At 37.1% G+C, this 72,089-nt stretch overlaps 2 protein-coding genes across 2 annotated transcripts; one reads left to right on the top strand and one right to left on the bottom strand.

Moving 5' to 3' along the window:
• The first annotated feature begins 60,802 nt into the window (after positions 1-60,802).
• On the top strand, positions 60,803-64,639 carry LOC107817862 (protein CutA, chloroplastic-like). The gene is made up of 6 exons (XM_016643754.2): positions 60,803-61,239; positions 61,362-61,471; positions 62,208-62,270; positions 63,729-63,760; positions 63,909-64,003; positions 64,333-64,639. Exons 1-6 carry the CDS (start codon positions 61,025-61,027, stop codon positions 64,415-64,417), a joined length of 600 nt encoding a protein of 199 aa, XP_016499240.1. The 5' UTR covers positions 60,803-61,024; the 3' UTR covers positions 64,418-64,639.
• A 1,343-nt stretch (positions 64,640-65,982) lies between these two features.
• LOC107817861 (14-3-3 protein 10) lies at positions 65,983-68,649 on the bottom strand. The gene is given in 4 exon segments (NM_001326007.1): positions 65,983-66,177; positions 66,305-66,421; positions 66,681-66,803; positions 68,116-68,649. Coding segments are annotated over 4 exon segments (759 nt in total). The 5' UTR covers positions 68,614-68,649; the 3' UTR covers positions 65,983-66,156.
• Between the last annotated feature and the right edge of the window lie 3,440 nt (positions 68,650-72,089).

Below are 72,089 nucleotides of genomic sequence, written 5' to 3'. Positions count from 1 at the left end.
TTCAATGTTTGGCACTCGTCAATGGTGTGCCCTTTCATACCGGAATGGTATGCACAGGTTTTGTTTGGGTTGACCCATTGGGTGGATTCTCTAGTGCCACAGCGGGAATTGGGGTGATGTAACTGTCGCACCTCCTTTTTACCGCGCCCGCGAGGGTGCAAGGGAGTTTTTTCCAATTAAAGGACAGTCGAAACGGGATTTATTTCTTTATTTCAGAGTCGCCACTTGGGAGATTTAGGGTGTCCCAAGTCACCTATTTTAATCCCGAATCGAGGAAAAGAATATGACTCTGTCTATTTAACAGTCTGTGCACCAGAAATCCGAATAAGGAATTCTGTTAACCCGGGAGAAGGTGTTAGGCATTCCCGAGTTCCGTGGTTCTACACGATCGCTCAACTGTTATATTCGGCTTGATTATTTTGATTTGTTAAATACATTTTTATTGCATGATTTTATTGTTACCGCTTCTATTTAGATTTAAAGACCCTTCTTTGAATCGAATCACGCGTACGTATATTCGTGTTATAAATTATATTTTTTAAAACATGCGGAGTTGTGTCACGCGCACGTGTACACAATGATATTGATAATATAATTATTATTATTTTCGAATTTTTTTTATTATTATAAAAATAGACTTAAGTTCGAAATTGTGCTTAAATAAAATTAAGAACGTCTGTCGCTCTTGTATGATTAAATAGTGAACTGCACATCTCGGGTTATATGAAATTAATATTGATGATCTCCGAAGAACCCCTTTTTATTAAAAATATGCTCGAAATTGCGCGAACGCATAATCCGAATCGCCTTTAGAAGTATAATCAAGTCACGCGAACGCATCCTTAATTATGCAAATATTCTTGACAGTAATATAAATTATCTACAAATGTTTATTGCATCCATATATTTTAAATGTAAGAGTCATGAGAAATCACTATTTGAGATGCCTCTAAATTCCTTGAAAAGAATTCACAATTCATTAAGTGTTGACCGCAAATTATATTTTTTACGTGTGAATTATATTCCTCAAAAACCATGAGTTTAAAGAGTAAAATAAAAATAAAATAAAAATAAACAACGTGTGATTAATACTACCATTTTTATGGTAAATACAATATTTATCTACCCAAAAAGCGAATTGCGTATAAACTTAGGAAAACAATTGATTTAATAAATGAAGTAATATTTTTTGAAGAATTTTCATTGTTATATTTGGAGCAAACGCTATTTACACATTTTTTGACTTAAAAAGTTACAATCTATAAATCTCATCCTTCTTTTACACCACTTGTTTTTAGTCCGAGGTTATAATTGTTTGGTTAATTTTGCTTACGAAGATTGGGTTTGAGATAAATAAACCAATTCTTATATTCTGCCTATGCGAATATTTGCAAACACTAACTCTATATTTTGTAAAAAATCATTGACATTATTTCATATATTAAAAGAAATGAGTTGATCGCGTTCCTAAAATAACTAAGCCATTTGTTATTAAGAAAGAGAACTAATCTACCAATTGATTTAATACTATATTAACCAACTAAAACAAAACTGAAACTTAAACTAATAAAATTTAAATGGGTAGAAAACATCCTTATAATCAAACTTCATTTACTTGCCATGTTGAAGCTTTTCATGACATGAATTTTCAGATATGTACCTGATATTGGAAGCAAAAGAAAATGATGATGAGAATCAGCAGCAATAATAACAGTACAATAGCAACAACTGCCCAGCAATAGTAACAACCCAGTAACAGACCGGTGGAGTAGTAATCCCAAAAAACAAAAGCTTTAAGCTTTAAATGAAACAACAACCATTAATACTAATTTCAAACAAAGAAAGAAAGCAGTAGATTTTTTAGCTTTTATTTTTATTTTTGAAAGCTTAAATATTTTTCGGAATTTTTCTCTCTTCTATTCTCTGTCCGTTTTTTTTCTCTCTATCTGTATTCTTGTTCTGTCTTGTGTTCAAGACTTCACATATATATAATCCCATCCCATAAATCTTTTAATCAATTAAATCAATACTTTTTCTCTACCCAACCCATTATCTTTCCACTCATCCCCATTACATTAAATAAACATATCACACCACCCCATTATATTTTGTCCCCCATGCTTTATTTAAAATAATGCAAGATTCCCCTTTAATTTAAATCTTGTCCCCCCTTTATATTAAATAATCATATCACAACCCACCCCATTTCATTTTGTCCCCCATGCTTCAAATAAACAATTTCAAAATGTATAATTCCTAAACTACCCCTTCCGACCTTACTGAAATTACCAAACTACCCCTGAACGTATTACAAATTTACCAAACTACCCATCAGCTATAACACATCAATTAATCAAACTTAACCAAAATATAGACAATATGATCAATTTCTAACAATGTTCAAACAACAATATGAACATGGATGAACATCATAACAACAATATCACATGAACACGATTTTAACAACATTTCAACAACAAATCACATGAACACGAATTGAACAACAAAGAACAACTAAAATTTGATTGAACAATATTTTAGCAACAAACAATCCTATTTTCGGATTCAACAACAACAACAAACAAAGTATGAAGATTTCTAAATTCAATCATATTGAACTTAAAATCAACTCTAACAACATTACAATAAACAATTCTTATATTAAACTTTAAACAAGATTATGAGAACAATTCAAGCAATAATCATAAATGGTAAACAAGAAATCAAACTATACAAAATTCGGATTCAAGATCATCCAAACAAAGTATGAACATGAATGAATCTATTTTAAGACAACGAACATGACGGATTAAACGATTAAAACAATATATTCCTTTAATACAACTAAATTCTTTAAACAAATAACAAGATCGACGAAGAAACAATTATGAACTTAAACTTGAACTTAACAATATTAACAATTTCTAACAATACATAAACACATGAAACAAATTGAAGAAATAGTTGATTAAATTTCAATTTGAATCTAACAAACATCAAACTAACAAATTCTTACCTAAACAATAAAACAATCATGAAATAAACATGAAAACAAATTAATTAATTTACCATTTGAAATCTGAAAATTAAAATCAACAAAACACATGAACAAACTAGAAAATTATTTCAAATGATAGACAAACCAAACAAGAATTAAATCATTTATCGATTTTGGATCCGAAAAATACCAAAAAAAATATGGACGATAAATGAGATTCAAAACCAACTAACCGGAAATGAAACGACGAACAACGATTGTAAACAAATCTGTCCGGGCCTCGACTCAACGGAAGACCTTCGAACCTTTGACGATTCGAAGAAGATGAAGCAATGGCAAAATAGAAGAACCTGCTGCGACGATCAGCAGAAGCATTCCGTCAAACACCTGCTGCGACGAGCAGCAGCAACACGACGTCGAGAAGCAGCATGAAGCAGATGGGGTGCGTTTGGCTTGCTTGTACGAAGAAGATGAAAGCAGCAACAGCATCGGCGAGGCAAAACGCAACACCGGAGGTTTGTTTGGACGAAGCTTCTGCTTCAGCAGTAGCGGCTGGGGACGGAGAAGGTCGACGCGATGGCAGTCATAGCTGCCTGTGTCGATGAGGTAGAAGCTGGTCGAGGCAGCAACGTTTGGTTGTAGCAGATGAAACTCGACGATGGCTGTTTTAAGCAGTCCTTCGAAGCGGACGCAGCTTGACGCATCAGACATTTTCGTTGGTGCCGAAGAAAGATGACGAAGCAGCGGGCAGTCCATGGACGAGCTGGAAGGAGGGATCGTTTGGTTTCTTGGACGGAGAAGATGGAAGTAGAAGGGTCAGTTTGTCGTAGCAGAAGCAAAAAAAACGAAATGGAGGAGGAGTAGCCATGAACGTCGAGCTCAAGCTCGAGCTTGACGAAGAACGAAGGAGGAGGAGTAGGCATGAACGTTGGTGAAGCTGAAGGCGCAGCTGGGTCGTCCATGGTGAGGATGAAGGGCAGCCATGGGAGGTGGGGTTTGGAAGGTTTGGGGAAGAAGATGAAAAAAAAATGAGAGGGGGCGGGCGGATGAGTGTTTTGTGTTTTTAGGGTTTTCTCTTTTTTTTTATTTTATTTTGTTGTTTTGTAAGATAATAGGATGTTGGGTTATGGACTGGGTCGACCCAGTTCGAAATGGACTGGGTCATAGGGAAGGTTGGGCCATATTTTGGGCCTATAGCTTGAAATTGAAGAAGAGGCCCAATTCCGACTTTCTTTATATTTTCGCTCTCTTTTCTTCTTTTATTTTTCTAAAACTAAATTATAAAAATACTTAAACTATTATTAAGAACTAAATTAAGTTATAACAGCGCAAATTAACTCCCAATAACAATTAACGCACAATTAAGTATTAATTAAGCATAAAATTGTATATTTGGACATTAAATGCTAAAAATGCAAACGATGCCTATTTTTGTAATTTTTAATTTTTGTAAAACAAATTTAATTACTAACAATTGTAGAATTAAATCCTATATGCAAAATGCGACATATTTTTGTATTTTTTATTAATTTAGCAAATAAACATGCACAGATAAATACAAATAATTATTCAAAATATCACAAAACATCACAAAATTGCACACTAAGAAAAATTACTTTATTTTTTTGAATTTTTTGGGAGTAATTCTCATATAGGGCAAAAATCACGTGCTTACAGCTGCCCCTCTTTGCCCGAAGACACTAAGGGTTTTCGTGCAAAGATAAAGCGGGCGATTTTTGCCCATTCGAGTACTCCGTTGAAGCATTTTTTTGAAAAAGATTTGACCGAACCTTTGCTTCAAAAGTTTCCTACATATCCTGGGCTAAACAGGAATCAGGTCAATGTAGTACGGGAAACTTTGGTAGCTGGGACTACCGTTGGACTGCACTGTTACTGTTGTTGCATGCTATTACTACTGCTTACCGATCTCCTTGTTACAACGTGCTTAAAAGAAAACAAGAAGCTAGGATAGAGTACAATTTGTTTTTGTTGCCTTGCTTCCTTGTCTGCTTGCATTTCTTCCAGTACTTTTCTTCTTTTGACACATGCACTTGAGTTTGTGCTGTGCCCTCTTGTTGCAACCTTCTACTTCCCGGTGCCGGGGAATTTTATTGTTTCCTACTGGGGATTCCTATTGTAACCCTCTGTTTTATTGTTCTCTGACTTGATCTTGAAATGTATGCCTCTGTTATCTGGGCGGGCTCCCAAGTTCAATGCTTGAAAATTAAAGACTGAAATGTATGCCTCTGTTATCTGGGCGGGCTCCCAAGTTCAATGCTTGAAAATTAAAGACTGAAATGTATGCCTCTGTTCTATGGGCGGGCTCCCAACTTTAACAACAAAAATGAATGTCATTCCTCTCTTCAGGCGGGCTCCTGACTTCAACAACAACTTTGAAAATAATTCGCCATTCCTCTCTTCAGGCGGGCTCCTGACTTCCACCAATACATCGCCATTCCTTTCTTTAGGTTGGCAAGATTTCAACAACTTTTTTTAAAATGCCTTTCCTCTCTTCAGGCGGGCTCCTGACAACAACTTTGAAAATAATCGCCATTCCTCTCTTCAGGCGGGCTCCTGACTTCAAACCATACATCGCCATTCCTTTCTTTAGGTTGGCAAGATTTCAACAACTTTTTTAAAAATGCCTTTCCTCTCTTCAGGCGGGCTCCTGACAACAACTTTGAAAATAATCGCCATTCCTCTCTTCAGGCGGGCTCCTGACTTCAACAACACATCGCCATTCCTTTCTTTAGGTTGGCAAGATTTCAACAACTTTTAAAAATGCCTTTCCTCTCTTCAGGCGGGCTCCTGACTTCAAACCATACATCGCCATTCCTTTATTTAGGTTGGCAAGATTTCAACAACTTTTAAAAATGCCTTTCCTCTCTTCAGGCGGGCTCCTGACAACAACTTTGAAAATAATCGCCATTCCTCTCTTCAGGCGGGCTCCTGACAACAACTTTGAAAATAATCGCCATTCCTCTCTTCAGGCGGGCTCCTGACTTCAAACAATACATCGCCATTCCTTTCTTTAGGTTGGCAAGATTTCAACAACTTTTAAAAATGTCTTTCCTCTCTTCAGGCGGGCTCCTGACAACAACTTTGAAAATAATCGTCATTCCTCTCTTCAGGCGGGCTCCTGACTTCAAACAATACATCGCCATTCCTTTCTTTAGGTTGGCAAGATTTCAACAACTTTTAAAAATGCCTTTCCTCTCTTCAGGCGGGCTCCTGACAACAACTTTGAAAATAATCGCCATTCCTCTCTTCAGGCGGGCTCCTGACTTCAAACCATACATCGCCATTCCTTTCTTTAGGTTGGCAAGATTTCAACAACTTTTTCATTCCTTTTTTTTTAGGTTGGCAAGATTTCAACAACTTTTTAAAACGCCTTTCCTCTCTTCAGGCGAGCTCTTGACTTCAACAACAACTTTGAAAATAATCGCCATTCCTCTCTTCAGGCGGGCTCCTGACTTCAACCAATATATCGTCATTCTGTTCTTCAGGGGGGCTCCTGACTTCTTCTTAAATTCTTCATCCTCATTCTCCAGGTGGACGCCTGATTTCTTCTTTAATTCTTCATCCTCATTCTCCAGGTGGACGCCTGACTGCTGATACTTCAACTGTATTCCCTTATTCTCCAGGTGGGCGCCTGATTTCTTCTTCAATTTTTTCATTTTTTTTTAATTATTATCCTAGGAGAAAATTCATCAGACTAGGATTTGATATCTTATCTTAGGAGAAAGATTCATTTGACTAAGATTTTATCTTGGGAGAACAATTTCATCAGACCAAGATTTTGACTCTAGGAGATAAATCGTCAGACTATGTCCATTTTGTTGTGATCTTAGGAGAAAGATTCATCCGACTAAGATTTTATCTTGGGAGAACAATTTCATCAGACCAAGATTTTGACTCTAGGAGATAAATCGTCAGACTAGGTCCATTTGTTGTAATCTTAGGAGAAAGATTCATCCGACTAAGATTTTATCTTGGGAGAACAATTTTATCAGACCAAGATTTTGACTCTAGGAGATAAATCGTCAGACTAGGTCCATTTGTTGTGATCTTAGGAGAAAGATTCATCCGACTAAGATTTTATCTTGGGAGAACAATTTCATCAGACCAAGATTTTGACTCTAGGAGATAAATCGTCAGACTAGGTCCATTTTGTTGTGATCTTAGGAGAAAGATTCATCCGACTAAGATTTGATATCTTATCTTGGGAGAAAAATTTCATCGGACCAAGATTGTATCGGGAGGTAAATTCATCAGACTAGGACTTTTTATCCTAGGAGAAAAATGTAGTAAAGATCAATGATTTGAGAAACTTACCTTCGTAATTTCTTCTTTTCTTTTCTCCTTCCTTTGCGCTGCTTTGTTCTTGCTTGCTGGGGATAATACCACTGTGGGAGTCTCCTTTCTTCCCCTCCTTCAAATTTGTTTTTGGTTTTTTTTTTCAACACTGCTGGGGATAAAAGTGTTATCTTCTTGGGATAACGTTGTTGAGGTTAACGCTGCTGGGGAATTTTATCCCTTCAAATCGATGCTTCATTCTTTTGGAAGCTGCTGGGGATGATAATGGCTCTTTGCTTTTCTGAGCACAAATGTCATCTCTTTGTTCTGTCTGCTGGGGATCAACTTCCTCCATTGGAAACTTATTATGTTGGGGGCAACCCTGGTTCAAAGACCACTTCCTTGGTGCTATCTTTATTCTTCCCCAAATGGGTACCTGATTTTCCAGAAAATTTTCTAACTGAAAAGAAACTTTTCTGCCCCAGTTTGACAATCTTTCTTGCGGCATGCATTTCCGCCATCAATGCCATTTCCTTTACCTGTTTTAACTCAAACAAAATTTGTTAGATTAAAGCGTGGTAGTTGGTTGTGATACTCCACTGGGATGGCTTTTCCCTTTCTCCTTCCTTGCTCTGCATTCCACCAGGGACGATATTATTTGCTGAGGATAATCCTTTTCTGCTAGGGATATCCCTCTTCTTTCGTGGCATGGCTCGGAAACTTGCATTTTTCCGACCTTTTAGTCTCGCATGAATTTTCCAAGTCATGCTTATTGCTCTCCTTGTTTGTCCACGGGCCTTGGCCTTGAGGTTTTAATAACCTCTGATTTTGGCAAGGATATCCCTCTTGACACTCGTCAATCCTTTTGTCAATTCCCTTTTGCTGGGGATATCTTTCTTGACACTGGCCTTGTGCTCGTTCCTTGCTGACTATACCACTTGGATGTACTAGCCATATCTCATCTTGCATAATTGGAAAGCTGATGGCCTATTTTGAAGTCATTTCCCACTGGTTCTGACCAAACAGACTCTACTGGGGAATTTTCTATGAAAGGAGAAAGATAAAAAGGAACAGAATAAAAGACAAAGGAAAAAGATGACTTTTTAACAAAAGAAATTATAAATAAAAACCTATCAAACGCAGATACCGACTCTAATGGTCATGACATGCATATGTGGCCTATCCTCCGTCGTCAATCGTCTTTCAAGATCTTCCCTTGACTATCCTCCATCTGATTCCCAATCTTATTCGACTTGTAGTGCCCAAAAGGTTTTCACCATCAAGCCTCTCTCATTTTGGTTTTTCTCTCATCTTCCATCGCCTTATGGTGTCCGTGAAGATTTTCACCGATAAGACTCTCTCATTTATATCACTTTCCAGCTGGGGATTTGGAGTGTTGCCGGTATGACTCTCTCTGCTGGAGATTAGAGTCCTTTCTGTTGTGGAACAAAGTGTTATGTTCACCGGTAAGACTCTCATTTGTCTGACTTGGCATCTTTTGCAGACTGATCAGAAGGTCTTTCTTTGGACCGTAATGTGGGTTTTGGATAGGCTAGAAAGAAAGGGTATTAAAGGCTCAAAAACAAAATAAATTTGGGGTTAAAAATTACAACATTCGGAACCAATTTTGCTTACCACGAGCGCAACCCTTGCCCCAGTTTCTTGCTTGGGGATTATTTATTTATTATTTTTAATTTCTTTTTACACCATGACCGAGCCGTGAGGCGCCTACGTATCCTCTTTGAGGAATCAGGTCAAACGTAGTTCCCAATTCCTCTGTTTTCTTCTGACTTTCTTTTGTTTTTTTTGTTATCATTTTTCTTTTTTTTTTTAATATTTTTTTTTTGTTGATTTTTTCTTTACCTTCCAGGCTCGTATTTCCTAGTCGCTGCTATTGATTCCGAACGAGGGGTATGAAAGAAAATAAAATAAGGCTCAAAAGGGGTAATGAAGGATAAAGTGTTTAGGTAGCAGAACAAAATGCCTTCGTCATTCCAGTCTTCAAAACATGCCAAGTGCAAACAAAACAATTGAACATAGATTTATAGTCTCTTCCGACGGTGCTGGCCTTGACAATTATGTTAAACACTTACTTTTCATTTGTCCTTTCTAAAGCACTGCTGGGCGACACTCTCACTCTCATGCACGACCCTCATGCCAATTTGGCGAATCTTGCATTTAACGGTTTTCTTTATGTTTTACTTGCCCCAGTTCCACATGACTCGGGCTTCAAATAATCTCAAACCGTTCTTATTACCTTTAAATGCTTTGATCACCTTCCCAGGGTTTTATGATTAACTTTATAGACTAGGCCCAAACTGTGTGCGCATGTCATGTCCCTAGAATCGGCATTGAACGAAAATGACAAAAGGACTAAATAAAAGGATGACTGGAAATAATAAAAGACCGGCTTTTGTATTAAACTTCCGGCGAAATGGTTAGAAAAACAAACAAAACAACCCGAATAAAATCTTAACACAACATTAACGAGACTTAAACAAACTGATACGACAAAAATGGAAAGATAAGAAGGTTTGACACAAGACAATATTCGGATTACAACCCTAAGAATAATCCGGATAACAGAAATGACAACAAAATAAACCACCAACAGCTTCTCTTTTGCTAACCAAGGAACGGAGCGTCCTCCCATTTTATCAAAATTGGCATCTTAGCCACTAAGCTTTGCATTAGTATTGCCAAGACCATTATCAGCTTCCATATCATCAACCTCCGTCAACAAGTTCTCGATAGGGTTCGAGTGCTCCATGTTACTGTTATCGATCACAATCCGCCCTTCTTGGATCATTTTCTCTACTTCCCTTTTCAAATTACGACAACTCTCAATGTTGTGCCCTATGACATTGGAGTGGTACGCGCATTGCGCTGCCGGATCAAAGTTTCTTGCATGTGGATCTGGAGTATATGCGGGGAGCGGCTCAATCAAGCCAGCATGCTTTAGCCTTTCAAACAGACTTGCATAAGATACTCCGATAGGGGTGAGAGCCTTTCCTCGTTTCAGCAACCTTTCGTTCCTAAATGCTTGATTGGGCCGGAAACCCGATCCAGGGGGCTTCCGGTAGGCTTGTGAGGGTGGATAGGCCTTCTGTGGAGCTGGGTATTTGGAAAGTGAAGCCCATCTTTGGGAACCTCGTGGAGAGAAGTAGCATTGGGGAGGGGAGTAGCGTGGACGAGTGATGGAGCTACTCGGGTAGCTAGGAAAGTTGTCATAAGTGGGTTGGGATGGAGAGTATGGGGGATGGGTAATGCCAGAGTTTGAAAAGCTTGGCGGTGGTGGGGGTGGTGCTTTCCCAGTTATCCATGCCTGATACATGTCTGCCACATGTTGTCTAAGCATTTTCACTTCTTCTACCAACCCGTTGTTCTGTTCGACCAATTGTTGTCGGTCATCAGTACCGACCCATCCTGTTTTGATGTTCTGTGTCATTTGCTTTGCAGGGAGGAGTTACCACAACCAACCACTTTTCTATATATGAACACAACAAAAGGAAGCCAGCACATTAGTGTCAGGGCATTTGACAGATAATCGTATATTAGAGATGCAATGCACCTAAGCAGTTAAACTGTTCTATCAGAAATGCGATGCACTTGCGCTTTCCTTTATTTTTCTTTCTTCCCTTTTTTTTTCTTTTTCAGTGGTGGTCGAATCTTATAGAGATTGCCTACGTATCATGACCCCGCATGAATCAGACCTTGCGTAGTTCGGACCAATAAAAGATAAGCAATACTAATCATTTTTTTTTCAATTTTCATATTGGGTTTCAAAGGTTTAAAAATGACCTACAAACTTGAAAATCAAACGACCCACATATTATAATCAAAAGTTTTACAAACTCCAAAACAAACGGCCAGCTACCTTTCTCCGTTTGACAAATGCAACCAAACGGTTATTTTTGCAAATGTGGCCCCGTCCAAATTTTGAGGCCGGAGAGGATTATTTTATGACACTTTACACACTTGTCCGTCTTTTATAAAAATAGCCTTTCGACAACTGAAAGATACTCTGAGGCTATTTCGGCAAGAACGATTTAAGACGTGGCCAAAGCTGGCTCGGCTTATTTTGACCAAAAATCTAAACGGTATTCACCTGACCGTTGACTCTTTTTTTTTCAAGTTATAATAAAACCGGGTGTTTCAAACATGGCCCTTCAGCGCCTCGGGGACGAAGATTTTTTTTAAGGCTGTGTAGGTCAACTGGACCAAAAATCCTAAACATGACCCAAAAGGTGGCTGTTTATGCAAAGTCAGCCTTCCGGCGTCCCTTTCGGGAACATTCGGCTATGTCTTGATAAATCAGCGTCACCCGACTTCTTTCAAAATTAAAATTTGACATATTTTTTTTGGCTATTTTTTTTAGCAAAAGGGGAGGCTAGACACCGCCCGACTTATTTATGACAAAATTAAAATTTTGACACGTTTTTTATTTATTTATTGGTTTTTGGCTATTTTAGCAAAAAGGGGGTTGGACCCGATGAGGGTTGCCTACGTATCTCACATCCGGTGAGAATCAAACCGGCGTAGTTCGGGCAGGTCGTGAATAAAGTAAGTAAACTAATTTTAAATTATTATTATTTTGAATTTGTAAAAGAACTGCTTTGAAAGGAGAAATGAAGTATGTATATTTTTTGAATTTTTGATTGATTTTTTTTTTGAAAGAAAGACTTCTAAGAATTCCTTTTCTTTTGATTTGAACTTTGAGAATTTCAAAAGTAAAAGGAAGAATTTTTTTTTGTTCTTTCTTATTCTAAGAAGAAAGAAAATATTTTTTTTGGAATTTTACCTTTAATAAATGAAATGCTTTCTAAAAAAAATATTTTTTTTTTGAATTTTGAATTTTCTTTTCAATTTTTAAAGAAGAAGGAAAATATTTTCGAATTTGTTTTATTTTATTATATATATATATATTTTTTTTAATAATTAAAAAGACTTTCTTAAAGAAGTCAATAATGGAAAATATTTTTGGATTTTTTTGTTTTGAAAATTGGGAGTCTAAAAAAAAACTTTTCTAGACTTTTTGGCAGGACAAATATTTTTGCAATAAATAAAGATATATATACATTTTTTGGAAATAAAGAAAAACTTTTTGGATTTTTATATATATATATATATATATATATATATATATATATATATATATATATATATATATATTTGCAACAAATAATAAAACCACTTTCAACGCGACTCTTTTTATTTTATTATTTTGAATTTTTCAGAAACGAATAAAAAAAACTATTTTAAAAGTAAGACTCTTTTTCATTGTCATTTTCAGGGGAAGACAAACTATTTTCCTTTATATATATATATATATATATATATATATATTTTATTATTTTATTTTTTTTTGAAAAATAAGACAGAACAACGATTTTCTTTTTTTTTCTATTTTTCTTTGCTTTTATTAAAACAAACTAATAAACATTTTTTTTCATTTTCTCAAAATTTCGGCAGAGTTTTGACAGTATTTGGGCTTTGTTTTTTTTTTTGTTTTTTTTTTCAAAAATAAACAATCAATTCCCTAACCGTTATTTTTTCAATTTTAAAATATTATTCATGATATTCAAAAGTCAGTCAACACACAAATCCGGATCAAATAAATGCGCAAGTAGCAGCAAGTAGGATGCATCAGGATGGTCATTTTTTGGTACACCTGTCCTAGACAGACCCAACCCCTGTGTTGAGTCTCCAAAGTCAAATGCACGTGATGCAAACAATCGCTCCTACTAGGGATCCGGCATGAAGCTGAGTTATTCTAAGTGAAAAAACCTGAGGCATATTGATCTAGCCCTGGCTTACCCAAACGGACAGTTTGAGCCGAAGCGGGGGCAACGTACCGGGAGCACGAAAGTCTACCCGGCCTAGTTACTTGTCCCAACTCCGTCTTATTTGGTATAACTTTAACAGAAAGGTGGGTCACGCGCACGTGTACACCATAAATTCAGAAGACTCAGAAAGAAGGGGGTTTCGTAGCAGTTGTATATATTCATAATTCAAATAATATTAAAGCGGTAAAAGTGTCATTTAGCACATTGGGCATATATCATGTAAAAAAAATCAAATAATAAATAAAGCCAACTATAACAATTATTTTAAGCTCGAATTCTTGAACCCTGAACCAGTGGTTCTGGGTTTTATCCCCAGCAGAGTCGCCAGAGCTGTCGCACCTCCTTTTTCCGCCCCCGCGAGGGTGCAAGGGAGTTTTTCCAATTAAAGGACAGTCGAAACGGGATTTATTTCTTTATTTCAGAGTCGCCACTTGGGAGATTTAGGGTGTCCCAAGTCACCTATTTTAATCCCGAATCGAGGAAAAGAATATGACTCTGTCTATTTAACAGTCTGTGCACCAGAAATCCGGATAAGGAATTCTGTTAACCCGGGAGAAGGTGTTAGGCATTCCCGAGTTCCGTGGTTCTAGCACAATCGCTCAACTGTTATATTCGGCTTGATTATTTTGATTTGTTAAATACATTTTTATTGCATGATTTTATTGTTACCGCTTCTATTTAGATTTAAAGACCCTTCTTTGAATCGAATCACGCGTACGTATATTCGTGTTATAAATTATATTTTTTAAAACATGCGGAGTTGTGTCACGCGCACGTGTACACAATGATATTGATAATATAATTATTATTATTTTCGAATTTTTTTTATTATTATTATAAAAATAGACTTAAGTTCGAAATTGTGCTTAAATAAAATTAAGAACGTCTGTCGCTCTTGTATGATTAAATAGTGAACTGCACATCTCAGGTTATATGAAATTAATATTGATGATCTCCGAAGAACCCCTTTTTATTAAAAATTTGCTCGAAGTTGCGCGAACGCATAATCCGAATCGCCTTTAGAAGTATAATCAAGTCACGCGAACGCATCCTTAATTATGCAAATATTCTTGACAGTAATATAAATTATCTACAAATGTTTATTGCATCCATATATTTTAAATGTAAGAGTCATGAGAAATCACTATTTGAGATGCCTCTAAATTCCTTGAAAAGAATTCACAATTCATTAAGTGTTGACCGCAAATTATATTTTTTACGTGTGAATTATATTCCTCAAAAACCATGAGTTTAAAGAGTAAAATAAAAATAAAATAAAAATAAATAACGTGTGATTAATACTACCATTTTTATGGTAAATACAATATTTATCTACCCAAAAAGCGAATTGCGTATAAACTTAGGAAAACAATTGATTTAATAAATGAAGTAATATTTTTTGAAGAATTTTCATTGTTATATTTGGAGCAAACGCTATTTACACATTTTTTTACTTAAAAAGTTACAATCTATAAATCTCATCCTTCTTTTACACCACTTGTTTTTAGTCCGAGGTTATAATTGTTTGGTTAATTTTGCTTACGAAGATTGGGTTTGAGATAAATAAACCAATTCTTATATTCTGCCTATGCGAATATTTGCAAACACTAACTCTATATTTTGTAAAAAATCATTGACATTATTTCATATATTAAAAGAAATGAGTTGATCGCGTTCCTAAAATAACTAAGCCATTTGTTATTAAGAAAGAGAACTAATCTACCAATTGATTTAATATTATATTAACCAACTAAAACAAAACTGAAACTTAAACTAATAAAATTTAAATGAGTAGAAAACATCCTTATAATCAAACTTCATTTACTTGCCATGTTGAAGCTTTTCATGACATGAATTTTCAGATATGTACCTGATATTGGAAGCAAAAGAAAATGATGATGAGAATCAGCAGCAATAATAACAGTACAATAGCAACAACTGCCCAGCAATAGTAACAACCCAGTAACAGACCGGTGGAGTAGTAATCCCAAAAATCAAAAGCTTTAAGCTTTAAATGAAACAACAACCATTAATACTAATTTCAAACAAAGAAAGAAAGCAGTAGATTTTTTAGCTTTTATTTTTATTTTTGAAAGCTTAAATATTTTTCGGAATTTTTCTCTCTTCTATTCTCTGTCCGTTTTTTTTCTCTCTATCTGTATTCTTGTTCTCTCTGTGTTGTCTTGTGTTCAAGACTTCACATATATATAATCCCATCCCATAAATCTTTTAATCAATTAAATCAATACTTTTTCTCTACCCAACCCATTATCTTTCCACTCATCCCCATTACATTAAATAAACATATCACACCACCCCATTATATTTTGTCCCCCATGCTTTATTTAAAATAATGCAAGATTCCCCTTTAATTTAAATCTTGTCCCCCCTTTATATTAAATAATCATATCACAACCCACCCCATTTCATTTTGTCCCCCATGCTTCAAATAAACAATTTCAAAATGTATAATTCCTAAACTACCCCTTCCGACCTTACTGAAATTACCAAACTACCCCTGAACGTATTACAAATTTACCAAACTACTCATCAGCTATAACACATCAATTAATCAAACTTAACCAAAATATAGACAATATGATCAATTTCTAACAATGTTCAAACAACAATATGAACATGGATGAACATCATAACAACAATATCACATGAACATGATTTTAACAACATTTCAACAACAAATCACATGAACACGAATTGAACAACAAAGAACAACTAAAATTTGATTGAACAATATTTTAGCAACAAACAATCCTATTTTCGGATTCAACAACAACAACAAACAAAGTATGAAGATTTCTAAATTCAATCATATTGAACTTAAAATCAACTCTAACAACATTACAACAAACAATTCTTATATTAAACTTTAAACAAGATTATGAGAACAATTCAAGCAATAATCATAAATGGTAAACAAGAAATCAAACTATACAAAATTCGGATTCAAGATCATCCAAACAAAGTATGAACATGAATGAATCTATTTTAAGACAACAAACATGACGGATTAAACGATTAAAACAATATATTCCTTTAATACAACTAAATTCTTTAAACAAATAACAAGATCGACGAAGAAACAATTATGAACTTAAACTTGAACTTAACAATATTAACAATTTCTAACAATACATAAACACATAAAACAAATTAAAGAAATAGTTGATTAAATTTCAATTTGAATCTAACAAACATCAAACTAACAAATTCTTACCTAAACAATAAAACAATCATGAAATAAACATGAAAACAAATTAATTAATTTACCTTTTGAAATCTGAAAATTAAAATCAACAAAACACATGAACAAACTAGAAAATTATTTCAAACGATAGACAAACCAAACAAGAATTAAATCATTTATCGATTTTGGATCCGAAAAATACCAAACAAAATATGGACGATAAATGAGATTCAAAACCAACTAACCGGAAATGAAACGACCAACAACGATTGTAAACAAATCTGTCCGGGCCTCGACTCAACGAAAGACCTTCGAACCTTTGACGATTCGAAGAAGATGAAGCAATGGCAAAATAGAAGAACCTGCTGCGACGATCAGCAGAAGCATTCCGTCAAACACCTGCTGCGACGAGCAGCAGCAACACGACGTCGAGAAGCAGCATGAAGCAGATGGGGTGCGTTTGGCTTGCTTGTACGAAGAAGATGAAAGCAGCAACAGCATCGGCGAGGCAAAACGCAACACCGGAGGTTTGTTTGGACGAAGCTTCTGCTTCAGCAGTAGCGGCTGGGGACGGAGAAGGTCGACGCGATGGCAGTCATAGCTGCCTGTGTCGATGAGGCAGAAGCTGGTCGAGGCAGCAACGTTTGGTTGTAGCAGATGAAACTCGACGATGGCTGTTTTAAGCAGTCCTTCGAAGCGGACGCAGCTTGACGCATCAGACATTTTCGTTGGTGCCGAAGAAAGATGACGAAGCAGCGGGCAGTCCATGGACGAGCTGGAAGGAGGGATCGTTTGGTTTCTTAGACGGAGAAGATGGAAGTAGAAGGGTCAGTTTGTCGTAGCAGAAGCAAAAAAAAACGAAATGGAGGAGGAGTAGCCATGAACGTCGAGCTCAAGCTCGAGCTTGACGAAGAACGAAGGAGGAGGAGTAGGCATGAACGTTGGTGAAGCTGAAGGCGCAGCTGGGTCGTCCATGGTGAGGATGAAGGGCAGCCATGGGAGGTGGGGTTTGGAAGGTTTGGAGAAGAAGATGAAAAGAAATGAGAGGGGGGGCGGATGAGTGTTTTGTGTTTTTAGGGTTTTCTCTTTTTTTTTATTTTATTTTGTTGTTTTGTAAGATAATAGGATGTTGGGTTATGGACTGGGTCGACCCAGTTCGAAATGGACTGGGTCATAGGGAAGGTTGGGCCATTTTGGGCCTATAGCTTGAAATTGAAGAAGAGGCCCAATTCCGACTTTCTTTATATTTTCGCTCTCTTTTCTTCTTTTATTTTTCTAAAACTATATTATAAAAATACTTAAACTATTATTAAGAACTAAATTAAGTTATAACAGCGCAAATTAACTCCCAATAACAATTAACGCACAATTAAGTATTAATTAAGCATAAAATTGTATATTTGGACATTAAATGCTAAAAATGCAAACGATGCCTATTTTTGTAATTTTTAATTTTTGTAAAACAAATTTAATTACTAACAATTGTAGAATTAAATCCTATATGCAAAATGCGACATATTTTTGTATTTTTTATTAATTTAGCAAATAAACATGCACAGATAAATACAAATAATTATTCAAAATATCACAAAACATCACAAAATTGCACACCAAGAAAAATTACTTTATTTTTTTGAATTTTTTTGGAGTAATTCTCATATAGGGCAAAAATCACGTGCTTACAGTAACCAGCGGCTTTCAACCTTTCATACAACTGGTCGATGGGTTTAGCAATGGCGGTATATTGTTTGGGTGGCTTGCGGTCAAAGTTTGGTCGCGGTCTTGGATAATTTTGGTGTGTTGGAGGTGACTGGAAATGAGATGGTTGGGAATTATAGGTATGATAGGCTATGGCTGGTTAGGAATATCTAGGAGATGAAGGTTGATATGTGGGTGGCGGTGTTTGGTATGTGGGTGGAGGTGTTTGATATATGGGTGGAACGTTTGATATGTAAGTGGAGATTTCGAGTCTTAAGCCACCATTACTGCCCCAACGACTCTTTTCTTCGATATGCTGCCTGATTGTAGTGCCTTGTTCATGGCATGTAATTCCTCAAAGTTTGTCACCATCCCGTTTTTGATACCTTCTTCGATACTTTCCCCAAGTTTGATGATGTCAGAGAATTTATGGTTTTCAATAACCATCAACCTTTCATAATATTGTGGATCTTGTGCTCTAACAAAGAACTTGTTCATCTATTCCTCATCCAAAGATGGCCTGACTTTGGCTGCTTCTGACCTCGAACGAGTAGCATACTCATGGAAAGTCTCGATGGGCTTCTTCTTAATGTTCTGAATGTAGAAAACATTTGGTGCATCTTTTGTGTTGAACCTAAATCGCTCCATGAAATCTGACGCCATACTCACCCAGTTGGATCATTTCTTAGGATCCTAGCTGATGTACTAGGACAAAGCATCCCCCGTAAGACTTCTCATAAAGAGCTTCATCCGGATCCTTTCATCTTTTCTGACCCCAACAAGCTTGTCACAATAAGTCCTCAAATGAACCCTGGGATCACATCTACCGTCAAACATGTCAAACTTGAGAGGTTTGTAACCCGCTGGAAGTTCTACATCTGGTTGCATGCATAGGTCTTTATAATTCAAACCTTCTTTTCCTTTGCCGCCTTCGACACCCTGAACTCGACTCGTCAACATCTTGAGTTCTTCAGCCATGTTTTTAATGAGCAGGTCCTTCTCAGCGGATCCTGGTGTATAGGAAGTTGGTTGGATAGAGTGAGGTACGGTTTCCACGTATATAGGGTTGTTTTGGTGAATGCTAGGTGCCTGGGTGTAATGGTGGTCATTGGTTGAGTTTTGAGGATCAGGAATGGGTTGTGGTGTGTTCTGGGGAGTGTGATAAGTGGCGGTTGGTGGGAACTGGATTTGTTGATGGTGATGTTGTGGCAGAGTTGGTATTGATAATTGATTGAGATTTTGAGGTGGGGTTGCATATTGATGTGGTGCAGGAGGGTTTTGTGGATGTTGGTTTGGTGTGTTTTGGGGAGGTGCTGGGTTCTTTGTGTTGATGTCGGGGACGTTCAGGGTGAGGGACAAGTTTGCCAAATTGCAGACCTGCTCAAGCTCTCTCTGTAGCTCCAATATCTTTTGTTCCAACCTCAAGACTAGATGATTTGGTGCCGGAGTACTCCGACCATCTGAAGTTTCTGCGTTCTCAGCATTCTCCTTTCGAATACCACTTAAGTCGTTCATTTTTGTTTTCCCTTTGCTCTTTGTATTGCTTGGAGGAGGAGGAGGTGGAGGGACTCTAGATCTGGTGTGATACGCTGATGATGCTAGTATGAGTGAACCAACCTTAGGGGATGAGAATAAAGAATAGAGAAAAACAAAAAGGTAAATAAGTCAATAAGGATTCTGAAATGTTTGCAATATATAATCACATATTGCGGGAATGTAAATTCGTGTCCTAATTTGGGAACCTCGTTGTTCCCGAGGTAGGCCTAACGACAAATAAAATCTGACGAAATTTAGTGCCAATAATTGCCTCATTTCATTAATGTAAAAGTAAACGAACCAAAATGAAACTAAATAAGATAATGTCACTAATGGCTCTTGGCCTTATTACATTTGAAAAGCAAGTAAATCTATTCTATTTGGTCCCAGAAGGACCCTCTCCAGACTGGATGCTCTTGTCGATCAACTCTCCCAACTCGCGCAGGTTCAGCGGCAGGAATGCCCTTGCAAGATGCCCTCCTTTGTTTCCTTTAGCGTTTTGGCAGTCAGTGACCCTTTTTCTCATCTTCCCTTCCAACTCCATTAAACTGTACTCCGGATATTCCAGCCTTTCATTGGATTTAGCAGCTCTCTCCTTCCACTCGTTAATAATCTCCATGTCAGCCTTGTGCTGCGCCATATGCTCAGCTTCAGACGCTCGAACTCTTTTCCAAAGCTTGTTGTACTTCACTTCTGCCTCAGCAACCTCGTCTATAACTATGTTTCCTGGACCAGCCCTTGGCTCAAAAACCCCAGTTATGTTGTCCTCCAATCACGAAGGGTAAAGGTTTGAGTGACCTGCATGGTATCGGTCTGGCTCGATAGTATCCTTCTCCACAATAATCTTCAAGGTCCACATATGTTGTGCTTCATTCTTATATGAGATGGTGTCACCTTGGAAATTGGCTCTAAAGTGACACATCTTAGTGAACCGTGGTATGATCTGTCTCCTGTCTGCTTGTCTTATAACCCTGAGAGAAGCGTAAGGGTATATGCCCCTCAAACCAATCAGCACTAAGTATGGAAAATCTCTAGATCTGATGATGAACTCATTGGTAGGGAACCACTCGAACATCCACTGGACTTGATCCTCGGTCAAATTTTCGAAAAGTTGTACCTATCCCACAGCGTCCTCCGGTTGAGCAAACATGTCTGGAATATAGTTCAATCATTTGGGATGATGGAAGGTTATGTGATCATTCTACGGCCTTCGCAGAAATTCTTGATGGTATTGTCCCTTTTGGAGATGTTCCAACAACCAGACCTGTAACAGCAAGTTGCAACCCTCGAAGAACCTAAACCTCTTCTGACATCGCTCCAAAGCCCGGTACATGTCTGCAACGATCATAGGGACGATAGTGTATGTCTCCCCCTCGATCCCGTCCATCAGAGTTTTGGTTACCATGGCCAGCCTAGTATGGATTCTATCCCCTTGGATTGGGAATACCAGCATGCCCTAGAAATACATAATAAACATGAAGACCCTACGATGAATCCAACCCAGGGAGGTGATTGAGAACTCATCATCAAAAATACGGTAAGAGCTGCTATGATCGTATCTTTCATAAAGGAAATCAAAAGGTATGTAGGAGTCCCTCCACCAATCTAGCAAGAGCGAGGGTATGCTACCAACCATACCGAATCTGGGGACCTCGTGCCTCATTTTCTACAAAACAAAAGAGAGTTAGGCCCTTTCCCCCTCCAGGTTCGTCTATTTATACAGTAATGATTAGCATATTAGCACTTATTTCTCCAAGTTAATGCATATAATTGTGGTTACGTCCGTTGGGATTATGGAAAACCCGATGGACCTTTGAACAAGGCTTGTCTTAAAGAGTTATTATGTGGACAACATATTAACCCGGCTAGGTTTGACCATGATGCATGTATAATTAACCATAGTAAGGCTTCTATAGAGGTCTAGACTAGGACCCTCAAGCGGACAACTCGAGGGGGAAAGGCACGGAACCGTCGAACGCACAGCTGATCGACTAGTTTTACCATAAATACGTTTTTCCGCATTTAAAGGGTGATATATAGGAAGAGCGCAAACACTCATCAAGTGTGCTATGGGATTAATTACGCACGAGTGGAGTATGATGTTGAGCATGATTTATGCAACAATAAATAGCATGTTGTCAAGTATTTGCACGTAAGAAATGATAAATGTGGTATTTAAATAATTAAAAGATGGTTACAAAAAGGAAAACAAAGAGACAAGTCAGTTTCAAGAATAAAAGAATCATAAATGCTTGAAAATAGGCAGTTAAATTCAAATAAGGGGAAAGGCTACGTGGGATAGAACATGCTTGGACTAATTCACAAAAGATAAGTTCGCTATGGTAAGAGCCTAAAAATATCGCCAGCAGAGTCGACATGCTGTCGCGCCCCTTTTTTCCCTCGCAGGAGTCCGGGTTTCGACATTCATGGGGGGGAATAACTGATTTCTTTTTGGAAATTTGGGTATTTGAAGAGTTGCCACCTAACGGATTAAGGTGCGTTAGGGCACCTAGAGCAATTAACTCATGAACTAGTTTGAATTACCAGATATTAGGGTAAGGGCTCGAAATATCCTTGAGGGGAAGGTGTTAGGCAACCCTCGCGGTCCACAATGGTGGGTCCCGACCGAACTTAAACTATGTGAATTAGTCATTTTAAAAAATAAACAAATTTTAACACATACTCGCAAATAAAGGCATGTTTTGACATTCTAAGTGCATGTATGATTTTCAAGTATTGAAAACAAGGGAAAAGGTTTGAACAATTTGCACATATGTAAAGAAAAGTAAATTCATTTAAACAACGAGAGTTGGGAAAGAGGGGTCCTAGGTTGGTTAGCCTACAGGATCATACCCATACAATGCCCGGTAATTACTCCTCAATGAGTGGTTACACGTGACATTAGCGCGTAGTCATCATATCCTTACTACCCAATTCCCTCCCTTTGGTCATAGCCTAAAGCGTTCTAGCAACCTTGAAAGATATCCTATGCGTGCACTACTCGTCCCTTCCTTGTGGCCCTGGAGGTATTTAGGACCTCTAATTTAGGTAGTTCTAGACCATCCGAAGGTACTTAAAGGAGAAAATCTATGCGTTAACCAAAACAATTAGGACTGCATTAAAGAGGGAACAGTTAAAGGCTCACATTTTACCTCCCCAAACAGAACAAGTAAGTGCATGTCTCAAACAACAGTTTTTAGATATTTAAGAGGAACTCTAGAATAGGATATCTAGGTGAGCAGAGAATATGCAATATTAAGTTTGGACCAAAGTGTCGAAGACCTATAGGCATGCTCTCTAGTAATATTAATTAAGGCAGCGTTGAAAAATTATTAAAGAAACGAACATATTAGTTAATTAAACCGATTCAGAGTCTACAAACATGAGTTATAGTTAAACTAAACTGGTTTTAGATCTTATAAGCATGATTTCTAATTAAACATAAGGCGAAGCAAGCAGAATTTATTTGACCAAAGCGAAATCCCTATAGGCATGATTTCTATTAAAGCTGATTTAGACCCTATAGGCATGATCTCTATTATTAAAGCTGATTTAGATCCTATAGGCATGGCTTCTAATAGTGTGAAAATAAAGCAAGTAGAAATCATTTGAATTGAAACAAACACATTTTTTTAACCAAATGAACCCTTATAGGCATATCATCTAACAAAACACATTTGAATTGAAATGGACCATATAGGCATGTTATCTGTGACTACCCACTCTTTTTCACTAATCACCCTAATGTTTGTTTACAATAATTAATACAGACCAAGAATAGAATATAGATTACATAACTAGAATAGAAGTTAAGCTATACGGAGCCTGAAGCAGGCCCAAAACAATCTGGTGTACCAAGCCTTCACTAGTCTCAAATGCCCAAAGTTCCATAGCCCAATTCATGTCTAGGTGTGTCAGAGTTCCCTAAGGACCTCAAGGATTCCGAGCAGTGCTCACACCCAGACCTTCCTCAAACAAAGATTGATTATGTGTAGTGTGAAAGTGTCAGCCCTGATATGCCAGAGCGCAGAGAGATCTCAAGGGTCTCAAAGCAGTACACATACCAGAGGGGCAGGACATAGTAATCTAAGAGTAATGTGAGAGAGTGCATAATGATTTGAAAGAGTTTGGTAAATAGTATAAAGAAAGGTCTTATGAGTGAAAAGAGTTTTCTAAAAACCTGTAATGGTTTGAGTAACACAGTAGTTGGAAAAGCATGAAAAAGAACATCTTAAAATCAGAATACCAATCCCAGAACAGCTTCAGAAAACACTTTGGCAAACAGACTTCACACAAGGAAAAAGGGGTAGGGGACATCTAGAATGCACCTTAGTGATAGTAAACAAATACACTGATTCCTCAAGAAGTTATGGAATTGACAAGGTAGTTACAAAGATATGTTGAGAACACATAGGTCTTAGACATGACGATTGTCGCACCTCCTTTTTACCGCGCCCGCGGGGCGCGTGGGGAGTTTTCTCCAATTGAAGGACAGTCGAAACGGGATTTATTTAATTATTTCAGAGTCGCCATCTGGGAATTTTAAGGCGTCCCAAGTCACCGATTTTAATCCCTGAATCGAGGAGAATATGACTCTGTTTATTATTCTGCGAACCAGAAATCCTGAGTAAGGAATTCTGTTAATCCGGAAGAAGGTGTTAGGCATTTCCGAATTCCGTGGTTCTAGCACGGTCGCTCAACTGTTTTTATTATTGGCTTATCTTGATTTTTACATATATATTGCAGGATTTTGTCACCGCTTCTGTTTATTGTTTATGACGAATTACGCGTACGTATATTCGTATTATATACCTTTTATAATTACAGAGGATCGTGCCACGCATACGTGTACACAATAAAATTGTTATAGTTTTTATTAAAAAATCATATGTTCGAAATTTAAAATAAAATCAGGAACATCATCACCCTTGTATTTAGACAATGACCTGCACATCTCGGGTTATATGAAATTATTTTAACATCCTTGGAAAAATCCTTTTCTTAAATATTCGCTCGAAATTGCGCGTACGCATAATCCGAATTTGTTTTTTTTTAAAATATAATCAGGGTACGCGAATGCATCCCTAATCGCGCAAAATATTTGTAATGGTATTATAGATTGTCCACAAATTGTTTATTATATTCATACAGTTTTATGTGAAAATCATGAGAACTCCCATTTTAGAGGCCCTTAAATTCTTTGAAAAGAATTCACAATCTATTAAATGTTGCCCGTCGATTATAATTTCCGAGTATAAATTATATTCATCCCGCTATTCAAATTCGAAGAAAAGAATAAAAATATGATTTTTAACAAATACAACATATATATATGCCAAAGAATGAATTGTATATGAAACTAACAACAACATATATATATATATATATATGCCAAAGAATGAATTGTATATGAAACTAAAAATGATTTATAAAGGGAAGAAATATTTTTCAAGAATTTTTATTATTTTTATTTAGTGCAAGTTTTATTTCTACTTACCATTGATATAAAGTGTTGCAATTTGTTCTTATACATATCATCTCATTCTCACATACTTGTTTTTAATCCAAAATTATAATTGCTTAGTTTATTTATAACGCTAAATAATCAAATTGATGAGAAAGGAGTTATTATTCGAATTGATTCAATAAAATTGTATTACATACAACATAGTTGTGCGCCTAAACATTCATAATATTCTTAACATCATAACGAGCTATACCAACTCACCTTACTCATATGATTATAAATATACCTGTCGTCATGCCATATAATAGCTTATATTAATCTAAACAAAATCATATTTTTTTTTACAAGATATACTACTAATGTAACTTCTTAATACTTCCATTCTACTTTACATTTAGCTAAAGGTATTATGGGATGTAATCAATGGCCCATTTTTATGCCATACTCCCTGTTTTGACAACTCACATATAACTATACTAATGAGAAATTCTAGTATAGATAATATTATTACAGCACTTATATGAGTTTTAAAAGAGAATAATCAACTACTAATTATCATGTCAAACATACTACTATATTAACCAAACACAAAACAAGACTGAACTTTTAAAATAATGAACTTAGACAAAATAAAAATAGAATTGCAATTCAAGCTTCATTGATTCGTCATGCTGAATCTCTTTCCAACATAGAATCTAAAAGATAAGTACCTGGAAATGAAGGTAGAAGAAGTAAGTTTCAGCAGTTGCAGCAGTAACAAAATACTGGCAGAATATCAGTATTTCCACAGATTTGAGCAATAATAAGACCCGAGAAACCCAGATTCACAAGAGCAACGCTTCTTAAAGAATTTCAGATTTTAAAACCCAATAGTATCAATACACAGACCCGGACAGATTCCAAAAAGAACAACAAGGTTTCGGATTTTTCTTTTCTTTTCTGGTGTCTGTTTCAGCTTCACTGTGTGTGTGTTCTTTTTTTTGTTTCTTTTTCTTTTCAAATTTCTGTTTCTGATTCTATTTCTATCTCTTTCTTTCTTTCTGTTTTTCTCAAATGTATCTCTCTGAAAACTGATCTTTCTCCTCCTCTAAAATCTGTTTTCTTCTCTTAAAATCAGATCTTTTCTCCTAATTTCCTTTTGATTTTTCCTCTCTTCAGTTTTAAAATCTGTCCTCCAGATCAGATTTTTTCTTTCTCTCTTTCCTTTCTTTCTGTCTGAAAGGCTCTCTCAAGTCAGTCCCAATCCCCCTCTTTTATACAGGTCTGCCCCTTTCTTTTTAAGTGCTGGATGGACTTTTTTCTTCTTTTTAAAAATCAGAAAGTTCCATTAAAATTGCTTTTGAATACTTTAAATGATCCTATCCTGATTTTGAGCAGCCCCATTATCCCTTGTTCCCCATTATTACTTAAATAATAGCCAATAACTTTCCACTTTCAGCCCATTATGCTATTAACATATTATCCTCATTGTTTTAACTGTTTCATTCCCGGAAATGTCCCAGATTTCCTACTGTAATTACTGTCTCAAATTTTAACAAGTTATCTAAATCTAAACTTGTCTAGCAGCTAACAACCAATTCCTAATGATTAACCTCCTAATACAATTGTATTTACCCAACCTTTGTAAACTTGAATTCATAACTAACATCATAACAACATATCACTGAAATTATTATAACAATTCAGACTGGACTTCAACATTGAACCAAGATCAAACACACACAGGAGCATTGTCAATATACAGACAATGCCCTGTTCAGAAAACAATATACACACAACATTCATTTGAATTTACTGATTTGCAAAAAAACATGATTTAATTGACGAGTATTAATCAGTTGACTATTTACAACATTTGTCCATGATCAGTCTAAAACAAAAGAAACAGACTGTTTCAATCAGCATTTTTCAGAAACAAGATTTATAACACAACTGATCGACGAACTTAATCGAGTCGATCACACACATTGTAATTAATCACAACCAACAGAAACAATTCATTTATTTGACTAATCATACGGGCATGAGACAAAGATGACAGAATTAATCAAATAAAAACATGAAAAATTAACAGGTTATTAAACAAACAATTATTCATGTAAGAAACAAAAAAGAAATAAGGAAAGTACCTCTAAATCTTTAAATTCAACCGGACTCGAACTCAACTTGGATTTGGACTTTGTTTGAAATCAAACAGACCTTAGTCGAAGTATTTTCCACTGAAAATACTTCGACTAAGGTCGATTAAACCTCAATCTTCTATTTAATTTGAACAGAATCCAAAAGTCTGGTATTTCTAGGGTTCTTGAAGGTTCGATTTGGGACTTAACCATTTCTGGTCAGATTCGAGGGGGACCAAATACGACACAAGGGTGAGGGTAGCCTAGGGGTCATTTGGTGTCAGTTTAGAACAGATCTGAGTTTGTTCTTGTTTGGCTCGAATCTTCAAAAGAAGATTCGAGAAGCTCTGAAATGATTCGAGCCAAACAAACACCAGATCCATAACGAGGCATGCTAGGGGGTACTATGGTGTTAACTAGGGGTTGTTTGGTTTAGATCTAAGCTCGGCTCGAATCTTCAAATGAAGATTCGAGAACCTTCAGGAAGATTCGAGCCAAGTGGCTAGCATATCTGGATAGAGGATGTTCAGGGGGTTCTAGGGTGTTATTTTGGTGACCGGCGGCGTTGATGCCGCCGGGTTTCAGGCGGTGGGATTCTAGGGCGGCTAGGGTTAGGGGTGTGTTTGGGAAGACGATGAACAGGAGAGGAGGGGGGTGTTTAGTTAGGGGGCCCGGGGTAGGGGTTTGGCCTTATATAGGGACGGGGTAGGTTGATTCTGACCGTTAGATCTAGGAGAATAGATGGCCAGGATTAGTTCATTTAGTCAAACGATGTCGTTTGGTTTACTGATGGGGTCGGGCTGAATCGGGGCATTGGGTCGGGTAAGGGCTATGGGTTACGGTTCGTGGGATCTCAGCCGTTGGTTGGCTTTGATCCAACGGTTCTTGATAAAATGTGACCAAACGTCGTCGTTTGGTCTTGGCTTTGAATTGGACCGGTCTTGGGTTGCCTGGATTGGGCTGAGGGGGGGTATCTTGACTTGGGCCTGGATTTTGATCCAGGTCCGAGTTTCATTTATATATTTTTTTTATTTTTCATTTTCTAATTCAAATTCCTAATTTTAATTATAAAATAATTTTAACCTCATAAAAAATATTAATTACTTTATAACAATTATTTAACACATAGACAAAACATTAATCACACAGTGAAATATTAAAATTAGAACAGACACATATTTTTGTGATTTTATTTTTTTGAATCAATTATTAAATGCATAATTAAATCCTAGATATGCATGCAACATATATTTTTATTTTTATTTTCATTTTGTTATGACAAAGTAAACATTTACGGATATAAGACAAATATTTAACAAACATCACGCAAAAATTCAAAAATTGCAAAGTAAAAGAAATTTATTTTATTTTTGATTTATTTTGGAGTAGTTTTTCGTGAGGCAAAAATCACGTGCTCACAGATGCCCCTCTTTGTGCGGAAACTCGAAGAGTTTTCGTGCAAAGATAAAGTGAGCGGATACGAGCGATTTTTGCCCGTTCAAATACTCCGTGGGAAGCATTTTTTGAAAGATTTGACCGAACCTCTGCTTCAAAGGTTTCCTACATATCCTTGGCTATAAAGGAATCAGGTCAATGTAGTTCGGGAAGTTTTGGGTAGTTGGGACTACCGTGGGACTGTGATGTTACTGCTGCTTCGTGCTGTTTTTACTGCTTGCTGACCTCCTTATTACACCTTACTTCAAAGGTAATACAAAAAGCTAAATTAGCCTATGGTACATGAATTATAAAAATCTTATCTAGATCATGCCCTTGCGTTTCTTGTTGTCTTGATATCTGGGTGACTCTTGGGCATTTGGCTTATTCCGTATTCCTTTTTCATTATGTCCCGTATTTTCTTTATCTGTTTGGGATTCTTGTTGTTTCCTGCTGGGGATTTGTTGGATCGCTCTGCTTTATTGATTCTAAGTGTGCTCCTTTCTCATATGAGCGGGCTTTTGACTTCAATACTTCAATTGTATTCCCTTGTTCTCCAGGTGGGTGTCTGACTGCGGATTCATCCTCATTCTCCAGGTGGACGCCTGACTTCTTAATTCTTATCCTTATTCTCCAGGTGGACGCCTGACTTCTTTAATTATTCATCCTCGTTCTCCAGGTGGACACCTGACTTCTTCTTTTCTTATCCTCATTCTCCAGGTGGACGCCTGACTTCTTTAATTCTTATCCTCATTCTCCAGGTGGACGCCTGACTTCTTTAATTCTCATCCTCATTCTCCAGGTGGACGCCTGACTTCTTTAATTCTCATCCTCATTCTCCAGGTGGACGCCTGACTTCTTCAATTCTTCATCCTCATTCTCCAGGTGGACGCCTGACTTCTTTAATTCTCATCCTCATTCTCCAGGTGGACGCCTGACTTCTTCAATTTCTTCATCCTCATTCTCCAGGTGGACGCCTGACTTCTTCTTTTCTCATCCTCATTCTCCAGGTGAACGCCTGACTTTTTTAATTCCCATCCTCGTTCTCCAGGTGGATGCCTGACTTCTTTTTTTTTCATCCTCATTCTCCAGGTGGACGCCTGACTTCTTCAATTCTTCATCCTCATTCTCCAGGTGGACGCCTGACTTCTTTTTTTTCTTCATCCTCATTCTCCAGGTGGACGCCTGATTTCTTCTTTTCTCATCCTCATTCTCCAGGTGGACGCCTGACTTTTTTAATTCCCATCCTCATTCTCCAGGTGGACGCCTGACTTCTTTTTTTTTTTTCATCCTCATTATCCAGGTGGACGCCTGACTTCTTTTTTTCTTTATCCTCATTCTCCAAGTGGACGCCTGACTTCTTCAATTCTTTGTCCTCATTCTCCAGGTGGACGCCTGACTTCTTTTTAACTCTTCATCCTCATTATCCGGGTGGACGCCTGATTTTTTTTTTAATTCTTTTTCCTCATTCTCCAGGTGGACGCCTGATTTCTTCAATTATCATCCTCATTCTCCAGGTGGACGCCTGACTTCTTTAATTCTTTGTCCTCGTTTTCCAGGTGGACGCCTGACTTCTTCTTCTCATCCTCATTCTCCAGGTGGACGCCTGACTTCTTTAATTCTTCATCCTCGTTCTCCAGGTGGACGCCTGACTTCTTCAATTCTTATCCTCATTCTCCAGGTGGACGCCTGATTTCTTCTTTATATCTTCATCCTCGTTCTCCAGGTGGACGCCTGATTTCTTTAATTCTCATCCTCATTCTCCAGGTGGACGCCTGATTTCTTTAATTCTCATCCTCATTCTCCAGGTGGACGCCTGATTTCTTCAATTCTCATCCTCATTCTCCAGGTGGACGCCTGACTTCTTTTTTTTCTTCATCCTCATTCTCCAGGTGGACGCCTGATTTCTTCTTTTCTCAACCTCATTCTCCAGGTGGACGCCTGACTTTTTTAATTCCCATCCTCGTTCTTCAGGTGGACGCCTAACTTCTTTTTTTTTTTCATCCTCATTCTCCAGGTGGACGCCTGACTTCTTTAATTCTTATCCTCATTCTCCAGGTGGACGGCTGACTTCTTCAATTCTTTGTCCTTATTCTCCAGGTGGACGTCTGACTTCTTTATAACTCTTCATCCTCATTCTCCAGGTGGACGCCTGATTTTTTTTTTTAATTCTTTGTCCTCATTCTCCAGGTGGACGCCTGATTTCTTCAATTCTCATCCTCATTCTCCAGGTGGACGCCTGACTTCTTTAATTCTTTGTCCTCATTCTCCAGGTGGACGCCTGACTTCTTCTTCTCATCCTCATTCTCCAGGTGGACGCCTGACTTCTTTAATTCTTCATCCTCGTTCTCCAGGTGGACGTCTGACTTCTTCAATTCTTATCCTCATTCTCCAGGTGGACGCCTGATTTCTTCTTTATATCTTCATCCTCGTTTCTCCAGGTGGACGCCTGATTTCTTTAATTCTCATCCTAATTCTCCAGGTGGACGCCTGACTTCTTCAATTCTTATCCTCATTCTCCAGGTGGACGCCTGACTTCTTCTTTTCTCATCCTCATTCTCCAGGTGGATGCCTGATTTCTTCAATTCTTATCCTCATTCTCCAGGTGGACGCCTGACTTCTTCTTTATATCTTCATCCTCGTTCTCCAGGTAGACGCCTGATTTCTTTAATTCTCATCCTCATTCTCCAGGTGGACGCCTGACTTCTTTTCTTTTCATCCTCATTCTCCAGGTGGACGCCTGACTTCTTCTTTTCTCATCCTCATTCTCCAGGTGGACGCCTGACTTCTTCTTTTCTCATCCTCATTCTCCAGGTGGACGCCTGACTTCTTTAATTCTTATCCTCATTCTCCAGGTGGACGCCTGATTTCTTCAATTCCTATCCTCATTCTCCAGGTGGACGCCTGATTTCTTTAATTCTCATCCTCATTCTCTAGGTGGACGCCTGACTTCTTTTTAACTTCTTCATCCTCATTCTCTAGGTGGACGCCTGACTTCTTCTTTTCTCATCCTCATCCAAGTGTTTCCTGATACAAATGTTGTTTTTGCCCCTGTTTTTAAATCAAAGAAAACTTCGTTAGTTTAAAGCAGGGTGGTTAACTGGGGTATTCTTGCCGATGGTGGGGCTTCTTCTTCGTTTTGTTTATTGCCTTGGAATGGTTGAAAAAGACTGTTTTGTCTTTGTAATTGATCCTTGACTATAGGATTCTTCTCTGTATGTTTTCCTTCAAACCCTTTTAACCGTAATCATATGTCTCTCCTGACATTGCTGATCAACCTTTGATTTCACTTTTCTTACACCCATATCTTATTATTTTTCTCTCCCGCCTTTCATGGCCGTATTTTGCATCATGTAACTTTGAATCTTGGTAGTATACCTTGACATTCCTTCTTATTTGTTTGGAATAAAACTTATCTCAAAGCTTTAGAAAAGTAAGATTATTAGTGACGATACACGCTGATTTCAACAATTATAGAATGAAAAGAAAAATCCAAGTTTGGATGACTGTTGGAGAAAGAATAAAAGCTTATCTGATTGGAGTTACTGGCGCCAAGGATCAGGGTATGCATTTCGGATTAATCAACCCAGTCTTTTAATCAATCTCCTTTTAATTGTCTCATTTTTTGTTTTCCCAAAATTTCCGTAATCCAACTTCATTTTTCATTTCACAGACCTATTGGACTTGCAATATCTCATAGAGTTTTCACCGACAAACCTACCTCATTTGTTCATTTCTCACTTCTTTTTCGCCTTATGGTGCCTACGAAGGTTTTCACCAATAAGACTCTCTCATTTTACTTTTCTCTCAATTTCCGTCGCCTTATGGTGCCCGTGTGGGTTTTCACCTATAAGACTCTCTCATTTTTACTTTCTCTCAACTTCCATCGCCTTATGGTACCCGTGTGGGTTTTCACCTATAAGACTCTCTCATTTTTACTTTCTCTCAACTTGTTTGTACCAGAGTGTTATGAACCATCTTCATTTGTTTGTCTCAGCATTTTTCTAAGATTGATCGAAAGGTCTTTTTGGTATGTGGTTAGAAACGGAAAAGGTATTAAAAGCTAAAATAGCTTTGGTATGGATTTAAAATTACAACTCTTGGAATCTTTTTCTTATTTCCAATACAATTCTTTGCCCCAGTTTCTTGATTTGGGGTCTCTTGATGTTTCTTTTTGTGCACATTATGTATATTGTGCACCCTATGACCGAGCTGTGAGGCGCCTACGTATCCTTCTTTGAGGAATCAGGTCAAACGTAGTTCACCAAATAATAGTGATTTTTTTTTTATTTCATATTTGATTTTCATTGATTCCAAGAGAGGGTAAGAAAGAAACAAATATGGCAGAATAAATTGCCTTTGTCATTCCAATCTTCGAAATAATGCTAAATACAAACATTCAAAAAGTTATGCATAATATCTCTTTACCGCGTCAGAATTGATCGCCATGTCTATGCATTTGCCTTCAATATCTGTTAAGCATAGTGCACCATTAGATAATACTCTGGTCACAATGAATGGTCCTTGCCAATTCGGGGCAAATTTGCCTTTTGCCTCAACCTGATGTGGAAGAATACGTTTCAGCACATGTTGACCCACTTCGAACTTCCGTGGACGCACTTTTTTGTTGTATGCTCTTGCTATTCTTCTTTGATATAATTGACCATGACATACTGCGGCCAATCGTTTTTCATCAATCAAGTTTACCTGTTCCAGACGGGTTTTGACCCACTCATCATCATCAATCTTTGCTTCGGCGATAATCCGAAGGGAAGGAATCTCAACTTCTGCAGGAATTACTGCTTCAGTGCCATATACCAACAAATAAGGAGTTCCTCCTACTGAAGTGCGGACAGTAGTGCGGTATCCCAATAATGCAAATGGTAATTTTTCATGCCATTGTCTTGAACCTTCTACCATTTTCCGAAGTATCTTCTTTATGTTTTTGTTGGCTGCCTCGACTGCTCCATTCGCCTTGGGCCGATATGGGGTAGAGTTATGATGCGTAATCTTAAACTGTTGACATACTTCCTTTATTAAGTTGTTGTTAAGATTAGCACCGTTATCTGTGATGATCACCTTTGGGATTCCGAATCGACATATGATATTTGAGTGGACAAAATCGACCACGGCTTTCTTGGTCACTGATTTGAATGTCTTGGCCTCAACCCATTTGGTAAAATAATCAATGGCTACCAGAATGAATCTGTGCCCATTGGATGTTGCCGGCTCAATTGGTCCAATCACATACATGCCCCAGGCAACGAAGGGCCATGGTGCCGACATTGTGTGCAACTCGGATGGTGGAGAATGAATCAAATCTCCGTGTATCTAGCATTGATGACACTTGCGCACAAAACTGATACAATCTCGCTCCATGGTAAGCCAATAGTAACCAGCTCGGAGGATTTTCTTTGCCAACACATATCCGCTCATGTGGGGTCCGCAAACTCCCGAATGTACTTCAGACATGACAGTTGTAGCTTGTCTGGCATCTATGCATCTTAATAATCCAAGATCTGGTGTTCTTTTATACAAAACTCCTCCGCTTAAGAAGAATCCATTTGCCAATCGCCTAATGGTCCTCTTTTGATCTCCTGTGGCTTGTGCGGGATATATCCCCATCCTGATATACTCCTTGATGTCGTGGAACCATGGTTCACCATCAAATTCTTCTTCAACCATATTGCAATAAGCGTGCTGATCGTGGACTCGAATATGTAGGGGATCCACATAAGCTTTGTCTGGATGGTGCAACATTGATGCCAAAGTAGCCAATACATCGGCAACCTCATTATGAATCCTCGGAATATGCCGGAATTCCACTGATTGAAACCGCTGACAAAGATCATGTAGACATTGTCGGTAGGGTATGAGCTTCAAGTCTCGGGTTTCCCATTCTCCTTGAATTTGATGTACCAAAAGATCCGAATCTCCCATGACTAAGATTTCTCGGATACCCATGTCCGCGGCTAGTCTTAACCCTAAAATGCAAGCTTCATATTCAGCAATATTATTGGTGCAATAAAATCGCAGTTGAGCCGTAACAGGATAGTGATGCCCTTTTTCAGAGATAATTACAGCTCCTATCCCGACTCCTTTCATGTTAGCGGCTCCATCAAAGAAAAGTTTCCAGCCAGGTTTTTCAATTCGCTCCACCTCATCGATGTGCATTATTTCTTCATCAGGAAAATAGGTTTTCAATAGTTCGTATTCCTCATCGACCGGGTTTTCGGCTAAATGATCGGCCAGTGCTTGGGCTTTCATTGCGGTTCGAGTCACATAGATGATGTCAAATTCTGTGAGCAATATCTGCCACTTTGCAAGTCTTCCCGTTGGCATAGGCTTTTGAAAAATATATTTCAATGGATCCAGACGAGAAATGAGGTAAGTAGTGTAGGATGACAAATAGTGTTTCAATTTTTGAGCTACCCAAGTCAGGGCGCAACATGTCTTCTCCAGATGAGTATACTTAACCTCATAAGCTGTGAATTTCTTGCTAAGGTAGTAGATGGCCTGTTCTTTTCTGCCAGTGAGGTCATGTTGCCCCAATACACAACCAAATGAATTTTCCAAGACCGTCAAGTAAAGAATCAAAGGTCTTCCTGGCTCTGGCGGGACCAACACGGGTGGGTTCGACAAGTACCCTTTTATCTTATCGAACGCTTCTTGACACTCATCGGTCCATTTGACCGCAGCATCCTTTTTCAACAATTTGAAAATTGGCTCACAGGTTGTTGTGAGCTGAGCAATAAACCTGCTGATGTAATTTAACCTTCCCAACAAACTCATTACTTCAGTTTTGTTTCTTGGAGGTGGCAATTCTTGGATGGCTTTGATTTTTGATGGGTCTAGCTCGATACCTCGTCGACTGACTATGAATCCCAGCAATTTTCCAGATGGAACTCCAAATGCGCATTTGGCAGGGTTAAGCTTGAGGTTGTACCTGCGAAGTCTTAAGAAAAATTTCCTCAAATCCCCAACGTGGTCGGCCTGATGCTTTGATTTTATGATCACATCGTCCACGTATACCTCAATCTCCTTGTGTATCATATCATGAAACACTGTGGTCATCTCTCTCATGTAGGTTGCTCCGGCATTCTTCAAACCGAATGGCATTACCCGGTAGCAATAAGTTCCCCATGGTGTGATGAATGCCGTCTTTCTGCATCTTCTTCATCCATTAGAATTTGATGATACCCGGCATAACAATCCACAAAAGACCCTATATCATGCTTGGCACAATTGTCGATCAAAATATGGATATTGGGTAATGGGAAATTATCCTTCGGACTCGATCCGAGAAGAGATTGCGGTAGTCGACGCATACTCTAATTTTGCCGTCTTTCTTTGGTACAGGAACGATATTAGCTAGCCAAACGGGATATCGAGTGACTCGAATGACCTTTGCTTCCAATTGTTTGGTGATTTCTTCCTTAATTCTCACACTCATATCAGGCTTGAATTTTCTCAGCCTTTGCTTGACAGGAGGCACCGTTGGATCGGTGGGTAATTTGTGAACCACTAAATCAGTGCTCAGGCCTGGCATGTCGTCATATGACCATGCAAAAACATCTTTGAATTCTATGAGTGCTTTAATTAACTCTTCTCGGATCTTTGGTTCGAGATGGACACTTATTTTAGTTTCCCGGACATTACTCGTGTCCCCTATATTGATGTCCTCGGTATCACTCAAGTTAGGTTTGATTTTTTCCTCAAAGTGAATTAACTCTTTACTAATCTCTTCAAAAACCTCATCTTCATCATATTCTGATTCATAATCACAATATATTTCTTGAATTATTACTTCGGAACCAGATTGATTTTTAAGACTGGGCTGAGGATTCCTCATGCATGCCATATCACTAGAGCCAGCGTAAAAAGAACTGTACAGAAAAAAAAGAAGAAAAAGAAAAGAAAACTATCAGGAATGATAATAAAACGGAAATTGTTTTTTATTGGATGATGAAAGATAACAAGGTTTGCACACTTCAAACAAACTGTAAGATAAGCTTTGGGATTACAACCCTGAAGTAACTCAAACAAACTTGAAAGAAATCAAAATAAACTACCAAGACTCCTTTCGAATGGGAAGAGGAGTAGCTTTCCAATTATTAAGCTTTGTTTCTGGCCCAACGAATTGAACTTCTGCGTTGCTACACCCTTCTCCGCTTTCCAACATATTCACATCATTAAACAACTTCTCGAATCTTTCAATTAATTCCTCCTCAGGATTGACCCGGGATTCAGGAATTGTTGTTATCGGGCGATTTTTAGCACCGGTCTTGACAAAAGACTTTGACAGATGTGGGACTGGTTTTGGAAGAATCCATGCCTTGTGTTTCAACTTTCTGGCCTTTTTCACATCATTTACAGTGGGTATGAACCCCAAACCGAATGTTCCCCAGTTCTCGGGGAGAGATACTGGTTGTATAATTCCTTGCAAAGATAAGCCCAGACCTTTGCCAGGTATAAAACCATTTTTTAACATTTCATAGGCTATCATGACTGATGCAGAGGATATCTTTGGATTCGGAAGGTATTTCCCCTCTGGAATTTTCTCTATCGTCACTGTGTCGGACACTTGGTATACCCATGGTCCCTGGTCATTTTCTGTTCCTTCGACCGGTACAATGGTACTGCTGTGAGCATTTAAACTTTCTTCCCCATGCACAACTATTTCTTGATGATCCCATTCAAACTTGACAGCCTGATGTAGTGTTGACGGGACTGTTTTAGCAGCATGGATCCATGGTCGACCCAACAACAAGTTATAAGAAACAGTTATGTCCAACACTTGAAATTCCATTGTGAATTCAACTGGCCCTATTGTTAGTTCCAACACTATGTCGCCAAATGAATCTCTGCTTCCACCGTCAAACCCCCGTACGCAGATATTATTTTTCTGGATCCTCTCCTCTTTAATTTTTAATTTGCTTAAAGTGGAAAGAGGGCAGATGTTTGCACTTGACCCATTGTCAACCAATACCCGGGTTACTATGGAGTTTTCACATTTCACGGTGAGGTAAAGAGCTCTGTTATGCTCGGTACCTTCCACAGGTAATTCATCATCAGCAAATGTAATTCTGTTTGTCTCAAAGATTCTGTTGGCTATTCTTCCCAAATGATTTACAGAGATTTTTTCAGGAACATGAGCTTCATTCAGGATTTTCATCAAAGCCAGACGGTGCTCCTCTGAATGGATCAGCAATGACAACAATGAAATTTGAGTGGGCGTCTTCTTCAATTGATCCACAACAGAATAATCATGGAGTTTCATTTTTCTTAAAAACTCTTCCGCCTCTTCTTCCGTCACAACTCTCTTTATTGGTGTTGGATTATTTTTAGTTTTTCTTAACTCTTCGGGTGTAAAACATCTTCCCGAACGAGTCAAGCCTTGCACCTCACACACTTCTTCCTTGACTTCTTTTCCATTGCACATTACAGTCACCCGTTCATAGTTCCATGGGATGGCTTTGTTGTTGATGACTGGCAGTTGGGTTATAGGTGTGATAATAACCCGATCTATACGAGCTCCTTCCACGAATACAATGGGTTTGTTGGCAACCCCTGGTACTATCACTTTCGGCCTTTCTTGTTTTGTGGCAACTTTGCTCGATGATCCCTCCTCGACTATCATAGATGGCTCATCACTATTTCTGTTCTGCTTAGGTACCGGCTTCTCCTCTGTTAACTGCTTATCTGGCTTGGCTTCATGAGACTTGATCATCATGACAGTTTGTGACGGCTTCTTTGTCTCCCCATCAGCTTGTATGATTTCTATCATATTGGCCTCTTGATGGGCTGGCATTGGATTTCTATTGATATTGGGAGCTTCGGGGGTTTGAACCTCGATTTTATTAGTATCAATCAGCTCTTGTATTGCATTTTTCAAATGCCAGCATTTCTCCGTATCATGGCCTGGTGTACCGAAGCAATACTCACAGCTAATGGTGTAATCCAGGTTCTTTGGAGGAGGATTGGGTAGCTTGGATTGTATTGGTCTCAGCATGTCCAGCTGTCTCAGCCTGTGGAACAGACTAGTGTAAGACTCTCCCAATGGAGTGTATGTTTTCTTTTTCTGTTCCCTTTCTCCCCTGAATGCTGGCCTAGGCCTGAAACCTGGTCCGGGATAGGCTCGTAGGTAAGCACTTGGTATGGCAGGAGCACGCCAATTGGCGTGAACAGGTGGCTGATTGTATGCTTGAGCATGGTTAATGGAAAAATGAGGCTCCGAAGGGTGATAGTAGTGTTGGGACGAATCATGGTGGTAAGTTGATTGGCGAGGTCGTTGTTGATTATAGTAAGGTGGTGAACCTCTGGGTCCTGACCAAATTCCTGAATCAACTACAGCTGCCTCTTCCCTCTTCTTTCTTCCAATTCTTCCTACCCCGCCTTGAATAGCTTGAGTAGTCGCCTTAATCGCTGAATAGCTCATGATTTTATTTGTCTTGAGGCCTTCTTCCACCATACCTCCCATTTTTACTACTTCGTTGAATGATTTACCTACCGCTGAAACCAAATGGGCATAGTAAGTTGGTTCCAAGGCTTGGAGGAAGTAGTCTACCATTTCACTCTCCTTCATAGGAGGATCCACTCTTGCTGCCTGTTCTCTCCACCGGAAGCCGTACTCTCTGAAACTTTCATTGTGTTTCTTCTCAAATTTTGTCAAAGATAGTCGATCTGGGATGATTTCCAGATTGTATTGGAAATGGTATGCGAATGCCTGTGCCAGGTCATCCCAGGTGTACCATCTCCCATGGTCCTGGCGTGTATACCACTCCAAAGCTGATCCGCTTAAACTTTGACTGAAGTAAGCCATCAATAATTCATCCTTTCCCCCAGCTCCTTGCATCTTGCTACAGAAACCCCTTAAGTGGGCTACTGGGTCGCCGTGCCCGCTGTATAGGTCAAATTTGGGCATCTTGAAGCCAACTGGTAATTGTATATTGGGGAATAAGCACAAATCTTTGTATGCTACACTGACTTGCCCACCTAATCCTCGCATGTCTCTGAACGATTGTTCTAGACTCTTGACCTTCCTGAACATCTCTTCTTGTTCAGCATTTTTGGTTGGCTTGTCAATTTCGGTTGGGAGATCAAAACGAGGAGCAGTTGAATGGATTTCGGAGGCTTTGAGGGTGGGCTCCGGGGGGTAATATTGGTTGTCCTGGGCCTGGAATGTAGGCTCACTAGGAGATTTGTGGAATGTAGCAGGGGGAGGTGCTACGAAAACAGGAGTCATAGGTGGAGGAAAATATGGAACTGGTTTCGGAGGTAGAGACTGCGGTGTCTGAGAGGTGGTGCCTCGGTAGTGCTGGTAAATGGGGAAATTTGGGGATAATTCAGTGGTAATATTATCCTGAGTTTGGGTCATTGATGGAGCAGGGTTATTTGGGTAAGATGGGGGTAACTGTCCTGTAGACCAGGCTTGGTACATCTCAGCCATTTGCTGCTTGAGTTTAAACATCTCTTCTTTCATTTTCCCGACATCCATCTCCTCTAGCTCTATACCTGTGTCAACATCTGGGATAGACATACTTTCGGGTATTGGTCCTTTTGATCCCGTGTGATAATGATAATATGCCAGTATACTCTTTAGAGAAACTAACTGCTTGAATTCTGAAAATGAACAAACTTGTTAGTTTTGAGAGTTTAACACATATATAATCACACGTTGAGATGCAATGCTCCTAGACAAATAATCCTTTTCTATTATACATTTGCTCGGCTGCTTGTGTCGTCCCAGCTTTCTTGAAATTTTTTACTCACTTTTATTCATTATATATATCTTTTATCGTGGTGGTCGAATCTTATAGAGATTGCCTACGTACCATGCCCCCGCATGAATCAGACCTTGCGTAGTTCGGACATGAGGCAAACATTTTTATTCATTATACAAAGATGAACAGACATTACATTTGAAAACTTTGTAAGAAAATGGCTTGAAACACACACACTAAAATCAAAATAAAAGATACAATTCTTAACATCTCACAACGTGCCCCACTTTCCACTTGTGTTGTAAATTATTAGATTATTTGCTCAATGTGGGGCTTGACCTGGATGACCTCCCAGTGTACGATACATCCTTTCCAACTCCATTGCTAGATGACGGGCAAAAATGGGTGCATGCTCTGTAAACCTTTCATAATCCATTCCTTGGCAGTTTACGTAACTTTGAGAAGTGTAGACTGCCAGGTCGTGGATTTGTGCCCTGAAATCTTGGAGACGTTGGTCTTGGTTCTGCAATTGCTGCTGACGAGTGGTGGCTATATCTCTGACACGGTTTTCACGATCTAGAGCTGATTCTAATAGAGCTCGGAGTCTGGCCTGCTCTAATCTTGCATGCGCTCTTTCCCTGTCGATGTCTGCTTGTTGATGTTCTCTGTTGCATCTTCTTGCCTATTCTAGTTGTGCACGAAGTTGATCTTCTGATCGTATCCAATGGTCTTTTTCCTTCTTGAATTGTGCCCAGTCTTCTTCGGATTGCCTTACTTGGCGTTCCTTATTAGATCTGGCCTCTTCGTTTAATTGTTGGATCCTTTCTTTTGCTTTGCTCAACGCCCTTTCGTTTTCCGCAAGAATGGAATCATAATCTTGCATTCTTTCAAAAAGATTGGCGATGGTTTTTTGATCCTTCCAGCTCCTCTTTGGTGTCTCAGAAACTCTTTTCATTTTTTGGAATCGAGCATGAAGATTTTCATTCTCACAAGCTAGACTCTTCTTCTCGCCTTCGGCTTCTTGTGCTTGCAAATCTTTCTCCAAACTGAGGCTTCTCAGATTTTCTTTTAGGGCATGGATAGTTGCTTTGTACCCTTTTTCCTTTTCTCCCTAGATCAACCGCTCTTGGATTTTATCATTGAAGTTTTGAACATGGGGTCTTTTTGTTGGCCTTCTTAGCTCAGGCTCTGCCACATCATCCACGCGAGACCGTTTTTCAAACCACCTTGCATATCCAGGATTTATCTCACCCTTTGTAGTGTCTGGGACTTGAGTATCACTTTTCAAGTATCGACATCCATTCCACATCTGCTGAAGTAGAGCCTCGGGAATGGTGGCTTCTGGGTGTAATTCGATTACTTGCATACTCAAATATTCATCATCAGGAACTACTTGATATCTCCCTAGTTGTCTTAGGACTCTTAGTGGCGCATACGGCTGGATGCTTCTCAATCCCAATAGTAGCAGATAACTATTTGAGGTTGACATGTGTATCACTTCCCTCATCGGGAGCCATCCCAAAGTCCATTCAATCTGATTTGCCGTTAAAGCTTTTAGATGAGATACCCATGTTTCTATCCCTTCTGGAGCCTGATAATTTTTTATCCTTTCCTCATAACTCTCGATGCAATTATCATTGTTTGACCCATACTGTATGATCTTGGGCTATTGTTGGAGATGTTCAATCACCCACATTTGCAACAAAATTTTGCATCCTTCGAAGACTTTTGCTCCTGATTTACATAAAGTCAAAGCCCGATAAATGTCTGATAGAATGATGGGGACAAGGGTGTGATTTTCTTTGGTGGTGAGGATTTGCACAACTTTTGCGGTGCGAATATCAATTGTTCGCTCTTTGTTTGGGAAGATCATGATTCCTAGAAAAGCCACCATGAAGGCAAAGCGACGGTGAATTTGCCAAGTGTCTTTGTTTTGCTTGTTAGTAAGGCCTTTCTCATGAATTTCGAACCCATCTGACTTTCCGAACCTTGAATATAAAAAGTTGAAGGAACAACATCCATTGATGACATTGCTTTTCCTGATTTGACTGCTGATGTTCAGAAGACCGAAGAATCAATGTACCGAGGGAGCCTTTGTGAATATCAGGCTTTGATTTCTTAGACTTCCATCAAAACCAGCATATCCAGCTATCTCCTCTAATGTAGGAGTAAGCTCGAAGTCAGAGAAACGAAAGACATTGTGAACAGGGTCCCAAAAAGTTACTAACACCGCAATCAGATCATCACGGGGTTTAACTTTCATAATATCCGTGAGATTTCCCAAATGCTTGACGACCCATTTTTGACCAGCTTCGCCTAAATCATACCACCACATTTGAAACTGAAATAGAAACTCTTCTGTATTCGTGGATGGGGGGTTTTGCGTGATGCTCATTTTGTATCTGAAATTTAATTTAATAAAGTCAAGACTCATTTTGAAAATATACACTAAAAAAATCATTTTCAAAAAAAAATTATTTATTAAATACCTTTATTTCAAGATTTAAAACTATTTTTTTTTTGAATTTTTTTTAAAACAACCCATTTTATTCCTCTCTTCTCACCATGATTTCATTTAAGCTGGTCAACAAGCATGTTCGAGGCAAATGAATGCACAAGTAGCAAGTAGGATGCATCATGATGGTCTTTTTATTTCGGGTTCACCTGTCCTAGACAGACCCAACCCCTGTGTTGAGTCTCCAAGGCCAAATGTACATGATGCAAATATACGTTCCTACTAGGGATCCGGTACATGGCTGAGTTATTCTAAGTGAAAAACCTGAGGTTGATTGTTCTAAACCTGGCTTACCCAAACGGACAGTTTGAGCCGAAGCGGGGGCAACGTACCGGGAGCACGAAAGTCTACCCGGCCTAGTTACTTGTCCCAACTTCGTCTTATTTGGTATGACTTTAACAGAAAGGTGGGCCACGCGCACGTGTGCGCCATAAATTTAGAAGACTCAGAAAGAAGGGGGGTTTCGTAGCAGTTGTATATATTCACAATTCAAATAATATTAAAGCGGTAAAAAAAACATTTAGCATGTTAAGCATATAAACAGTTGAAAATCATATAGTAAATAAAGCCAATTATCGCAGTTATTTTAAGCTCGAATTCTTTAAACCCTGAACCAGTGGTTCTGGGTTACAGTACATCTTTTATCCCCAGCAGAGTCGCCAGAGCTGTCGCACCTCCTTTTTACCGCGCCCGCGGGGCGCGTGGGGAGTTTTCTCCAATTGAAGGACAGTCGAAACGGGATTTATTTAATTATTTCAGAGTCGCCACCTGGGAATTTTAAGGCGTCCCAAGTCACCGGTTTTAATCCCTGAATCGAGGAGAATATGACTCTGTTTATTATTCTGCGAACCAGAAATCCTGAGTAAGGAATTCTGTTAATTCGGAAGAAGGTGTTAGGCATTTCCGAATTCCGTGGTTCTAGCACGGTCGCTCAACTGTTTTTATTATTGGCTTATCTTGATTTTTACATATATATTGCAGGATTTTGTCACCGCTTCTGTTTATTGTTTATGACGAATTACGCGTACGTATATTCGTATTATATACCTTTTATAATTACAGAGGATCGTGCCACGCATACGTGTACACAATAAAATTGTTATAGTTTTTATTAAAAAATCATATGTTCGAAATTTAAAATAAAATCAGGAACATCATCACCCTTGTATTTAGACAATGAACTGCACATCTCGGGTTATATGAAATTATTTTAACATCCTTGGAAAAATCCTTTTCTTAAATATTCGCTCGAAATTGCGCGTACGCATAATCCGAATTTGCTTTTTTAAAAAAATATAATCAGGGTACGCGAACGCATCCCTAATCGCGCAAAATATTTGTAATGGTATTATGGATTATCCACAAATTGTTTATTATATTCATACATTTTTATGTGAAAATCATGAGAACTCCCATTTTAGAGGCCCTTAAATTCTTTGAAAAGAATTCACAATCTATTAAATGTTGCCCGTCGATTATAATTTCCGAGTATAAATTATATTCATCCCGCTATTCAAATTCGAAGAAAAGAATAAAAATATGATTTTTAACAAATACAACATATATATATGCCAAAGAATGAATTGTATATGAAACTAACAAAATGACAACATATATATATATATATATATGCCAAAGAATGAATTGTATATGAAACTAAAAATGATTTATAAAGGGAAGAAATATTTTTCAAGAATTTTTATTATTTTTATTTAGTGCAAGTTTTATTTCTACTTACCATTGATATAAAGTGTTGCAATTTGTTCTTATACATATCATCTCATTCTCACATACTTGTTTTTAATCCAAAATTATAATTGCTTAGTTTATTTATAACGCTAAATAATCAAATTGATGAGAAAGGAGTTATTATTCGAATTGATTCAATAAAATTGTATTACATACAACATAGTTGTGCGCCTAAACATTCATAATATTCTTAACATCATAACGAGCTATATCGACTCACCTTACTCATATGATTATAAATATACCTGTCATCATGCCATATAATAGCTTATATCAATCTAAACAAAATCATATTTTTTTTTACAAGATATACTACTAATGTAACTTCTTAATACTTCCATTCTACTTTACATTTAGCTAAAGGTATTATGGGATGTAATCAATGGCCCATTTTTATGCCATACTCCCTGTTTTGACAACTCACATATAACTATACTAATGAGAAATTCTAGTATAGATAATATTATTACAGCACTTATATGAGTTTTAAAAGAGAATAATCAACTACTAATTATCATGTCAAACATACTACTATATTAACCAAACACAAAACAAGACTGAACTTTTAAAATAATGAACTTAGACAAAATAAAAATAGAATTGCAATTCAAGCTTCATTGATTCGTCATGCTGAATCTCTTTCCAACATAGAATCTAAAAGATAAGTACCTGGAAATGAAGGTAGAAGAAGTAAGTTTCAGCAGTTGCAGCAGTAACAAAATACTGGCAGAATATCAGTATTTCCACAGATTTGAGCAATAATAAGACCCGAGAAACCCAGATTCACAAGAGCAACGCTTCTTAAAGAATTTCAGATTTTAAAACCCAATAGTATCAATACACAGACCCGGACAGATTCCAAAAAGAACAACAAGGTTTTGGATTTTTCTTTTCTTTTCTGGTGTCTGTTTCAGCTTCACTGTGTGTGTGTTCTTTTTTTTTGTTTCTTTTTCTTTTCAAATTTCTGTTTCTGATTCTATTTCTATCTCTTTCTTTCTTTCTGTTTTTCTCAAATGTATCTCTCTGAAAACTGATCTTTCTCCTCCTCTAAAATCTGTTTTCTTCTCTTAAAATCAGATCTTTTCTCCTAATTTCCTTTTGATTTTTCCTCTCTTCAGTTTTAAAATCTGTCCTCCAGATCAGATTTTTTCTTTCTCTCTTTCCTTTCTTTCTCTCTTTCCTTTCTTTCTGTCTGAAAGGCTCTCTCAAGTCAGTCCCAATCCCCCTCTTTTATACAGGTCTGCCCCTTTCTTTTTAAGTGCTGGATGGACCTTTTTCTTCTTTTTAAAAATCAGAAAGTTCCATTAAAACTGCTTTTGAATACTTTAAATGATCCTATCCTGATTTTGAGCAGCCCCATTATCCCTTGTTCCCCATTATTACTTAAATAATAGCTAATAACTTTCCACTTTCAGCCCATTATGCTATTAACATATTATCCTCATTGTTTTAACTGTTTCATTCCCGGAAATGTCCCAGATTTCCTACTGTAATTATGTCTCAAATTTTAACAAGTTATCTGAATCTAAACTTGTCTAGCAGCTAACAACCAATTCCTAATGATTAACCTCCTAATACAATTGTATTTACCCAACCTTTGTAAACTTGAATTCAGAACTAACATCATAACAACATATCACTGAAATTATTATAACAATTCAGACTGGACTTCAACATTGAACCAAGATCAAACACACACAGGAGCATTGTCAATATACTGACAATGCCCTGTTCAGAAAACAATATATACACAACATTCATTTGAATTTACTGATTTGCAAACAAACATGATTTAATTGACGAGTATTAATCAGTTGACTATTTACAACATTTGTCCATAATCAGTCTAAAACAAAAGAAACAGACTGTTTCAATCAGCATTTTCAGAAACAAGATTTATAACACAACTGATCGACGAACTTAATTGAGTCGATCACACACATTGTAATTAATCACAACCAACAGAAACAATTCATTTATTTGACTAATCATACAGGCATGAGACAAAGATGACAGAATTAATCAAATAAAAACATGAAAAATTAACAGGTTATTAAACAAACAATTATTCATGTAAGAAACAAAAAAGAAATAAGGAAAGTACCTCTAAATCTTTAAATTCAACCGAACTCGAACTCAACTTGGATTTGGACTTTGTTTGAAATCAAACAGACCTTAGTCGAAGTATTTTCCACTGAAAATACTTCGACTAAGGTCGATTAAACCTCAATCTTCTATTTAATTTGAACAGAATCCAAAAGTCTGGTATTTCTAGGGTTCTTGAAGGTTCGATTTGGGACTTAACCATTTCTGGTCAGATTCGAGGGGGACCAAATACGACACAAGGGTGAGGGTAGCCTAGGGGTCATTTGGTGTTAGTTTAGAACAGATCTGAGTTTGTTCTTGTTTGGCTCGAATCTTCAAAAGAAGATTCGAGAAGCTCGGAAATGATTCGAGCCAAACAAACATCAGATCCATAACGAGGCATGCTAGGGGGTACGATGGTGTTAACTAGGGGTCGTTTGGTTTAGATCTAAGCTCAGCTCGAATCTTCAAATGAAGATTCGAGAACCTTCAGGAAGATTCGAGCCAAGTGGCTAGCATATCTGGATAGAGGATGTTCAGGGGGTTCTAGGGTGTTATTTTGGTGACCGGCGGCGTTGATGCCGCCGGGTTTCAGGCGGTGGGATTCTAGGGCGGCTAGGGTTAGGGGTGTGTTTGGGAAGACGATGAACAGGAGAGGAGGGGGGTGTTTAGTTAGGGGGGCCGGGGTAGGGGTTTGGCCTTATATAGGGATGGGGTGGGTTGATTCTGACCGTTAGATCTAGGAGAATAGATGGCCAGGATTAGTTCATTTAGTCAAACGATGTCGTTTCATTTACTGATGGGGTCGGGCTGAATCGGGGCATTGGGTCGGGTAAGGGCTATGGGTTGCGGTTCGTGGGATCTCAGCCGTTGGTTGGCTTTGATCCAACGGTCCTTGATAAAATGTAACCAAACGTCGTCGTTTGGTCTTGGCTTTGAATTGGACCGGTCTTGGGTTGCCTGGATTGGGCTGAGGGGGGGTATCTTGACTTGGGCCTGGATTTTGATCCAGGTCCGAGTTTCATTTATATATTTTTTTTATTTTTCATTTTCTAATTCAAATTCCTAATTTTAATTATAAAATAATTTTAACCTCATAAAAAATATTAATTACTTTATAACAATTATTTAACACATAGACAAAACATTAATCACACAGTGAAATATTAAAATTAGAACAGACACATATTTTTGTGATTTTTTTTTTTTGAATCAATTATTAAATGCATAATTAAATCCTAGATATGCATGCAACATATATTTTTATTTTTATTTTCATTTTGTTATGACAAAGTAAACATTTACGGATATAAGACAAATATTTAACAAACATCACGCAAAAATTCAAAAATTGCAAAGTAAAAGAAATTTATTTTATTTTTGATTTATTTTGGAGTAGTTTTTCGTGAGGCAAAAATCACGTGCTCACAACGATTACATACAACTAGAGTACTTTTGAAAAGGCTAGATGTCTTAACAAGATATCATTAGTGAAGTAGAGTAGGTAAGACTTAGATGAACAGACTAAACAAGCACTCCATGAAGCATTCAAAGTTTTAGAGATACTAATCACATGTAGAACAAGCAGAATTTAGACATGCTGGGTGAGACAGTAAACAAACAATGCAGCTTGGACATACTAGTGAACAAATAGGATTTTAAGAGTGTGAGAGTGTAGATGAACTAGTGTTCGTGTCTGAAGTGAGGAGTAAAGGAGAGTATATATAATAGTTAAGATCAAAGAAAATAATGTAAAGGGAATCAAACCTTCTACAATTAAGGAAGCCACAGAATCAATTATACACCAATTAGTGCAATTTTCCCTTAATTAGGGTAATTAACCAACGGTAAAGACAGAATACATTTAAGGAAAGAAAATCAAATGAGCAATTAGGGGTGAATAGACAGAACTTTAATTAAGGAAATAATTAGTGAAGAATCAGTAAATATCATAGCTAAGCGAATAAGGTAAGAAAGCTAATCAAGATTGTAAATAAAGGAAATAGTCAGGAATTAGCACATAGGTCTTAAAAATGCAAATTGATAAATCAAGAATCCAAATCAGTTACTGATTTAAGGAGAAAAGTATAGGTTTACCATGAATAGGCAAAAAATGAATATAGACACATAGAATCGGTAGAAAAAGTCGAACCAAGGACCTTAGTAGAGGCACATTAGGATAAAAATCATAAAACATCTAATTAGGCTAAAGAAAAATCACAGGAATCAAAGCATAGGGTAAAGTTGGTACACAAGCGACTCAAAAACAAAATATTGAAAAACTTTGGGTTTTTTAGCATAAACAAGTTAGGGTTAAAGCAAACTTCATGAAATCGATTAAAACACATAAGAAACAGAAGATTAAACACTCAAAATTATCAAATGTTTTGGAGAGAAATTTCGAGAAACCCTAGTTTGGGAAAACTTAATGAAGAAAACTGGAAGGCATGTCAACATACAGAGATTCGAACAAATAGAATTCATGGAAGTCAAAAACCTGAAGTATTGTAGTATTTAAAAATAAGTCAGTAGTAGAGGAATAAGAGGAACTTAAAGAAAAATCACAGAAACCTTGAAAACATTTCAAGTATGCAGAGATTCAAACAGTAGATAGCAAAGAACCCAAAATATAGTGCTAAAATCGGTTAACAGTAAAAAACAAGAGATCTTTAAAGAAAAGTCATTGACAAACTCAGAATCATTCCAGATCTACAAAGATCGAGATGGATTCATGTCCAAAGATTAGGGTTTTGGGGGGAAAGGGGAGGGGTAAAGAGAATCTAATTTTGAACCAGAGATTTGAACCGTGGAACTTCAATAAAAATTACTCACAAACCATGGACGAACTCTTGAAGGGCTTTGAACGATATCTGGACTAGATCTCTTCGAGGTTCTTCCACAAAACCCACATAATCGAACAACCAGGGAGATAGGAGACAAGTAGAGGCTTCGTACACCCATAGGACGCCATAGATCGGACAGGGATTCAAAGGATTAGGGCTGATTTTGAGTGACGGCGATTACGGTTAGGGGTTGGTCTCAGAGAGAACCAGAGAGGAGGGGATTCAAGGGCGGTTGTATGGAGGAAATGATTAGGGTTTAGGGGGTCGTTTGATTAAAAAAGGTAAGTATTGATATGGACCGTTGATCTAAAGGATCGACGGCCACGATTTGATGGGAATCCTAGGTCGGGTAGGTGCAGATTGGGCTTGGGTGAATTGGGTTGGTATGAAAGGGGTATTGGGTTGGTTAATTTCAAAACAAAATTGAAAATAAGAGATGCTATTTATTAAATACCCCAAACAATTAATTAAAAAATAATTTGTAAAATAATTTCTAATTATAAAAAATAAATTTCATGCATAGAAATGTTTTAAAATAATTATTTAGTGTTTAAAAATGCAAATGACTAATTTCTGGTAAAAAATAATACGAAAAATGTGTGCATGGGCTATAATTTCAAGGTTGTTGCAATTATAGCCAAAAGGTGCCAATTTGACTATTTATGAAATAATTTGGACTGAATAGGACCTATAATAGTAATATTAAATCAAGACGTGTTCTAAATTGTGATGTAATTTTGCAATTATTTATATGAAGAAAAAAATTTATTTTAAAGGGTATAAAATTATGGGAAAATACCCATTGGTGCTAATGCATTGTTTTAAAGGTATATATGCATTTCAAAAATACTATAGGGAAAAAATTGGGTATCAACACCAATCCCATAAGATGTGAAATACATAATCCTGCCGAGGCGAACGGCCCGATCCCATTAGAATAAGAAGTTTTGACGGGTCCTTGACCACTCATGAATAAACGTGTGAGTTGTAATTTCTTTAACAAAAACCTTTCAATGAAACACATATATCCAAGAAACATGACATAAGAGGAGTAAAATTATTCGGTGACTAATCATGAACTCGTGAAGTCTCTACAATAGCAAGCCCACTCTCAAGTAGAAATGTAAAATAGAGGAATTTAATAGGCGAGAGACTGCTCAAATAGTACAACTATAGCATGATGTAAACCTAAGCCTACTTGGACAATAACATGAATATAGCTACGCACGGTCTCTCGTCACCTCATACGTACGTAGCTCCCACAACATGTAGCACATAACAAATATAACACCTACGGGATAATTTTCCCCTCACAAGGTTAGACAGGAGACTTACCTCACTCCGAAATCCGATAAATTCTAAACGACCTGAAACTAATCAACCAACGTGCAAACCAAAACCCCTTGTTGAGATGAGAACAATGCAGCAAAAATCATCTCAAATGGAGCTTTAGAACTCAAGATATGCCCAAAATACTAAAATTCTCGGTTTAAAACACTATACAGGCGATTTTTCTTCATCGCCTTCGCGGGAGACCTTCGCATTCACGAAGAGCAATTTTTCACGTTGACCGGTCAGCCCATAAATCATTCTTCAAGTTCGCAGAACCTCTCTCGCTTTCGCGAAGAACAAATCTTCGCACCAAAAACCAGCAATTTTGTCCAACACGGAAATGGGCATAACTCTCTCGTACGACATCGGAATTCGACAATTCTTATTGCTATGGCTCCGTAATTATGATACGTATCTAATGGTTCAATAAAACCACAAATAAAAGGTCATTTTCTCAAAATAGTTCCCTTTATACCCAAAGAAATGACGCTGAAACATCAAATAAGAGCGTGATACAACCCAAACACCTCCGAAACACACCCGAGGCCCCCGGGACCCCGTCCAATCACATAAACCAGTCCCATAACATAAGACGGACCTACTTGAGGCCTCAAATCACATCAAACAATATCAAAATCATGAATCGCATCCCAATTCAAGCTTAATGAACTTTAGAACTTCAAACTTCTATATTCTATGCCGAAACCCATCAAATCACATCCGATTGACCTTAAATTTTGCACACAAGTCACATCGACATTACGGACATATACCAACTTCCAGAATCGGAATCCAACCATAATATCAAAAAGTTCACTCCCGATCAAACTTCTCAAAAACCTTCAATTTTCTAACTTTCACCAAATGACCCCGAAAGGACCTACGGACCTTTAAATCCACTTTTGGACGCTCTCCCAGTACCAGAATCACCATATAGAGCTATTCCCGGGCTCAGAATCCCAAACGGACATCGATAACATTGAAATACACCTCAACCTAAATTTATGAAATTCTTCCAAAATGCCAACTTCCACAATAGGCGTCGAAATACTCTCGGGTCATCCAAAACCCGATCCGGACATATGCCCAAGTCCAATATCATCATATGAACCTGTTGAAACCTTCAAATCCCGATTTCGAGGTCGTTTACTCAAAAATCACACTTTAGCCAATTCTTTTAACTTAAAGCTTCCGAAATGAGAATTTTCTTTCTAAATCAATTCCGAACTTCCCGGATGCATACAAGTCATAATACTTGAAGTAAAGCTACTCATGGCCTCAAATTGCTGAACGATATGCTAGAGCTCAAAATGTTGGTCGGGTCGTTACAGAATACATCTAGTAAATTGTGGTAGTTGCTCGAGAGAGAGCTACGTGACCCAAAGTACTCACGATCGATAGAGAATACTTAGGCAAAATTATAGAAGACTTAGGGAGAAGTATTCTGACAATTGAGAAAATCATAACTCTAGATCTCTCCTTAATCTTTTTTCCAACCCCTAGTATCTTTAGTTTTTAATCTACTCTGTTAATTTGTTAGTTAATTAGATATAAAAATTCTTAATATTTAACGTAGGAATTGTTCGAGCTTGCCTTCTTACTGATAGTAAATAGTTGTATTAAAACCTTAGTTCTATGTGGGATTCATCTCCGGACTTTTAGACCGGATTATATTTGCAGCGGCCGCTTAGTCCATTTTATAAGGCATAGTTGGGCGTGATCATCAATTGATAATGTACTATATAATTGTATGTAAGTAAATATAATATTGACTAGTCGATTGAAATTAATGAAACAATTATGTACTATATCCATCGACCCAACATCCTAACTAAAATGAGCAAATATTTTTAAAATTTACCCGACGTAGCCACTATTGTATACATTTTGAGACTTTCTCCTTCCTTTTGTTAACTTTGTTAGGTGTTTGTCCCGGTTTTCTTACCATATTTGGTTTTCCTATTTCTTGAAGGACAACATATTTACCATAATTGATTTTTTCTTTTACGAGAAGGAAATTATAATTCTTCCATATTTGGCTAGTCCTTTTTCTTGGAGGAAAAGGTTTGGACTTCTATAAATTAAGGATCCTTCCTTCTCATTCAGCAGCATCCACAATGTAGCCATAATGGGTTTGAGAGTCTTGTATAGGGAGAGAACTTTTGGGGACAAGTGTTAGTGTGTCACTTGTGTTTGCCTCTTTGTGAGGTTATTCTCTCGATATTTTGTACTCTCATTTATGTAGTGGATTTTCATCTCCATCCATGGACATAGGTCAATTGATCGAACCACGTTAAATATTTGTATCTCTGTTGGTATATTTTTCTTTTGTTGTATGATTTATCATTCTTCAATGTTTGCTTTACTAGATTAGGCATGACACTTGATTATTTTCAATCCTAACAAGTGGTATCAGAGCTTGTGGTTATATTTGATTGTGTTGGTTGTTTATTTGAATGATGGAGGAAGTATGACCAAGATGGTTTGTTTGAATGGCAGTAATTATCATATTTGGAAAGGCAAGCTGAAAGATCTTCTATTTGTCAATAAAATGCATTTATTTGTGCTTTGCTTCCAACAAAGCTGAAACTTTATCTGATAAGGATTGGAAATTTGAGCACTTACAGGTTTGCAGTTATGTTACATAATAAGTTGAAGATAATGTTCGTAATCATATTATTAATGATACACATGTTAGAACCTTGTGGGTAAAGTTTGAGATACTTTATGCTTCAAAGACTGAAGTTATTCTTGCTTAAACAATTGATGAATATTTGATACAAAGAAGGTTGTCCTATTTCTGATCATATAAATAATTTTCAGGGTGTCCTAGACCAGTTGTCTGGAATGGATGTAAGATTTGATGAAGAAATACAGGGACTCTGGTTGTTGAATACTTTGCCTAACTCTTGGGAAAGTCTTCGAGTTTCTTTGACTAATCCTGCTTTCAGTGGTGTTGTAACTATGTAATATGCTAAGAGTGGTGTCTTAAATTAAGAGATGAGGAGAAGATCTCAAGCTTCGTCTTCTTCAGCTTCAGCTTCACACTCCGATATTTTAGTTACTGAAGATAAGGGAGAAGTAACTTCAGAGGTCAGAATGATAGGGGCAAAAGTAGAAGCAAGTCGAGGTCCAGGTAATGTTACATGTGATCATTGTAAAAAGAAAGGGCACATCAAGAAGTTATGTTTCAAGCTTAAGAGAGAAATGAGATAACAAAAGAAAGATGGCAACAATGAAAATCGTGTTGCTACTGTTGATGATGATGATCTTCTCTTTGCCCACGATAAAGATAACATTAATTTTGTTCATGATGAGGCTAGCTGGTTTGTGGATTCATGTGTCGCTTCTCATATCACGCGAAAGAAGGAATACTTTTCTTATACTCTAGGTAACTTTGGAAAGTTAAAAATAGGAAATGATGGTGAGACTGATGTATTCGGGATTAGTATCATTTGTTGGAAAACTAACAATGGCTCCAAGTTAGTTCTTAACAATGTCAAGCATGCTCCATATATCTTCCTGAATCTATTCTTTATAGAAAATCTTGATAATGATGGTTATTATAACATCTTTGGTGGTGGCCAATGGAAGCTTACTAGAGGCTCAATGGTTGTGGCTCGAGGTATGAAGGTATCTCACTTGTACAAAATTCATCGTTCCATTTCTATTGACTCAGTTAATTTGGTGGAGAATGATTCATCAGAGTTATAGTATAGAAGGTTGAGTCATATGAGTAAGAAGAGGATTGATAGTTTGTCTAAAAAGAATTTACTTTCTGGAGTAAAGCAAGCAAAATTACAAAGATGTGTTCATTGAATCATTTCTTAGTCGGGAAACAAAAAAGAGTTTTTTCCCAGAGTCATCCGCCTTCGAGAAAGCTTGATTTGCTGGAATTGGTACATTCTGATTTATGTGGTCCTTTCAAAGTAAGGTCTCATGGTGGTGCACTTTATTTTGTCACCTTTATTGATGATCATTCTCGCAAACTCTAGGTATTTTCTTTGAAGTCCGGGGATCAAATACTTGATGTATTTAATTTTCAGGCACTGGTTGAGAGGCAAACAGAAAAGAAACTAAAATGCATTCGCTTAAACAATGGTGGCATGTATATTGGTCCTTTTGATAATTATTGTAGATCGCAGGGTATTCAGCATCAAAAAACTCCTCCCAAGACTCCTCAGTTGAATGGTTTAGCGGAGAGGATGAATAGAACTGTAGTTGAGAAGGTTAGATATTTGTTTTCAGATTCTAAGCTGTCAGACTCCTTTTGGACAGAAGCACTTAATACTGCGGCTTATGTTATCAATTTGTCTCGTACTATTACATTGGATGGTGATGTCCCTAATAGAGTTTGGTTTGGTAAGAATGTTTCTTATGATCACTTGAGAGTCTTCGGGTATAAGGCCTTTGTGCATATTCCTAAGGATGAGAGGTCAAAGATGGATGTTAAAACTAGGTAGTGTATCTTTATTGGCTATGGTCAAGATGAATTTGGTTATCGTTTCTATGATCCAGTTGAAAAGAAACTTGTTAGAAGCCTTGATGTTGTGTTCTATGAAGACCAGACAATTGAAGATTTTGAAAAAGCTGATAAGGTTGATTCGCAAAGCAGTGAAAGCTTAGTTGATATTGATCTAGTTCCTATGACTATTCCATCTAAAAAAATCTTCAAACTAATGATAATCAAGTTGATAATAAAGAAGGTGATCATATTCAGAACCAACAAGATGTTGATAATCCACTGCAAGATGATGTAGTTAACCAGCAACCAACTACTATTGATGCTTCAAAGAGTTTTCTCAGAAGATCTACTATAAGTACCTTCATCTCGTTATCCTTCTACTGAGTATGTACTCTTGACTGATGGGGGAGAACCTGAAAGTTTTGAAAAGTGTTGCATGTTCATCGGGATGGCGGTCTCCTCCACATAATCGGGGAGGGAGAATTGTTGGGTTTTTGGGCTTTTCCCTTCCTATGTGGATAAATAAAATACCATTTGAACCTAGCCCATTTTCCCTATAGCCCATTAATATCAAGACATATAAATATGACCTATTTTAGGTTAGAAATACAACAAGAGAGAAAACATAAGGGTGCAACCGTTTTTGAAGCCTTGTGAGCAAGAAAAGTGTGTTTTTTTGCTCCAGAAAATTTCTGCTCAGGTAGTCCACTTCAATTAGCATTTTCTGACTCGTTAATCGTTGGATTGTGCTCAAATTTGAACTGGGAGTTCTTAACATTTGGTTCTTGGATTTCAATGGTGGATATTGGATTTATAGTCCTTTAACTTTGAATTTGGAGGCATGAACAGAAGCTCAATTTTGGGGTAATTTCTCTCCTTTCTTCAATTTGTTTTATACAATCTTATTTTTATTGTTGCTCTTGTTTTGGAACTTGCTTTGTGGCCAATTTATAAAACTTTTGTAACTTTTGTTGATTGATTTAGTGGAGCTTTGAGGGCCTTTGGTCATGTGGCTTTTTACCTCTTCACATTGAAGGGGTTTTCCACGTAAATATAGTATCTCGTATCTTGATTACTTTTGCCTTGTTATTCTTTGTTTGCTTGTGGTATAATTGTCGTTCGTGTTACCATTTGCATTAATTTATTGTATTCTCTTGGTTCAAGTAGATTGGAAAGATTTAAACTTGGGTTGTTTCCGCTATTTGTCTAGTCGTGAAATTTGGTATTGATTGTTCCTTCCTAACATAGTGGTATCGGGATGAGATTTAGGACAGGTTCATCGTGTCGATTTAGTTCCCGTCACAACCTATCTGACAGTAATCGTAATTTTTGTATAAGAAGTTTGATCAGTGTACTACTCACATTGAGACAAACTTTGCGGTGGAGATTTGGAGATGCGACCTGTTGAAGATTATGTGAAGAAGGTGGATCAAGTTTATTTTGTCAGAAAATTTAGGCCATAGGGAGAATTGTTAGGTGTTTGTCCTGATTTTTTTTTACCATATTTGGTTTTTCTATTTTTGAAGGACAACACATTTACCATAATTGATTTTTTCTTTTACGAGAAGGAAAATATAATTCTTCTATATTTGGTTAGTCCCTTTTCTTAGAGGTAAAGGTTTGGACTTCCATAAATTAAGGATCCTTCCTTCTCATTCAGCAGCATCCACAATGTATCTATAAGGGTTTTGAGAGTCTTCTTTAGAGGGATAACTTTTCGAGACAAGTGTTAGTGTGTCACTTATGTTTGCCTCTTTGTGAGATTATTCTCTCGATAGTTTGTACTCTCTTTTATATAGTGGATTTCTCATCTTCGTCCATGGACGTAGGTCAATTGACCGAATCACGTTAAATATTTGTGTCTATTTGGGTATAGTTCTCTTTTGTTGTATAATTTATCATTGTTCAAGGTTCGCTTTACTAGTTTTCGCATGACACCTAATTATTTTCGATCCTAACACATTTTAGCATCTTTTCATCATCAATCTAAAATCAAAAACAAATCCAAAAGAATCCAAAAATCATGCAATGAAATCCAATTACATAAATGGCTTTCGAAGATTTTTCCCTGCCATAGCCATATCAGCCTTTTGATATCATCATTAATGGCCCAACAAAGCATTACATCTTCTTTTTTATATTCTTTTGTAGACTCTTGTGTTCTAGAGAGTCACATTACACGCGGACAACATCCCAAATCGTGGTTAGAGTAGTAATTTTATAAAATGGGCGGTGAAAATTAGATTAGAAAGGTAACTCACTATTGTTGAATAAGTTAAAAGAATTGAGTTTGAATTTCGAATACGATTTTTGTAAAAAAGTTGGTGTGGATGTTGTTTATATTTGTTGAAAAATAGAATTGAGCCGAAGTTGAGCTTCTCTTTACTATGGTTGATTGAAAACTTTGAAAAATAAAAGTCCACCATTAAGGGTTGTTCGAAATTTTTATTTTAAAAATTGGGTTTTTTGAATTTTTTAGTTGTTTGACTTGAGTATTGTTCCAATTGATTGGAAACATGAAGAGGAGTTCAAAACATAAACTTGAAGTGATTTGGAGTAGTGAGTTAAATTTCAGAAAAGACTCAAGGAAGAAGACGAAGTCAGTTTTTGTATAATAATATATAATATTGTATAATAGTTATATGGTTGTATCTGATAAACCCGCAACAAGAACAGCCTTTATTTTATGCCGTGCCGAAAGAAAAAGAAAGTCTTCAAGAAGTGAGAGAAGGAGCGCTGCGGTAACGAGCCGTAAGAAAGATGAGCAGAGCATTCCTTCCGCCCCTCATTCTCTTATTGTGCCGGCAGGCCTGGGCGAACGAGGTAGGGTTAGATTAGATGGAGGAGGACTTCGCCCGCCCGCCACCAGTGGAAGCAAGCTAGCCCCTCACTTTCGAAAGAGAGTCTCGACGTGGCGGTGTAGACCCTTTTTTAAGTCTATGAATTGGAAGCAGGAAAGACTCTTCTTGAAAGCGAGTTCAGTGGCTCTCTGGTGAGGGGCACGTTCGTGCGGGGCATTTCCCACCTCGCCTTTGATGGACATTCAAAAGGATCTGCTAGGCTGTCTTACATGTCCCAAAAAGCAAGCAAAGGGGCTCTTCCTCTGTGCATCTCTGTGATGGGGCTCATCATAAGGCAGCTAGCCTATTGGAAAAAGACTACTCTCATCCCTCTCCCGAGGTAGCTACTTTTTTTTTTCGTGCTTCTTAAGTCGATGTTGACCTGTATATAAGTCAGATGTTGGAAAGGGAAGCCCCCATAATATAAGCACTCTTTCAGTCAAGTAATGCCTTTAGAGCCTATAGTATAGCTGAGTAGCTAAGAGCTTCTGGTAATTTAAAAACGTAGGAATCGACTTACACCTATATACTATCTTGTATAAAAGTGTATAACATTATATGAAAGTGTATAAACGTTTGTAGACGAATTTTTTTTATGATTTTTATTTACAATTATTATTCAAAACTTGTCCAAATCTCCATTAAATGACTTCAATTTTATAAAGAACCTCCTTAGACTATTTCTAATAAGATTAAACAACACCCACTCCAAATTTCTCACAAAATCATATTTGAAATTTAGACCCACTTATTTATGCTTCTTTAACAATGGAGGATTATCTTAAAAATCTAATTTTCACCACCCAAATAAAATTTATTTGTTGAACTAATATTTAAGTCACAGTTATTGATTCAAAAATTGGGTTAAAAGCTTGAGGTTTTAGAAGAAAAAAATAGGGATTTCGAGAACATATTTGGAGTTGGGTGTTGAATCTTAGCCTATTATTTTTGGGCTATAGCTTTGCAATGTTGTATATAGGCTATATGATTACAGTGTATGTTGGGCAAGATACAAAATTGGTCATTCGGTCGAGATTAATTGTATTTGTTAGCCAAAAAATATATAAAATGGGTATATAATACACATATGTACAAAAAATATACATTTTATCGGTTATTATTTTTGGGAGCGGCTAAAAATATACATTTCTCATTTCTTTTTACTGCTTGATGAGAAGAAAAAAAGAAGAAGAATTAATCCAAATAGCCGCTCATCCAATCATTAAACTAAACATAGTGGTGGGGTATAATATATGCATAATTTATGTATTATATGTGTATAATTATGTATAATCAATGTATAATCTATGTATATGGATAGAAATAGTAAATAATGAATATGACCGACTATTTGTGTAAAGATCCCAAGAAAAATATGGCTTTCAACTAGCCCACATATCTAGCCCAACCCAAATATAAGCCCAAAAGTGGTTACTTCTAGTTCTAGAAAGTTTTGAGGAGTACAGGAAATATAAATAAAAGCAAATAAAGGGGTTTTGGCCTTGTATGACAACCTAACCTAATAAATGGCATAAAAAAGCACAACTTATTGTTATTGGCATCTTATGGCCTGCATTTATATTTTAATTTAAAAAATTAATTTTGTATATAAAAAAAAGAGGGTTAGACCTTCTTCCCCTGTGTGTCTCTCTCTTTGTATCTCTTCTTCATATCTCCTCATTCTCTCTCTTCACAGCAGAAAATTTTAGAACAGTTGGTATAAATAAATGCCTAAAGGAATAGAACAACCATGAAACTGAAATTCTGGTGGCCCATTTTCGAAGTTGGACAAGTTTTTTCATTCTCACTTAGCATTAATGGATGAAATCAAGCAAACTTTCCACAAGTTTGCACAAAAATTTTGTTCAGAAAAGAAATAGTTTGTTTTGAATCGAAAGAGGAATGAATTTATTGAACTTTCAAATTTCGGGGAATACACATCTCAATGTATATCGACTTATATATCTTATTTCATGTATATCATGCATATTTATATACATGACTATGTATATCATTGAAAATATTGTGTGATATACACTGACATATAATATGATATACATGTCTATGTATAATTCTTCTGTGATATACATACTGATATATAACAGCCAAAATACACATGGGTGATTATTTGTGAAATGTATATCACAGATTTATTTTCATTCTTTGTGTATATCTAAATGAATATTAAAATTTTATTTTCATTATTTGTATTATGAATTTATAAATATAGTTATCCAAAATTTATTGTTGTCTCTATATCAATTTGTTTTCATAATAAAAGTAATTACATTATTTGTATATCATAGTGTATAATATATTAAATATACCAAACAATTTATTTTCCTTATTTGTATATATTAAAAAATTATTTTCCATCATTGTATATCAAAATGTATATTAAAAATTTATTTATCCCACAATTATATTTATTATTTTATGTCTTAGAACTTGCTCTAAACTTATATACATTGCTACAGTGTGAAAAAAATCAGAAAAGAGATATAAAAAGGTTTTGGAGAAATGTTCAGATAATTTTGACAGAAAATAAAACCTAAATTTTAGGTAGATAGGTGCAACCATTAGAAGAGGAGATTTTTTTAATAAAAAAAACTAAAGAGAATAAATGAATGAGGAATCATTTAAGGAAAGGGGAGATAAGAGTACTGAGTGCATTTTGGAAGAAGATATGGAACGTAGAAGACGGAAAACAGTTACTTTATTTACGTAAGAATTGGAGAGAAGAGAGAGAGAGAGCGGTTCTATAAATTGTTTTGCTATTTTTTAGGAAAATAACTTTGGTTATTTGGCGCCAATTATTTTGGTCTTTTACTGCCAAACCTAATATAAAGCTAAAAAATTACCAATTCTTTTTATGTGTTGTATTTTTTCTAATATAAAAGTAGAGTTAATAATCAAATTACAGATGGCATTAAGATTCTCAGCAATAGCATCATCAAGTGTAGTACGTCGTCGATTGCCCATAGTAGGCGCCTTCTGCGTTCTTACTTTTGGTCTCTCTAATCTTTCAATACAAACTTTTTCTAAAACCGGTTCTGCTCACTCGCTTCCCTTTCCCCCTTTCTTACGGTAATTCTCATTTCTCTTGCAATTTTTTATTTTTATTTTTTATAATCAGAATCTTGAATTAGTTTGTGGGTTTTTGAGGAAAAGAATATTCCTATCTAGGTTTTGTTTGTTTAATGTTTTAGGTCGAAATTAAGACAGAGTACGAGTGTTAGTAATAGCATCAGAATGGAAGGAAGCAGCAAGATTGTTCCCAGCATTGTTGTCTATGTCACTGTTCCTAACAAAGAATTGGGTTTGTCTTTTTTTTATTTCTTCTGCTATTCAATTTATAATCTTTTGATAGTTTTGGCATTTCAGTGACTTAGGTACTTGGCTTTATGCACTTTAGATGTTAATAGATAATTTGATAAGTGTTGTTTATGATCATCTTATGAAATGGTAAATCAGGTTGAGGTTTTAGCTGAAATATGATATCTGCTGGCATATTAAGCTACTATAACATCGATCTTGACTCATCGTGATATCTTCACTACAGGATCATATACTATGTGTGGTTTAAACTCGATTCTATGGTCTTCCGTTCCTTTTACTTTTTCTTTTTAATGTTCTATATGGTGTACCTTTAGTTCTATTCTTAGACAAAAGTTAAAAAGGAAGTAAAAGAAAATAACTTTTTCGAATTTGAGCTCTAGAATTCATGAGTCTTGGTCATTGTGTTAGCGAAAAGAGAACCGGCATTATAATATTGTACTTGTATCAAAGTTCCAAAAGTCACCTAGGATGATCCAAAAGATTGATAGTTGGATAATCTGAGCTTAAGAGCTGCTACTGTTGTCTCAACAAATACTGTATTTATTATCTGTCCAAATGTACCAATTTTAAACATGTTACAAAAAGATGATTTCAGAATAAATGTCCCTATATTTTCAAGGATGCTGCCTTTATGATTGCTTTTGTAATCTCAGTGATTTCTGAAGCTACAGGTGGAAGCTTTAGCATTAATATTTTGGTTTCTGGCTATTTTGCAGGTAAGAAACTAGCAGGGAGCATAGTCAAGGAGAAACTTGCAGCATGTGTTAATCGAGTACCAGGCACGCACAGCTCCTAATTAGTACTCTAACTAGCTAATGTAACCTTCATTTTTCTATCTTGCACCGACTGGATGGTCCATTTCTCACAGTATCTTTGCCGTCATTTGGCTGTTTAGAGCTTAGCAATTCAACTTCAGTTCAACATGCTCCTATTACCGCTGTGCTTGAGAAAGTGTGGTTCATTCTTGTTGTCATGAATTGAATTATAGTACAGAGTGCTAATTCCTTGTCATTTCCTAGTCGCACTTGGCATTGGAACTTAGAAGTTTGATTCATGTATTGTCTCATCAGTGATATAAAGCATTATGTTGGTTACAAGATTGTTAACCATGGAGTGTTTAGATCTTTTAGTTTCTTTGTAATGTGCGATAAAGAACTTGGATATATGAACCCAATATATTGCTGTTTCACCTGTTTACTGCTCGTGGTGTTGCGTGCTTTTGACTAAATTCTCTTTCCAAAGATTGAACCTCATTGAGATGTTGATTGCATGGCTTTTCTTTGATGTGGTTGGGCTGCTACGACGTTGAAAATATTGATGTCCACTTTTCTCGTTTTCTCTTAGAGGAACTAGATTCTCAAAAGATCAATACTATAAATAATTGAAGGGATATGCATTGAAATTTCGTAAAATGTCATTGTCAACACCAGGGTAATGTAGAATGTGTGTTGGGGACCTTTTTGTTGGACATGTAATCTGAATGGCAAATTGAGAGGAGCGACTTTTAGGGCTTAATTTCTCATTCTAGGGCCTTGTGGCTGGATAAGTCTCTGGTAATAGGGAAGAAATTTGGGTGGAAAGGGTAAAAGACAGTAGGATTTGGTTATTGGTAATGATTTGAATCTCATAGAAGCAAGGAACTAGGAGAGTATCTATAATAACAGAAAAACAGATGCAAGGTGTAAAGAGAACGGCGCTGTTACTGGGGCAGGTTCACAGTCATGCATATTTTGAAAGAAAGGTGTAAAGACTAGGTTTGGGGATTTCTCCAGATCCTTTTGATAATTTGGAGTACCACTAAAGGTCATAGTTGCATGATGAAGCATGAGGTTTATTTAATGGCTCATATATTGTAATATTGGTCTTGCCCTTGTATCATATGTTAGGTTCATCTCTGGTGTTGTTCGTTATGTTTGTGGCAAAACAACAACAACAACAACGACCCAGTAAATCCCACAAAGTGGGGTCTGGTTCATTATGTTTGTAGCATTGGTTCAAATTAGTTAACCGTTATTTGGGAAAGAACTAAAGTGCAAGTTAACCATGCATGTGGCTCTCAGCGTTCACTTACATGTGTAGAAGCCTTCTCGGTGGCAGAGTTACTCGTATGCAAAACATTAATAATTTTGCATGGACCTTCATTAACCTTCTTTCCTACGTTGATAACTTTTCACATTATGACAAGTACTTCAAGAAGCTTGTGGATGCATAAGTGAATTGATGTGCTGTGTGTGCAGGCGTCGAATCAGTTTACGAGTGGGAAGGAGAGGTAAGACTCCTCTTCGATCTGGCTTTTCTCCTCCATGCTTCAGTTACCAGACAGTTCAGCTTTGATCGAGACCAATTTTTCTCAACACGTTATAGGTGTTGTCTTGTTTCCTAAGAATAATTTTGTTATTTTTTTTTGCTGTAAACAGGTACAGACTGATTCTGAGGAGCTGCTTATAATCAAGACCAGGGAATCCCTTTTGGAAGCTCTTACAGAGCATGTGAAGGCCAACCATGAATATGAGTAAGTCTTTACATTTGGCTCTCATTTTGTGCATTATTTAGATAAACTTACAGGTCATCCTTTTTGATTATCTGGTTCTAATGTTTAAAAAAGGGAATTAGAAGGAAGACGGATTTTTCATGTACAATAATATGTGTGCCATATGATATCTTATCCTTATATCACCGGTGATAGCCTGCAATTTCTGCCCCAAAAATTTCACATTCATTATTAGTCTTGGGTGCAATAAGCTAATTGTTATCTTGCTCAAACATTATTACCCGAGAAGAGGGTGAGGAGACTGCAGACAGACAGAATATTCTGATCCTTTCTTTTGCTTGTTGCTGCAGAGTTCCTGAAGTGATTGCCATGCCAATAGTTGGTGGCAGCCCCCAGTACCTAGAATGGCTCAAGAACAGCACTAGGGAAAAATGATTAAGCCAAGGCAGGCTTGTTCGACTTTAGCCTGTAGTTATGTTGGACAATGTCCCTTGCTCCCATGTCTAGCGCTTATCAAAGACCAATATTAATGTTTATTTCGTGTTTTTGTCTAATAGTTATTACTCAAAACAGTCAAACTGTGTGGGTAGTCCTGAACTTGATACGAGCTCTCATATCTATCTCAATAATATCTTAAATGCATGTGTTATTTATGCCATTGCTTGTTGTATTCCACATAGGTCTACAGTGCTACACTACCTCCTCCTTTTCCTTTTTTTTTTGGCTTCAAACAGTGTAATACTACTGCTAGATCTCCATGTGGCATGATAAGGAATCCTAGAAAAGATCGATTGAGGCTCTCTCCACGGTCTAACAAAGATACTTGTCCTGACAACTGAGATCTTCGGTCTGCGTGCCTGGGAGCTGCTCAAACAAAGAAGAGTTTGGTCCCGTCTGAGTTCAGGCACGGCCGGTCCGTTTGTTTGCTGCTAGGTCCGGAAATGGCGCTGGGCGAGGGTGCCACTATGCCCCTTAGTGACTCGAACGGTCCTTCGACATCCTTTTAAATTATGAATTTGGAGTGCAAACCTTACCAGTGTCTGTTGAATATGAAGTTTATGAAGAACTCGTTGAGCTTTTGTTAGGTATCTGTCTCCCAATTTTTCTCATGAGAATAAACTGCTGTGGAGGTATATACATGTTTGTATAATGGTGAAGGGACGAGACCCTCGAAAAATTATGGTACCATTCTTCTCTCTTATCCATCGACTACGATTGGAAAACTAATATTCATGAAAGCTCTTTATCCTCTTGCTTGAATTGAAATACTTTGGGGGGGTTGTGTCGAAAAATTGTTTTTATCTTAAGTCGAAGTTGGATCTCCTAGCCTCTTATTTTTAATTTCTAAGAATTGGATCTCGCTATTTATAGATCAGCAGTATCACCATTTGTAAAATGTGTATTCCGTTAAGACATGTTCTCATGATCCATCTTGAAAAATTATGTACTTGAGAAACACAGAATTATTCAACCAAAGGTCACCGAGGCAGTCATTTCGGTTATTCCAACAAAAACTACCAAGGTAGTCATTATCAAACTAAAAGAGAACATAGTTATAGCACCAAAAGCACATTTATATGAATACAAACTTGAAATGATGCTAATATCACGATTTGCCAGGGCGCAATTATGAGATTTAAGTTGTGAAACTTGTAGTATACTATTTATGAAGTCGTGAAACTTGTAGACTAATTTATAAAGCAGCTATTGCGGTTAATACCAGAGCTCCAACGTATTATAACAATGTCACAGAGAAACAGAGAGCAACATTCCTTGATTCCTTGTGACAGCAGGTAACCAACCACCATGGAAGTTTGTAAAATAGTCATCAAAGCTTCTCGTTTTCTCAGAACGAAGAAAATATCTAATCATAAAAAACTCATAAAAAGCACACCCATTTAAATTTTCTTATAATAACTCAATACCAGGTTTGACCGTTCGCGGCTAAAAAAAGGAAAAAGAAATTCTAACGCCAGCAACTGATACCAACAGAAAGGAAATGCAGAAAATATGGCAATTTAACTCCTCGCTTTTCGAAGTTCCATACCACCATAAGTCAAATATCGAATACATAATGTCAAGGGAAGCTGTCCTTTTTCTTATACAATAAGTCAGCAAAAGGCAAATGACATTTGGAGCCCACCCCTTAAAAGAGATGATGAGTCAGCATACAATCAAGACTCATCCAACTGATCCTGCATTAAGCACATGACAACAATTAAAGAAAGTTTTATTAAGTAAAGAAATCAAGTTTCAGAGTTAAACTACGCGTTTGCATGTGATGGTGCTTTGTAATGGCAGCCCCTCAACAGAAGCACCTACCTGAGCATCTGAGGTCCAAAGTGTGAGATTGTCTCGTAGGAGTTGCATTATGAGGGTGCTATCCTTATAAGATTCTTCACCTAAAGTGTCCAGCTCAGCTATGGCTTCCTCAAAAGCCTAAACAGGTAGACAAACAAATCAACCAAATGCAATATGATTATGGACCCTCTAACACAACTAGACTAACTGGCGTCTATAATGGAGTAATAGATATATTAAAAACTGATGCAAATCGTAATTGATCCATCTTGCAGGTTAGCTTCAATACGAAGAGGGACAAATACAAGGCTCACACTCGTGCCCGCCTGTTAACCTTGACTAGAAGAGCTGCACATGAAATTCATAGCATATCTGCAACAGAAACACCAAATTTTACCTGTTTTGCCATACTACAAGCTTTGTCAGATGAGTTCAGAATCTCAAAGTAGAAGACTGAGAAATTAAGTGCAAGACCCAGCCTTATAGGATGTGTTGGAGGCAGATCTGCTAGTGCAATTTCCTTCAACAATAACAAAGGAAAGAAAATAGAATTAGCAAAACTGAAAGTCCCAACCATATGATGGAACTTTGCATACAACACCAACTGCAAACATATGAACATTCAAGATTTGACCAACTGTAGAAGCCGATAAACACGCGCATGCTAGACAAACATTTTTCGAAAATAAACAGTTCATCAAGAGCCAGAGGGAGCCAAAACCGAGAAATAAAAACTCCAGGTTAAATCAACTGAATGTCCTCTATACAGTTTCTAAATACCTGCAGCATAATAAGAAAGCCTTTGCATGTGAAATTAATTTTGTTATTCAGACACCCAATCTCACGACAAGAAAATTGAACCTAGAGGGTTTCTAACTACATCAATGATGCAACTAAAGCTAAACTGGCTTAAGCCTAACCGATGTGCATATCCTTGGATATTCACTAACATTGACCAGTCTACAACTGATCTCCTAACTTTGCACAGCAAGGACTTCTTATAACTTCAGTCCAATCTTTAATTTCAAACAAGCATAAAGACAATTTGGTGTTGAGAGACCCTTCTTGGATGGAAATGACACTTCAGCTGATACAAATATGAAACACCACACCAGAAAAGCGATATCTCTGAACAAAACAGAGTAAGGCTACAACCTGCAGATCACAAAGCTTTGTCCCTTCTTGTCCTCTTAGTTGTAGTAATTTTTTTTTATAAGATTCTTAGTTGTCTTTCAATGGTCAAAGATGGCAATGCAAAGGAATAATCAACTGAAGATGCAGCTTAAACACTCATCTTGCAACCTATCAACATTTTAGTAAAATCTGTGATGGAAAAAAATGCAACAGAAAAATCGAAACTTACACACTAATATAAGAACTCCACCACAATCTCAACTCAAAAGAACTAAATCCAGATCACAATGGCTAAATTTTTACAATCCATATTGAACTCTAACTACAATTTCGAGATGCATTATCGCCATCTCAACACTAATCCTGCTTATTTCTCACAATTTCATCCATATTAGTTAGGTTAATATATATGTAACAGAAAAAACTAAACTGCAATAGAAAAATCAAATCCTATTTAACATTCTCCACAACAATCTCAACACAAATACAGAAAATCAAAATCCAGATCAGTATGGCTAAAATTAGTTCTCTATGTTCAAGTCGAAATCTAGCTACAGTTTTCTACATTTACTTCACGATCTATACGATCCTACTATCACAACAAGTAGTTAAAACATCCGAGACTTAATTTGCCCTAATCTGAAGAACAGTAAAAAGCACAAACTCAAAACCTAGGAAAAAGTCAACTAAAACAGTACCTGAGCAGCCTTATAAGAATTCATAGTGTCTTCAGCAGCCTGCTTCCGCTCATCTCCAACCTTAAACTCCGCTAGATACCGGTAATAATCACCTTTCATTTTGAGGTAAAACACCCTCGATTCACCCGTAGAAGCAGATGGCACGAGATTCGACTCGAGCAACTTGAGAATACCAGCACAAACCTCCGTTAACTCATTCTCAACTTTACCTCTGTACTCCTTGACGAGCGACACGTGTTCTTCGTTCTTACGCGATTCCTCTTTCTGCTCAATGGAGGATACGATACGCCACGCGGCACGAAGAGAGCCGATCACGTTTTTGTAAGCGACGGAAAGGAGGTTTCGTTCCTCGACGGTGAGTTCGGCGGCGGGAGTGGAACTGAGGACTAGTTTGTCCATGTACTGGACCATTTCTTCATAGCGTTCGGCTTGTTCGGCGAGCTTGGCTAAGTAGAGGTATTGTTCGCGGCTGAGATTGTCTGTGAGCAGAGCCGCCATTGTTGTTGTAGAGAGAGAAAGTTTAGGCGAAAGAGAATGGATTCTCGACAGTGTGTGTGCGTGAGAGAGAGACTTTTATGTGCTTTTTCTGCCCTTTTTCTTTGGCTTGTTTTGATTTTTTGGGGAGAATATGTCTGCCGTCAAATAAGTACTAAATTCACGGGAAAAAAATAGCTAGCGTTTGGGCATATTTGTTTTAAAAAATTTAAGGCAAAATGGCTTCGTGGCCATTTAAACTTGTACCCGTTTGTAAAGCCGATACATAAACTTATAGTTTTCTTATTTGAACACTCCAACTTGACAGAACGAGTACTAATAAACTACTTTGACTATTGACTATGCTTATTTGGCAGTGACATAGGTGATGTGGACAAAATGCGTATCAATCACGCAGAAAATGCGCGTGAATGCAATAATCTGATTAAAGAAAATAATATGCTCAATAGAAAAAAAATTTAAAAAAATAAAAAAGTAAAGGGAAAAACGACCCCTAGCCTGTCAGTACTCATTTCCGCTCTCTTTCTTCTCTTCAAATTAAGCAAGGAGAGAGAACATCAAAAATTTTAATTCCGGCCAAAATTCGATATGAAGATTGTATACTTTTACTTATATCTTACGATTTTGGAGTTTTAGAAAAGATGGGGTTTTGATTGGTTGCCAACGAAGTAGAGGCAGCAACCATTTAAGTTTTATGGCGGTCAAAAATACTCACCACTCTAAACCACCGATGGTATGAAGAAAACTCTATCATCGAATCTCTTTGCAAAAACAGTAGCAAAAAAAAGGCAGATATTTGCAATGGTATTTAGTGGCCTCCACTGTTTCAAAACAATGGATTCATATTGAATTTCTGAAATTCCAAAATTCATTCTTTTTCTGGTCTAATCATGACCATAGTGGAGTTGTGAAATTGATTCAGAATAAGAGAGAAAGAACGGTAAGGAAAAAGAGAAAGGAGAAGAAAGAATAAGAATAAGAATAAGAATAAGGTAAGAAAGGGAGGTGGGTGAATGAAGAAGAAGGAAGTGTCAGGTCTTTTTCCTCCTTTTCTTTTTTCTGTTTTTAATTTGTGACTTCTTTTTTGTTGATTTAGTATTTGAAATGGGACCCACAAATAACACATGTCAAGTAATAAGTAATCTAACATATGACGTGTTGTACATGTCAGCACAATTGATATATACGCTCTACTGGATGTATTTATTAGTACTCATTCTGTCAAGTTGGAGTGTTCAAATGGGAAAACGGTAACTTATGTATCGGCGTTACAAATGGGTGCAAGTTTAAGTGGTCAGGAGGCCATTTCGCTAAAATTTAATTTGGATAAAGTTTGATTTGCTGTTTAGACATTATTTTTTAGAGAAATTTTCATAAAACACTATCTTTTAGTAGTAATTAGCCATTTATACATACCATTTGCTATATTACGGTTTATAGATACATTTTCTGTGGTTATAAGATGTATTTGATGTATCTAAGTGTTACACCCCATATTTTCGTACATGAAATGCGCCATAAATAAATTAATGAGAGCCCGAAAGTGATATGTCACATTCCGCAGTACTACATTACGATGATGTCGCGCCCTGTAGTATTGTACGTGGAATTTGTCATAAGGTAATTAACATCAGTCCATGGAAAAGATTATTTGGAGATTATAAGGATTATGGTATTTTACAAGTGAGTAGTAAATTCATAAAGGTAAAAGGGGGTGCAAGTCTGAGAAAACGAATTTTGTCAAAGTTTGGTATTTTGAGATAAAAAAAAACGGGTCGAGCGATAATACCCAATAATTATAAACTAGTACCATGCAAGGTACCACATGACCATGATAGTAAGATGTATAAGGTATATTAAAAGTGAGTAATATTTTAAGTAAGTGGGAATAATTCTCAACTTTGCGGGTAATTAATTAATTACCGGGTAACGAGACATGACCTAATTAATTGGGGATATATTTGGATAAGATTAAAACCCCACACTCCCACCCCCACGTGGCAGCCACTCCTTCTCCAAGAAATGACTCTTCATCTAGTTAATCTAGGTGGCAACTAATTTAAAAGCACCTCACTTTTCTATATCCTAGGTACAAGCACTACAAAAATCCATGATTCAGTCATTCTTTCCATCCAAAGATATTAGGCATTAAGTGATAATTACTACAAAGTCCATTACAACACAACGTTAGTAAGATTTAGAAAATAAAAACGTGAATTCATTCAAGACTTCAAGGGTCAAGCAAAATTTTCGTTAGCATCTCAGAAATGTGACGTTTTTGAAATTCTAACGAAGCCCGGTATGATCGTTCTCAGGAATATCATACAGATATTTCCCTACTTCAATCCGCCATTACATGTTCGTCACATAACACGTATATTAGAGGAATTGTCAAGAGAATCGATCCAGGTATGTTAAGGCTATTTCTTCCTTCTTTTAGCATGATCCATACGATATAAACGAAACGTGCAAATGCACAAATTCCATAAGTGACTCTACTCATAGAAGTAATAGAAATATCTATGTTCTTTAATTCCCATGTGCCATAATATTTTATCATCTGTTCATGGGTCTCAGAAAAATACGAAAGTTGAAAAGATGTTACTTTATGATATTGCTCAAGAGGCAAAATGGTCTTATGACATTCCGAATGATTTTACTGGCGTACTTTTCATGCATTGCATTCATGTGCATTGACCCATGACCAGATGGCGTTATATACGCGTATATATGTAAATATATGTATATTGGATATGGAAAAAGGTTATGGCGTTATATACGCACCACCACCTGATCAGCTAGTATATGATGATGATGTTGCCCACAGTGGTTGAAATATGATTCAAACGGCGTTATATACGCATATACATGTATGTACTCAAATGGCGTTATATACACGTATGTATGTATGTATATATATATATATATATATATATATATATATATATATATATATATATATATATATATATATATATATATGGGATATGGGAAAGGTTATGGCGTTATATACGCACCACCACCTGATCAGCTGGTATACGATGATGATTTTGCCCACAGTGGCCGGTATGATATAATGGAATGCCCTCAGAGGCTGATGATGTTATGAAACATGTACCTATGCACGACATGACATTCATACGCACATGCATGACGCTAAAAGTAATTTATGATTTACAAAGTTATTCATACTTGCAGGTTGAGTCATGTACTCTATATTTCTTCCATGTCTCTGATGTACTTACTTATGTGCCTTACATACTCGGTACATTATTCGTACTGACGTCCCTTTTGCCTGGGGATGCTGCGTTTCATGCCCGCAGGTCCCGATAGACAGGTCGAGAGCCCTCCAAGTAGGCTATCAGCTCAGCGTAAGATGTTGGTGCGCTCCATTTGCTTCGGAGTTGCTTGTTTGGTTAGTATGATTTAGACGTGTATTGTTTGGTATGGCGGGACTCTATCCTGACCTCTATGACATT

The sequence above is a fragment of the Nicotiana tabacum genome, chromosome 16 (assembly GCF_000715075.1).
Source record: "Nicotiana tabacum cultivar K326 chromosome 16, ASM71507v2, whole genome shotgun sequence".
Lineage (NCBI taxonomy): Eukaryota > Viridiplantae > Streptophyta > Magnoliopsida > Solanales > Solanaceae > Nicotiana > Nicotiana tabacum.
Note: the sequence above shows the minus strand (reverse complement) of the source record. Positions and strands in the feature narration are given on the sequence as shown.

What these genes read in the sequence shown, in the direction of transcription:
- LOC107817862 (XM_016643754.2), top strand. Translation starts at nt 61,025, where the DNA reads ATGTGTTGTATTTTTTCTAATATAAAAGTAGAGTTAATAATCAAATTA. An exon ending in TGTTCCTAACAAAGAATTGG is followed by an intron (nt 61,472 to 62,207) that starts GTTTGTCTTTTT and finishes GCTATTTTGCAG; the next exon opens with GTAAGAAACTAGCAGGGAGC. An exon ending in AAGGCCAACCATGAATATGA is followed by an intron (nt 64,004 to 64,332) that starts GTAAGTCTTTAC and finishes TTGTTGCTGCAG; the next exon opens with AGTTCCTGAAGTGATTGCCA.